This window comes from Haliotis rubra, unplaced genomic scaffold, assembly GCF_003918875.1.
Source record: "Haliotis rubra isolate DU_JTF1 unplaced genomic scaffold, ASM391887v1 Scf93, whole genome shotgun sequence".
Taxonomy (NCBI): Eukaryota; Metazoa; Mollusca; class Gastropoda; order Lepetellida; family Haliotidae; genus Haliotis; species Haliotis rubra.
Genome location: NW_025767668.1, coordinates 181,960 through 242,907, shown reverse-complemented (window position 1 = coordinate 242,907; position 60,948 = coordinate 181,960). Strand labels below are relative to the sequence as shown.

Sequence of the window (60,948 nt, the reverse complement as noted above, 5' to 3'; positions counted from 1 at the left end):
GCCAACTGTCAACAATCATGTGTATAATGATGATAGTTTGTTAAACAAACGTTTCTGTGATGCACGACAATTTCTATTAGATAAAATGGTGTTTTAGGTATAGGTTATTCATGAACATCTTGCCTCGTAATATTTATTAACTACATTTCTAAACTGATATATTTAGCAATTCATGGGAACTCTTTCAAGTCAAACAGATTTTAACTGTTATCGTTTCGACTATTCGCGTCATCCGAAATTTTCCGAGATTTTCCGAATGTAAAAAACACTGGCTTAAACTGGTTCCTCTATTGGTACCCGCTCCTACCGCTGTGAGTTTATGTTTAATAGACAGAGTCCGGTCGTTTCAGAATCGGGAACAGCATGGCTTCTCTCAGTGAGGAACTTGCGAAACTAGCTAATCCGACACCGGTATTCAGAGATCCTGAGGACGACATAGATGATGGTAATTATACGTTGTGAATAAGAGATGTGATCTGTCCAATAAGGGTATATTTATACGACCACATGAGACATAAATGCAAGTTGTGTCCAGTTTTCGATCATCTTTGTTTTTTACCACCCAGAAGGGGACGGTTCATTGATCCATGACATGATGATATAAATGATTTACTATAAATTAACGTAAGATTATAAGGGCAGTATAAGGGTATACGTTTTGTGATGAGTGAATATTGTTATTACAGAGAGTTTCAAGATTTATGGCATACGATATAACAAAGTACAAACATGTTTGTTTGGGGTATATTAACGTAATTAACACACTTTCTGCTTTTGTTAATGATACTCTTATTTTTTTCAAATGAATTAAATATAATGGATATTGCTACTGGGTATGCTGAGTTATTAATGTTTATCCCAATTCCACAGCTGAAGGGGTCGTTGTTGGCACAGGTACTACAGATATGTACCCCTAAACAAAGTCCAAATACAGAAATGTACCCCGTAAGCTACATACAGACTAGTCCATTTTCCGAAAACGACACCATGCGGAATGGAATGGTCCTGGGGTACGTTTCTGTATTCTGAGTTTGGCTCGGGTACTTTTCTGTATACAGAAACGTACCTGGGGTACACATCTGTAGTACCTGTGCCGACAACTACCCCTTCAGCTATGACAGGTAGCCATAACTTAATTATGTTAGATACCAGTAAAGGTATGTTATCTAGTTCATGATTATGAGCCCATGTATGAAGTGAAATAAACTATGAGCATCAGAATTCTTACATTTACTAATCCATGTGTTTTTTCCAGATACTACTGCAAAGATTGTCCAAAACGATTATGATGAAGACTTTGATGATGATGGTGATGATGACAACCAATTTAGCCAGCTTCGCAGACAAACCGCTGCCATATTAGCTGATTCTGATAACAGATATGCAGGGGCAAAAGTGACACGGAAAACTCTGAAGAAAATATCAAATGACGATGACTCAGGTATCTCACAGTTTTAAGGCATCAACATGATCAAGTGGGTGATGACTTTTTGTCTGGTGGAGCAGCTGATCAAAATGCCTTCAAAACGCGTTCTTTGTTGGCGGACAAATTTCCTGAAGAATCACATACATATAATGATATACTTGTACCAGGACCAGCATTAAGTCTGATATGTACAAAGACATTCAGTATTATCAGGTTCAGCAACGCATTGCTTTGAGTTCTTTGAGTGGCATGTTAGAAGTTGGGAAGTACAATATAGAACAAACTTTATGGATAACAACTTCTTTTTATTCGTGAGTGCGACGTTTCGATACAGATTCTTGTACCGTTGTCAAGCATTAATGGAACATGAAGAAGGGGAAGTATATATATACTGGATGTAACAATGTAACAAAGAAAATAACATAATTAACATAATTGCTTTGAGAAGTGGTTTCATAAACAAACTGAAGTTTTCTTGTAAATTTTACAGATGATGAAATTGATCAATCAGCAATTGATGCCCTGGAAAAATCCTTGAAGGGAGAAGATGAAAGTATGGATGAAGATGATGGAGACAGTGATGATCATGATGCAATTGATGATGATGATGATGATGATGATGCAATTGATGATGAAGACTTACAAATGTTCAAGTCTGAACTGAGTACTGACAAAAAAGGAATTTAGGTAAGAAATTGTACTTGTTATCTTCTATTCTGTCTCACAGTCCCTGAACCTTACTATGTTCCCTACAGCCTAGCCCTCCCAGCAGTGCTAAAACCCTAAATGAAGCAAGCCTATATTTTCCAAGGTTTCTCCCTGGGGCACCTTTTCAATTTAAATGGGTTTACTTGTTACAATCAAAATTATATATATTCAGAGTTATCTTCCTGTGTGATTCGAATGAAACTGACTGAACCCATTCCAAAATCATGATACATTTCTGCTAAAAGCACATAGTCCATCTGACTTTGACTTTATTTTGAGCAAATGTTAAGCACCAGGGTACACTTAAACAAAGTGATTTTAGTGCTATGGGGGCTATGGTGCTTTCATACATTTCAACTAAAATATACAGCAAGTGCCTGGGACAATAATAAATAGCACATTGTATCCGTCAGTTTGTTATAAGAGTGTTTGTAATAAACACAGGTTAATGTTTGGAAGAACAATGTATTGGGGTTTCTTTAGATAAAATTATTTCATCTAATTTTATGACTCTTTTTCAAGTTTTGAGGATGACGGAGATTACAGCAAATATGCAGATGATGATGATGATGATGATGATGGAGACAGCGATGAAGAAGATGAATATAAAGACGAAAAGAAAAAATATGATAATGAAGACTCTGAGATAGAAGAAGATGATGATGATGATGATGAAGAGGAGGGTAATCTAGTTGCTGCTTACAAGATACATATATGTACATGTATATATATATATATACTTTTGATGAAGTCACCTCAATTATTCATGAATTGTACTATCAAACAAAACGTGTGGAAATATTGATACATTGTTTTGTGATATTGCAGATGGAGGCATTGAAAGTTTTTCCCGATCAAACCAGAGTGAGGAAATACAGAAGGGGAAAGCGGCCCAGTCTCAGCTAGGTAAGAAGCCTCCGCTCTGGAATAACAAATCAGATCTTCCTATTTTATCTCTGGAACAAGTCTGAGTTTATACCTCAAACTGATTGGTTGAATAACCAATCTAAGTGTGTGTTTTAGAGTTTGGCAGTTTATTGATTATCCTGGACATCTGAAGTCATTATTTTGCGTGGAACAGATGGCAAGTACTCAGTGATTGAAATTCAGGCCAGCTTAAGCCTACTAAAGTCTGAAAATCGAAGGATGGTAGGTCTCATTGACTGGTACCATTTGAGGGCTGAACCAATTCTCAATGAATATAACCTGGTAGAAAGTATTAAAATGGTCCACAAATTGTAATTCAGGTCAGCATGGCTCAAAAACACTGATTAAAGGGACTAGAAAATAAGGTTTTGTTTGCCAAGTTTCAGGGTCGTATCATGGAAGAATAAAGGCTTTGTCATTGTCTTTGATGTGATACAGAAACAAAAATGCACAATACCAAATGAGTTCGTTTGAAAGAATCAACTGCATTTAACTTTGTGCAGCAAAGTGCAAGGTGTGTTACGACGGTGTAGTTATGCATTCAAGATATTTCATTGATGTTGTTTTTTACAAACACAGGGCGATAACGTGTATGATTGTTGTTTCAGGACTCTGGGACAACCTTCTGGAGGAGAGGATAAAAGTGCAGAAAGTGGGGTCTGTTATCAACCAGCTACCTCAGCCTTCCACCTGGGATCTGTTTATGAAACAAGGGGGAGATAACTATAAGCAGGCAGTCACTGATGGTAGGTCGAAGTCACTCCTGAATCTAACTATTGCAACATTTCAGTCAGGGTTGTGAGGTATTGCTAAGTTAGGTAAACTTTAGCACACAAAGATAGCAGTGTGTGTGTGTGTGTGTGTGTGTGTGCAATTGTGAGCAATGAAGGGGTTGTGGTGTCAGTGTACTCAGATACTCTATGGCTGTTTAATATGCTCATTGCTCTGTAGGCAGGTGTTGTCTGACTTGTTGGATGTTGTCAGATGTTACCTGACAGTGTGATCAGATCTGTCTGCATGTCGTCAGATGTTTTCTGACTGTTTTAAGTTGTGTGGGAGACTGTTTGACTGTATGTTGTTGGATGTTGTCAGATGTCTGATAGTGTGATCAAATTTGTCTGCATTTCCTCAGATGTTTTGTGACATTTATGAGATGTTTGTATGTTGTCAGATGTTGTCTGTGTGTTGTCAAGATGTCTGTGTGTTGTCAGATGTTGTCTGTGTGTTGTCAGATGATGTGTGTGTTGTCAGATGATGTCTGTGTTGTCAGATGTCTGTGTGTTGTCAGATGTCTGTGTGTTGTCAGATGTCTGTGTGTGTTGTCAGATGTCTGTGTGTTGTCAGATGTTTGTATGTTGTCAGATGTTGTCTGTGTGTTGTCAGATGTCTGTGTGTTGTCAGATGTCTGTGTGTTGTCAGATGTTGTCTGTGTGTTGTCAGATGTTGTCTGTGTGTTGTCGGATGTCTGTGTGTTGTCAGATGTCTGTGTTGTCAGATGTCTGTTGTCAGATATTGTCTGTGTGTTGTCAGATGTCTATGTGTTGTCAGATGTCTGTGTTGTCAGATGTCTGTGTGTTGTCAGATGTTGTCTGTGTGTTGTCAGATGTCTGTGTGTTGTCAGATGTTAGTGTGTTGTCAGATGTCTGTGTTGTCAGATATTGTCTGTGTGTTGTCAGATGATGTGTGTGTGTTGTCAGATATTGTCTGTGTGTTGTCAGATGTCTTTGTGTTGTCAGATGTTGTCTGTGTGTTGTCAGATGTCTGTGTGTTGTCAGATGTCTGTGTGTTATCAGATGTCTGTGTTGTCAGATGTCTGTGTGTTGTCAGATGTCTGTGTTTTGTCAGATATCTGTGTTGTCAAGATGTCTGTGTTGTCAGATGTTGTCTGTGTGTTGTCAGATGTCTGTGTTGTCAAATGTCTGTGTGTTGTCAGATGTTGTCTGTGTGTTGTCAGATGTTAGTGTGTTGTCAGATGTCTGTGTGTTGTCAGATGTATGTGTGTTGTCAGATGTCTGTGTGTTGTCAGATGTCTGTGTGTTGTCAGATGTCTGTGTGATGTCAGATGTCTGTGTGTTGTCAGATGTTGTCTGTGTGTTGTCAGATGTTGTCTGTGTGTTGTCAGATGTTGTCTGTGTGTTGTCAGATGTCTGTGTGTTGTCAGATGTTGTCTGTGTGTTGTCAGATGATGTGTGTTGTCAGATGTCTGTGTGTTGTCAGATGTCTGTGTGTTGTCAGATGTTGTCTGTGTGTTGTCAGATGATGTGTGTTGTCAGATGTTGTCTGTGTGTTGTCAGATGATGTGTGTTGTCAGATGTCTGTGTGTTGTCAGATGTCTGTGTGTTGTCAGATGTTGTCTGTGTGTTGTCAGATGATGTGTGTGTGTTGTCAGATGTTGTCTGTCTGTGTTGTCTAACTGATGTCTGTGTGGTGTCTGCATGTTGTCTGACTGTGTTGTCTAACTGAGTGGTCTGATGTTCCAGCCCAGTCGGTGCTGAAGAAGCTGCTGGACAGCCTGCTACAGGCCCAGACACTGCTGCTGCACCAGAACCAGGAGACGAGGCATGTGGTGGATGGAACCGACCCCAAGCTTGACAAGTATGGAGGCTGCTTTATTTAATGGCTAGATATTTTATCTTAAAAGCCCCTAGATTTGTGTTAGCCTTGAAAAGGCCCTAAATGCCAGTGGTTTGGTCATGCCCTGTACTTAGCAAAACTTGTCAAGTTCTGATTTTACAGGAAATTAATGCATAACAAAAATACCTTGCAATATCAGTAGATCACAGTCGCTTAATCTCCATTACAAAGCAAAACCTTCCCAGTGCAGAGTTATCTCCCTGTGATGGTTGGTCCCACATTGGTCCAACCATGTGTGTATTCAGCTACTGTGATATGTGTTTCTATAGTTCCTTAAAAATATTGATTGGGGCCTGAAAATGCCCTGAAAAGGCCTGAACTTTGATGGCTGATAGTCTGTACGAACCGTGTACTATGTTAAATGTTTGGCCAGATTAGTGTCATGAAACATCATTCATAATTATAATACAGATCAGAGTGAGTAAGTGTGTTTAGTGAGTGATGCCGCTTTCAGCAATGTTCCAGCAATATCACGGGCGGGGACACCAGAAATGGGCTTCACTCATTGTACCTGTGTTGGGTATCGAACCTGTGTGTTCAGCGTGATGAGCAAATGCTTTAACCACAAGCAGAGATGCCAACCACTCTGATTTTGGAGGAGTTACTCTGATTTTCAAATACAAAATCCACTCTCCGATTTGTGCATAATAAACTCCGATTTTTTAGAAAATACAACTATGTTTATAAATTTAGAATGTTTGATAGAATTTTAGTAAATAGCCATTTAAATTTGTTAATTTGAGTTAACTATTATCTGGTTAAGTATGACCAGAAATTGCTTATTTCCAGGCTAAATCTAAAGATTTTCATAGGGGAGGTGCCCCAGACCCCCACCGTCACAAGGAGCCCCACACCCCTCTCACGGTCACCCCCAACTCGCACCCTCAGGGCTCGGGAATTGCTTTTAGCAAGGCAGGACTCGGCTTTCATCTGATTCAGGGTTGGCATCTCTGCACCAGGCTACCCCACATACCCGATACAGATCACAACAAGAGACATGCGAGAACCTTTTGGTCTCTTAACCATGCCACTGATGCTAGTATGTACAGAATCTTTATGCTTGGTAATTCTTGTGTCTAGTGGAAGTAAACCTAACTCTGACGATGATGAAGAAATCACCAGCGAATCGGAAACAGAGTCGGCACCAGTAGTTGAGAAACCTCAAAGACAGCAGACAGACATACAAGGGCTCAAGAGGAAATTCAAGATGTCAGACTACCCTGATTTTCTGGCAAAGAGACACACAGGATTTGCAACTTACAGGTAGACAGATTCCCTCTGTACAGTAATGTTATGAGTTTGTGTGTTATTTTGATGGTAGATCATGCTCGTGCTATCAACCACTTGTTCATCTGATATCTGTCCTTTGATTCTTGCATGGTAGATATGACACAGCTGTGATAAGTTTTGATAGGCATGCTCACTCATATGCCATCTCCAGATTGTATGTCTTGCCTTCATGTTGACAGAAACGAGACCCTGCACAAGTGGAATGACAAGACCCGGCTTGCATCGGGGAAGATCAAGGGGAAATCATTCAGTGCCCTGGAGCAGTCAGCCCTCAAACAGATCGAACAGGTGGGGAGACACTGCATGCTAGTGTACAGTACCGATCCACAGTACTGACCCACAGTACCGACCCCCACAATATGGATCCACAGTACTGATCCACAGTACCGACCCCCACAATACTGACCCACAGTACCGACCCCCACAGTACTGATCCACAGTACCGATCCCCAGTACTGATCCATAGTACTGATCCACAGTACCAATCCCTGCAGTACTGACCCACAGTACCGATCCATAGTACTGATCCACAGTACCGATCCATAGTACTGATCCATAGTACTCATCCACAGTACTGATCCATAGCACTGATCCACGGTACTGATCCACAGTACTGATATACAGTACCGATCCACCGTACCCATCCATGGTACTGATCCACAGTACTGATCCACAGTACCGATCCACAGTATCGATCCATAGTACCGATCCACTGTACTGATGCATAGTACCGATCCATAGTACCGATCCACAGTACTGATCCACAGTACTGATCCACAGTACCGATCCACAGTACTGATCCACAGTACCGATCCACAGTTGATCCACAGTATCGATCCACAGTATCGATCCACAGTACTGATCCACAGTACCGATCCACAGTACCGATCCACAGTACTGATCCACAGTACTGATCCACAGTATCGATCCACAGTACTGCAGTGTAACTGTGGGATGATACCTCATTGGGCAAATACTGTCCAGTTTGTTTTGTTTGTTGTTTAACACTGCACTCAGCAATATTCCAGCTGTATGGCGGTCTGTAAATAATCGAGTCTGGACCAGACAATCGAATGATCAACAGCATGAGCATTGACGTACGCAATGGGATACAATGACATACGTCATCCACGTTAGCCTGACAACCCAATTCCGTTACCTCACCTGAATATGATACATATATCACAGCCCACAGTGATTTATGTAGACCATTGAAAGAAATCAAATATTGAACAATATTATATTCCAGTTTTTATGCCAATGGCCTTCACTTGGGACTCCTAGAATTACACAGCTCCCTTCTTCAAGCTGGCAGCATTAATGGTGATTGAAAGTGATTTTCGTTGAATGTGACATATTGAACCGTGTGTACATTGTGATGTATGGAAAGACAGACCTAATAGTCTGAGTGATAAAGCTAGCTGTTATTGTTCGTCTGGGGTAAATAGTTAACTGATGTTCAGGAAGGATTAAGGTGAGTTTATTGTATGTGTTTAGATAATGCGAGACAAGGACCGCCTCATCAGACGTACACAGCTGAAGAGAAGTGGACAGAGGATCCTTGGAGTGGAGGAGAAGGTGGCAGAGGAGAACCAGAGGCGCGCCGAGGACAATCAGGAGGTGGGTGGAAGGAGGGACAAAGATAGGGTTTGGAGGGGAAGGGGGAGACAAATGGAGGGAGGGGAGACAGGGGTGGAGTAAATGCAGGAGACGTCGAGGGGAGAGGTGGAAGGAGGGGAGAGGCAAGGGAATGTTGCAGATAGGTGTGGAGGGGGAGATGTGGAGTAGAGGGCCACTCTCCTACCCAGAGTTCCATGCGGCCAGCCAGCATACTACCTCTGCCACAGGCAAGAGAGATGTGAAGATTCCTCACATCTTGCACAGTCCATTCAATATATTGTATATATTTCTTAATGCTTTCATTTTTGACAAGCCTACACATCTACTTAATCTTCTTTGATAGAATGGTTTACTTTCACTGAGAAAATGTCCAAAAATGTGTAACACTATTTTGATTTGCATAGCGATCCTTTGTTTACACAGGTTAGGTTATGGGTTCTTCAAGCAATGCAGTAACTTTGATGTATAAATATGTATTGTCATGAATTTGACTGTCGCAGTTGTAGCAATGTAAAACCAGAGAGCAATGCTTGCATATGGTCAGTCTCTTCTGATTTGATGTGCATTTGTTTAAAAACAAGAGAAAAATCATGTATTGTCAAATTAGCCTGTGGAATGTTTGAGTCATGTCGCCAGTTGTAGAAGAATAGATAGACATTGAGGGGGGGTCGAGCGTGGGTGGTGGAGTGGAGAAGGGATTAGAAGAAGACTGATGTCATGGGAAGATAATCTCAGGATAGTCTGGACATGGGATTTAGGGAAACACAGACAGAACAGGTCACTTGGTGGAGGAGAATCTGAGATTGTCTTTGACAGTTGATAATGTATAATGTTTCTGGGCTTCAAAAATCACATAGACCTGCAGTGTCCACCACTGGAGTAAGGTCTTGAGTTAAAGTTACACTGTTGTGGACGACCGACTTTGTGTTCGCAGGCAGCAGCGGCAACAGCTTCTCCTGGGGATGACTATGATGGCGAGGTGTTTGATGACAGCGACTTCTACCACCAGCTGCTGCGGGAGCTGATCGAGAGGAAGACAAGTGAACTCAATGACCCAGTAGCAATCAGCAGGTGAAATAAAAGTGAAAACAACAATGCAATTGAGTTTCTATGTTCCTAGCGTCATCTTGTGGTTTATTTCCTGGGGATGATGTTAGTGAGTTGCAAGGCCATTAACAATATTTTTCAACCAATCAAACTGCAGCACACACCTCATTATTTTACATGGCTGCATAATGCCGACTTGATGCAAAATTCTCATACATTTTACTAAATTTGTTGTCTCAAAACTTTAGAATGTGAAAGGTAAACCAACTTCCTGTTACAGGCAGTGGCTAGAAATTGAGAAGTTACGTACGAAGGTGAAGAAGAAGAAGGTTGACACACGAGCCAGCAAAGGGAGGAAGATCAGGTGGGTACTTCTCTTCCTCTATCTCCTCTGTGGGGTTTCATGGTTGCAGTCACCCTTTGTAATGTAGTGGGGACAAGTGAAATTTTCTTTTTTGTCACTGTAGAGCATTGTCAAAATTACTCTTCTGTCTCAGATGGTTGGCTGACATGTCATCCTATCCCAATTGTGTATATCCATTGAGAAACCCTCAACTCAATGACACAATATTACGTTTACAGCTGAAAATAGATTTTCCGGTTGCCATCCCTGATTTACAGACTGCCGCCATATAGCTCGAATATTGAAACTCACTCAGTACACAGTAGACCGCCTCCGTGGTGTAGTGGTTAGTGTGTCCGCCCGAAGTGCGCAAGGTTGTGGGTTCGATCCCCGACCGCGTCATACTAAAAGACATAAAAATATGGTACTTGTTGGTCCCTGCCTGGCGCTCGACATTAATGGGTACAACAAGGACTGGTCGGCTCGGAGTCAGTATAATGTGTCTGGGTGGGGTATTCATGCTTAACTGCAGCATGGTATCTCAGTGGGCTAGCACTGTAAAACAAGCTTAAGTCTGGGCTAGTACAAGCAGCCGCACCTACACATACACACACATGCACGTCATCATATGAGCGAAATATTCTCAAGCATGACGTTAAACCCAATTCCACCAGAACACAGTGGTATTCCATGAAGATCAGCTCTGCCGCCTAGTGGTTAGAGCATAAAGCAGTGAGGTGTAGGTTAGTGGTTTGGTCCCCTACCATGGTATACCTAAAGATTTGATAGTTGTTTCCCTGCATGGCCAGTTCAGAGTCATTATACTCTGTTGGGGTATCCATGTTAAAACTGTAGCGTGGTATCTGTCTGAAGTGTCTGTGCTATGAGCATGCTGTACTTGTGGATTTAGTGCAATATAAATGGAATAATTATTAAATCATTAATTGATCAATTAAGTTATTATAATAATTGATATATTAAATTGATTATTATAATTGAGTGGACCAGCACTGTAACACAAGCATTAATCCAAACTAGTTCAAGCTGATGCTCACAAACAAGCACTTGTTGTGTATGTGCAATAGTTGTAAACACAGTGTGCCCTCACTTCAGGTTCTATGTAAAGCATGTCCACATACCTAGTGAATGCTTCATGGACGTGTCAAGACCGCCTCCGTGGTGTAGTGGTTAGAGCGTCCGCCTGGAGAGCGGAAGGTCGTGGGTTCGATCCCCGACCATGTCATACCAAAAGACGTTAAACTTTGGTACATGTTGGTCCCTGCCTGGCGCTCGGCATTAATGGGACTGGTCGGCTCGGAGTCAGTATAATGTGTCTGAGTGGGGTATTCATGCTTCACTGCGGCATGGTATCTCAGTGGGCTAGCACTATAAAACCAGTACAAGCAGCTGCGCATACACATACACATGCATGCTGCGGCGTCATACATACACATATATTCTCATGCTTGACGTTAAACCCAATTTCACCTCACCTCACCTCACCTAACCTCACGTCACCTCACCTCATGGACTAGTCCCTTTCCACTCACTCCTGGTCCAGCGTAAGAAGTGTGATGACTGAAATAAATCATCAGGATGTAATTGTAATACAAATGACCAAAATGATGATCACCTATGGGATGAGAGGCTTTAGATGCAATGCTTGTAGTTTACTCAAATGAGATTCACTCACTTCATGAAATGCTTCATTTCACAAGAAATGCTTTACTTGACTCAAATGATAAATACCCTTTCAATGAGAAACTTTAGCTGTGCTCTTATGCATTTAGTTTGCTCAAATGATTGTTTTCTGGTTGGATGAAAGGCTTCTGCTAAAAGTGCACCCAACTTCAACTGATCAATGCCTATTCAATAAGAGAGAGGATTCTGTGGGGTAGCCTTGTGGTTAAAGCGTTCACTAGTGGTTAATGCGTTCACTTTCGCATGTCGAAGATCCGGGTTTGATTCCCTACATGGGTACAATGTGTGAAGCCCATTTCTGGTGTCACCCACCGTGATATTGCTGGAATATTTCTAAAAGCAGAGTAAAGCCATACTCATACTTCAATGAGAGACTAGGTTTGCTCTAATACTTGTCGTGTTAACTGAGGCAGAGGAAGCTTGGTGATGAATGAATCTGTTTGGTTAAGCCTGGATATGTTTCAATTCTTGTGTGCATCAGAAATTTCCCATGACAATCAGTTATTGTGCCCTCAATATTAGTAAAATTGAAAAAAAAATTATGTAATTATTCTCCCTTGTCAACATGCTCAAAAATGTACTTTCCTGGCTGTTGTAGGTATGACGTCCATGCAAAGCTAGTCAACTTCATGGCCCCAATGGACCACTCCATCTGGTCTGATGATGCAAGGTGGGTGTTAACTGTCGGACATTTTAATTTTAGCAAAGTGAAATTAATGATCTACATGTTGGTTTCCTTTTGTCATCCATCCTCAACAGTGAGATGTAACACATTTTGTTGGGGGTATTTAGGTCAGCAGTTACCAGGTGTTTGGAGAGAACATTTATCCTGTCACTGTAATTGTTTACCATTTAAAACTGAATGGAATTATTTACCAGTTCAATATGTACTGCCACAAGGTATCCAGTGAGTGTTTCAGATTAAATTACTTGTCACAGGTGACTGTTGGATGTTGAAGTCAGTCTTGGCGACATGGTTGGTGGTCTGATTGTCATTCACAGGATTATCTGAATTGTCCCAGGATTTACACATTGCCTTGATGCAGTTGGAATATTGCTGGTTTAGGTGTTATACTAGAAACACACCTGCACAGATGCACACACCAGCCAAGCACACACATACCAGTAGTTATCTCCCCTTACACATCAGTTGGCAGCTGCTTTTGCACATGCCCTCATGTCCTTGCGAAGATTAAAGATTAGAAAAATAATATTTTTGAGATGACCCCCCGACTCGAAATGTTACACAGTACAATACATTATGACAAGGCCGATCGCTAAGCTACCATCGCATACAATCGATTAAAACTTAATGTAAACATAATCATGGATGACTGGCCAAGGTTTTGACCCTCAACTAAATGATCTTGACACAAATGGATGAAGATGTGTCCTCACAAAACGAAGCAAGCCCTCTGGTTGGTCAACCCTGGCACATTTGCACATTCTTTATAAATTAGCAGGAATTTTTCCTTTCATCGACTGCCTTGTCATAATGTATTGAACTGTGAAGCATTTCGAGTCGGGGGGTCATCTCAATTTTATATATATTTTTCTTATCTTTAATCCTCGCAAAGACACAAGGGCCTGTGCTGCTTTGCCCATCCCAGAAATTAGTTTTGTATTGGTTTTTCTTATTCAGGAATGACCTGTTCAAGTCACTGTTTGGAAAAACAGTCAGAATATGAACAGACAACACAGGAAGGAGATGAGGCCCACCATTTTAGACAGTCACCGAATTATCAGAGGAACTTGCTCCATCTTGTGGATGCCCTAAAATATGGTATCCAAAATATAGGTTTCCTGTTTATAACATGCGCTATCTGAAATTATACAGAGAAATCTGTGGCATTCACTACAGTGGCGGCCAGCTTGATACGTCTTCAAGCAACTACATGGATTCAGTGGTCCGACTGGCTTGGTTGAAAATGTCATTGTCACCCAAAACTATGGGTTGTTCACAACGACAGTCACTGGATTGTCTGGTCCAGTCTTGATTATTTATAGACTGCCATCATTTAGCTGGAAAAAGCTGAGTGTGGTGTTTACCAGCAATGAGAGGAGTGAAACACACCTCTCACACAGGCTAAAGACTTCTGTATGTCCAATTGGTCACCTCCAGTAGCATAAGGTATCCAAGCAAAGATGATGAAGATGAAGAACCTGTTATTGTTGATTTAAGTATCATGTAAATATATGTGATATAAAATATGAGAAATGTCATTGATCTTCTGTTGTGTTGTGTGTGCTCTGTTCTATTTGTTACACTCATGGTTGGAGGGATGGGTGTGTGTGGGTACAGGCTATTTTTAAAACAGTTTGGGTTCTGAAAATACTCAAATGGCATCCCATTCCAATTTACACGATTCTACTTTATCAAAAACAATACATTTCCCTTCTAATCTGATAAGTACTTTGAACCCAAGTTGCTCTGACACATTTTTTTTCTGAACCTGATTCAAATGTCAAATGTTACCAGCAACTCTCACAAAAGTGTTTTGGATGTCTCTGGAAACTTGTATGATAATGTCTGTGATAACCACACTTTTGTGTTCTTTGAAGCAAAATAAACCTCGGTTGACAATTAGAGGGCAAACAAAACATGCTCAACTTCCCATGGCCTTTTTGAGAGACAGGTTACCTATGCAGGATTCCAACAGCAGAGATGCCAACCCCAAACTGTTGCAAATACTTTCAAGGATCAAAGTTAGTAGTTTGACCATAAAATTAGTAGTCAACTAAATACTTAAGTACAGCTCCACGTAAAAATCATGCAAAATCGAGAACATTAGATAAATCGAAAATCACGAATGTTGTTTAAAATTTCAGAATTTGATCACACCACTATATTAAACATCACTTGTGAATCATGATGAACTTTGAGAAAGATAATATGACACTTATGAAGAGTGAAGCTTTAATTTCACATACCTCCGACAGCAGATTTCCAAATTATCAGTATTACATTTGATCTTGTCTCTTTTTGGTGAAAATGTATTTAATCGATGAAAAATATATGTTTTTGTCAATATATCCGAATTTTTATGAATTTTCTTCAAATTTTGAAGAATTTCTAGTGCAATCGTATTGGCGGTTTGAGGCTAAAATTCGTAGCGACTATGATAAAATCGTAGAGGTTGGCATCTCTGCAACAGTGATTGCCATGCATTTTGTAATGCAGGACAATATAACTGAAAAATTCCAATTTCCTAGATGTATAAGGAAGTAGTGACAAATGAGATGTTTGCAATAGTTTTAAGTGCACCAAATAGTCCCAAAATAGTTTTAATAGCAATTAAACACAACAGAGCATGGGTAAGGTACAATAATAAATAATTTTCAAAAGAATTTGTTATCGTTAGCATGTTGATAGTATGTGAGAATGCCTGTAGCTAGGTCACCTATAGGATTAGCTGTATTTACTTCAGAGTTGTTTTTAAAAATTGTAATCAGTTTCACTTTGTGTTTGTTCCCAACTCCATGTAATGATTCCACCCATTTTGCACAGGTGGGCATCTCTGATGTTCATCAAGCTTATGTTATCCAGATTTGATGATATTCTGTAGGGGACACTCACAGTGCAATTCATGGTCGCATGCTCTGAGTTGTCGATTTTGCATGGCAACAGTTCTGTGATTCCGGGATGGAATTCGAGATCGTCCTGATTTTTGGTTTGATCTGTACTGAACTCCTGTGTCTCAGACCCACTCACAAATGTTCTGAGAATTGACACTACAACATGGACATCTGCATTGATAGAGTACTGACACTTGACATGACAATCATTAGCCAGCGGTCACATGGTTTTGTAAAGGGACATCACTCCAAGCTTATTTCATGAAACTGGCTTATTGAATCAGGGGCATAGGTTCTGTCTTCGACAAATGAACTTAGAATAGTGTGGTCACAAGTTTGTTTCAGGGTTAGCACTTATTCTCAGATATCAGTCTAATGTCACTTTGAAAAGTCAGTCACTTATATACTATTCACACTTTGCTAAGGATGAAATCATTGATTCAACAGAAAATTATGATGTGGGGTCAAATTTGGTATAAATATCTCAGCCTATTGTAAGCTGGATCCTAGGTTTGAGTATGTCACTGCAACTTGTGGATCCCATACCTGAAATTGACAGGTGTTGTGTGTTTGTCAATGACCCGTGCCTTGATTTGCAAAATGGTTGATTGGTGCCATGAAAACCATTTTTATGGTTACTCTGATATCAAGTGCATACGGTTTCCTAAAGATGTGTTACATCATTATTTATCAACTTTTTAATTGGATAATTTCAAATTATAAATCTGTTTAAGTAAAGTTGTGAATTTTGTGATCCTTAGCAAAGTGTGAGTAGTATATAATGACCTGTCTGGGAGGAAAGCCTAAAGTAATGAAGTTGAAATGAAAAGTTCACTAAGAAAGGTGCTGAAACCCTGAAACATAATCAGCATGGAAATGAACTTCAAGCCCAAATCTCGGTTTCTAACACTCAAGGGATGCAATACTGCATTGCAGATTGGACCTACAATAAGACAACTGAAGCATTGCTGCGTTGATAACGATGTCCTTGCTTCATTCCTCTGGGTCACAGCTGCCTTCTAAATTATTTCTGAAAATCCATTAGTTGACTCAAAACACTGCACACATCATTCATAAAAAATCACAAAGACACATTATTCTCATAAATTTAGCTTTTATTAACTTTGTCAGACTATGAATTGTTGCAACAATCGTCCAATGATTTACAAAAGACAATATGCTCTTGTAGCATGTGCAACATCATCTTAAAAAAAAAAAAAAAAAAAGGTTACCTGTACATATTTACAATGACCAGACCAGGCCAGCTTTCACTCATATCGAATGTCTGATTTACAAAGATCTATGAATTCTGGGCTATCCCAATTCTTACACCAACCTCAAATACCAAGCTGTCAAAGTTTTCAACAACATACCGAGAAGACTATGTAGAATAACAATACCCTACATAAAACTTTGCTGTTATCCTTGACTAAACTTCAGTGTCAGACAAAGGGAGGTACTTGAGGTTTTCTGTGGATGTACTTGAATAAAAGAAAATACCTTAAGGTGTTGACAGACTCATTTGTAGAAAGTGATCTTAGTTCTAAATATTCATGTCAAATGTTAAAGAATGGGAATTATGATCATCATGGATCTAAGGTTACTATATGCTAGTGGATCATAGGTTCCCAGACTAACCTGACAACCACAATTGCATGAAAATATCCTAGTTCAGATTATAAAAAGCAACTATGTTGAAAGTATGTAGTTAAATCTTAAACTGAACTCGCATCGGAAAATACTTCTCGAATGTGGAACTCTGTTAGATAGGTTTCTGAAGTCAACCAAGGTTCTTTTGAGATCAGATATCTCCAACAAAACAGGCTTTGAAATTCTCCCCAAAACAGAACAAAAAGGGCATTTGCACCATTTACATCCTGCATTCCACAACATGAACACGTAACAGCACAAACAAGGTTTACTTGCAGCTAGTATTATGCATTTTGTCACAAATTACCATTTTCCAAATCCAGACTGGTTATCAAATGACCTAACATGCCATAAACATCTTGAAAACAATCAGAATGATAAGAGAGAAAGAAGGCTGGTGACTGATCTTGGTGTATGTATGTCTGAAAGCACTAACCATACAAATTAGAGACATTTTCAGGAGTAGGGGCCACAATGTTGTGTATTGTATCTCCATTCTATTGTGATAAATTGCCTGGACTCATTTGCCTACACTGCTCCAAAAATAGCCCACCCCCATAACACACTGGTATTTTTTGATGATTTCATGACAGCTACAAACCACGATAGTAGTCTTTGTCTTGTATTGTTTCAAATACTGGAACACTTAGGGCTGACATCCCTGTTTTGATACTCCGTACATATGTAACCTTCTTCAGATCCCACTAAATGTTGAGCATTCACTCATTTGCAACTGCATCTATGAACATACATGCTGCAATCACGTTTAGAAGAAGCAATTAGGTTGTTCAGTTTAAGCTCATGAGCGAGAGAAATTCCAGTGATGTCACGGATGGACCTAGTGATGTCACTTCCAATATTAACTACAGTGGCTTGTTCCTAATACATGTCCTGGTAGAAGGGAGATAAGCAAGGATGAAGCAAGGATGAAAAGACACATCTAGGCTGAGAAAACTCATAAGGCAACGGAATTACAATTCTTTAAAGGATGAAGACTAATTTGGAAATGTTTCATTTTCAAGGCCTCATTTTGAGCAAAAGTTTGGTTTTGAGTACACATTTTGACACAGTATCAGGATGTACCTCTGGCTTAGGCTGTCCCAATATACCTACCTATGTATTGATACACATTGAAAACCTCTCAAGAAGGACAACTTTATGTTCAATTTGTCTGTATTATGCAGTCAGATAAAGCTGTTTGTTTCTGACGAGAGTAGTTGTAAAGCTAGCCGGAGTAACCTTTAGGTGGGTTTTTATTCATTTCTATGTCATCTTTTGAAATTAATACAGAATTAAAGAATTAAATGAAATGATAGGTGCGTAGGTATATAGCTTGTTATTTCATCAAGATGCATTGATACAAAGTAAGTCATATAAGCCAGACTACTGACAAACTTTCCCCGAGAGGCTGATTAAGTCAAATCTGTTAGGCTTGTAAACTTTGTAAGTACACATTTGTGAACCTCATAGCCAGCTCACTCACACAACAGATGTAGTCACAGACAATCTAAAATAGGACAAATGTTGTGCCTCAATAAAGTAAACAGTCTTTGAAAATAGACTTTATGGAGTGGAAAGCTTAAGCTGGGTTCATATAGGCAAGACCCATCATCCAAATACTGTGATGCTTGAATTATCATACGGTTTAGTACAAAAGCTAACTAACTGTACATTTGGACAATACTCTTTCCTTCCATAAAAGCACTTGCATGTGCATGGTACACACGGATTTCATACAATTTCTCAACATGTCTGAAGGAACTTTGTAAAAAGCAATATATTAAATCTTACACATTATGTCAATAAAACTGTACATATAAACTCTTGATGCCGTTTGAGTGAATTGCCTCCCTTTGTGAAAATATGGCACTTCAGCTTTGACATTACAAATGCATGTAAAGGTACAACATGTAGACACTTTATTGCTGTGCACAGGACATCCATTATCTTTCAACCTGGAGCTATACCGCTGTTTGGATCACACCTTGCTTTTCCTTCAGCTCCACTTACAAATTCATGAAGTATTAATTACCTGCGCATTTATTGGTATGTTTACTGAAATTTTCAAATTTTGATATTACAAAAAATATTAACAATTTATTTTGATTAAATAATCCACCCACAAAAGTACCTGTTAAAAAAATAACATAAATAAAAAGACAAAAATTCCATGAAGCGAATAGATGTAAATGCAAGATTTTAAATGCCGTGTCAGTAAAACAAAAAACAATTCTAACATATCAGTTTTATATTTCAATTTAATCTCTTATGAGTCCTAAATTTCACTGAATTTAAAGAAATGAACCGTGACCTACTTGAAGGAGCAGTCAGCATATTTTCTCTCATTCCCTTTCCTTTCACATTCTATATATTAACTGCATAATCAGTATTCTAACTAACACTTCAAAAATAGCACACAAGAATTTTAAATAAATACCATTACAAAACAAAATGGTTTTAATAAATTAGCTAAGTGAAGAAACAATTCTTCCATCCGATGTATTGCTTTAACTAAGTCATTGTCATAGATAGACGCCTACAAATACAAATCATTTCACTTACCCTTCACAAAATACATTTCTTAATGGGAGACAACTAGCCAGGGTTCAGTTCATCACCATGGTTAGATTGTACACTGCTGATATCTGCAGTATTATGATGTACAATGGAACCTGATTCAGTTAGCCTGCCCAATTCCACTACTTTTATTCTGGGACATAGGACCAATCCAACATGTAATTGATGCTCCTTAATCTTGATGGACTTTACACAAATGTCATGAATGAACTTGGCTCAGTAGTAATATAGCTTTGATGACAGAATCCACACAATCATGTTACTACAACAACTGGTCCTAAAGCCCTTGCAGAACAGCCCAAAATAGTATCACAAGGACTGGCAGGGGTGGAAATAACTATAAAATTGCTAGTGTACTCCGGTACAGTGGCACATGTAAAATCACTTGCCCTGATCATTTTTCCACTTTACCGGCTGTTTTCTTGTTGATGTTTTAAATAAACAACATTATTAACATTGGAAAGTCAACTGGACACCGGTACAGTATGATATACAAATTTGCTTGCCCGAAAGAAAAAAACACTGGACTCGGACATCGGGCAATGGGTTATTTCCACCCCTGACTGGCAGACATTTGACATTTTAAAGGTTTCGCTACAAGCTATAATTGTAAGGACTAAACATGTTTCCTGTTTGTAAGTCCATTATGTTAAACACAGACTGTTCTGCATGTACACAGCTTTGATCATGTCTTGTCACACGGGAGACATCAAGGCACGTAATTCTTGCCAGTCAGATTTCTGTTCCAACTGGAGTGCAGTCTTTAACTTTATATTGGCCCCCACTTAAGTCTGGTTTAGGCAGATTCCATTGTAAATCAAAAGATGACTATTCCAAATACCAAAAATACAATGTCCCAGTTTCACACATGGCACTAATTAAAGACCTAGACTGAAAATGGGCACCATTAAGCACTAGCCTCCTTCGACATACTTTATACACATGATCAGGAAAAATATAAGCTCAAGTACATCATAAAATCTTTCACAAAAAACAAAACTGTTACTCATAAAACCCTGGGGGAAAATATAAGTTCATGTACATTATAAAATCTTTCACAAAAACAAGAATTGTTACTGGTAAAAATTTCACTTTGACTTAAATTTCCCTATCTATTTTAATTGTATCGAACAAAATAATCACATTGACTTGATTGTTTTAAAAAAATATGTGTTTCACCAAAAAGAAAGAACCTACACTTGACGTTACTATCAATATAAAAATATGTTTCTTCCTCAAATGCATGGAGAAGTTTTATCTTCCAAACATGCAAGAAAAATTAACAAATTAGTTTATGTATTTAAAAAAGGCTCAATGTGAATGTGCTGGATGAACATTGGTAAAAGTTACTGTTATGAAATGGTTCTGCGATGTGGTCGAGATTTCAGAATTCACACAAATACTGGACATTACCCTGTGACAAGTCATCTCCATGTATAAAAGATTATCACAAAATATAATCCATCTGATTGTTGATCAGCAACAGAACTGAAACCACAAGGCTACAGCAATGTACACCACCACTAGCTTCCAATCTATTTATTGCGTTTATCAACAAATTGAGATCTGTCTGACAAATTTTCATGGAGGATGTGCTTTGTGCTTTGATCTTAAAAGGGTGTGTTAATTTTAAGTACAACATCAGTTATGTCCATCTTAAGGGGTTTTTAAGCAAACAACAAATATTGCAAAACTTGTAGTGACAACTACTGACAGACTAAATCCAATCACATGAAAGGCATGGCAGTGAACATCGCATGGACCTCCACATGGTGAAATTGTGTTGAAACTACCAAATTCTTGATTAACATGTATGTATTACATTTCAAAGGAGCCAGTGTCTCCTTAATTAGTTCAAAAGTAACAAAGGATGATAAAATAACAACAAAATTCTGTTCTAAAAGAACCTAAAATAGCCAGGTGTTTGTGAAAATAACTAGTATGGGCAGCATCAAATCTGAAGTGAAAATCAAATATTCAAGTATCATTTTAAACTGCTCAAAGAAACTGACATTCTCATATGACTTATGCATCCATGCGAACCAGACCATTCATTCTGCAACGAAGGGCTGCGATATAAAGGGAAAGTAATTCCGTCTGTTTTCAGATTCCTTTCCTGAAAGTGGAACTTGACGATGAATTTATGTTTCAAATGAACACGTTGATAACATGTAATGAACAAGAACGATGAGGGTTCACAAACATGGAATGTGTCGACTGTCCATAGCACTTGAGCGGCAGTGTAATGCCCATGTTCTGCCAAGAACATCACCCGAAAGACTTCCCTCTGAGAATATCACAATATGTCTCTCAGTCGCACATGATACTTGTGTTACGTGCTTATCCGCTTGCTCTCAATTCGCATGCGAGTTGACTTGCGTGTTGTGAACTTAGCGTCTCTGCACCTCTGACATGTGAAGTCCTCAGGTATGTTCGTTTTGCGGATTTTAGCACAAGAGAGGTGAATCCATGTTAAACACTCGTTACACTCAATCATAGGCCTTCCAGCATAAGGCTTCAGACAGAAGCATGTGATGAGTTCATGAGAATCGTCTTCTGTAACAGAAACATAAACATCTTAGATGTTGCAAAACTTAGGAACATGCCTGATTCAATCAAGTCTATTTCCAAATTTAGGGGGTCCCGAGACCTCATAGAACTTCAACATTTAATAATATCATGACAAACAGAACACTTTGATTCATGCCAAAATACATAACCAGATTTGTCACTACATTTAACAGCATCTGTGCCAATACAAGTTCCAAGATTCCAATACACCTGTGAAAAAATATTTTGCAGTGATCAGTAAAGATATGCCATTGGGGACACTCAGATGCAGAACAAATCATGTTGCAAATTAGAAACATCTTGCTAATAGTAAGTTTGGCAAAAACAATTTTGGAGACCACTAGCCATTATTTTAAGTATTTCAGTTTCGGTTCTTTGACAAGTATAATGTAACCTTCCTAAAAAACAAACTGTCAATAGACTCAGCTTTTGGGTTAGTTGCTGAAATTGCAGACTGTAATCATTGTATGTTCTAATGTTATATTTGTATCTGTAGCTAATGATTAGATACAGGGATATCATTCATACCTGGTTCTGAGTCATCTCTTGAACCATAATGCTCAGATTCGGAAAGAGACATAGTAGAATTTGCTGACTCAGTGGATTCTGCCTCGTAGCTCTCTGCTGTACTGCCTCCACTATCGAGTGGACTGACATTATCAGTTGATCTCATTTCCTGTAATAGTAAATGTATCTCTCAGGGTCTTGTTGAAAACAATTAAAAAATATGTTGGCCTACTGATGCATGACTCAAACAACAGTAAACACTGTGAACTTTCAAGAGATATATTTCATACACATTTAAAAAGACATTGCAAATATCAACAGATATTGAAGACACCGGTCCAATCAACAACATCAACCACCACCACACACAGCCATAGATTACAAACAGTACTTTACAAGGCATTGCATACACTTGAATACTAGCTTTTATATATTTCAGCTGGGTCAGACAATGAAAGGTCAAATAATGGTTCCCATGGCAACCACAACTATTCCACCCCCCTCATGCAAACACTGTCAGCAACACAGGTGATAACAGTATTCTACAATTAAAACAACTTCATACTACCATTGTAATAAATGTAGTAATGTGTACCATTAGGAATGGACAATCATATCCATCCAAAAAAGGAAAACCATTTCTCATACATTCATGACAAGCTGCTGCAGATCTCACTTGACTGCAGCCAGATTTGCATATGAATGTCTTCAAAGAACTGGAACCCAAAGCACTCATTCCGTTCCGCATCTTAACATGTCATGACATGTCAATATGGCCTTGCAATACTGCATGCATATATTAATAAAACTGGTCATGCAGTTAGTTTCTTCCCGAAAGATACACTGACATTTATAGATTAGAGGTAAACAACTTCACTCTCTGCTGCAAACTGACCCAGAAGTCAACCAGATAAGATTACAGCCAATCAGAAACACCCAGCATATCACATGACTGGAAGCCCCTGGTTGGCTCAGTGCCAACTGCCCTGACCAGGCAGTTGAGATTTCAGTCCAGGATTATGCCTCTGAACAATCTTGAGCTCTGTAAATGCATATTCACTCATACCTCTGAAAACTTTGACTCAGCCATATCAGGTAAGCTCCTCTCAAACCCATCTCCTTCAGGTTTGGGCAATAATGCAAAACACTGCTACTAATGATTTTTTTCACAATCCAAGTGGAAATGAGGATGTGTGTCAAGAGCTATTTATAGCAGCCAGCTTCATCTGACCTTCACCTTGCCAGCAAAGGGCAAGCATATTTGGCAGTCAAGCTTGCTCTGGCCTGTTAGCTGGTAACATTCACCGAGATTTCACCGGTAATGAGATAATTTTTCACGATATTGGCAATGACAGTTTATGACTTCGCCTACAGCATATTGCAATGTGTGTTGAGAGTAAATTACTTAAGAGCTCCGCAGACATTTTATCAAGGTGAAATCTTCATAGAGATTTCAACATGAGTATTTCCTTCATATGTGACAGGTTGCTCATCCAATCCTTCAATGATCACTATGAATAAAATAACAAAACTTTGACTGATATTTGTGTTGTTATTTATGAACAAGGATATATTTGTTTGGGTTTCGGAAAAATGTGTGAGGTAACAAGTACTTTAGTTTTTTAAACCATGTTTGTTATGAAAATAGCAACAAAATGAAATTGCCAAGCCAACTATTTGCTTGCAGCACCTCAATCCGGGGTATATTTTAAAAATCACACGTTTTTATGAACCTTGAAAAACATCCCTTTCATTCATTCATTCATTCCATATACCTTAATCCTGAATTGCTGATACTGTAACTTACCTGTCTGGTCCCTATTTGATTATATCAAGCCAAGATACCATTTCAGAAAAACAGCTTCTCAAAAGCAAAGATTGAGTATTGTTATATCAGTTACACAAAACCAGATTAGTTAAGGTGAATAATCTCATCTTCAGACTATTGTACAAAGTCTCCTAACTCACAAGCTGTTATACCTGAGCTCAGCGAGCAGTTTTAGGTGTCAGATAAAAAATACCCAGTACCTTAATTAACAAATAGTGATGAGTTAAGAGCGAACAAAATATCATGCATCATCGTAGAATCATAGTGTTACTGAACAAACATGCAGCACAACATAAGGTGTTGAGCAGCATTAACACACTTGTGTTTCATCTTGTTGTGCCCACAGCAGCGATGCTAATTTTCAGAGTATAAATTCAACCATCAGAAGAGTTGCTATTTGTTTACTTGAACTGTAAACCTACCAAAGTTGATCATGTCTGAGGGAAACCTTGTAGACCTGTCACGGCCTTAAAAGGTAATGAATTTCATGTGATAATTACCCATGGAAAGTATAAACCTCAATATACAGATATACATGTACCTAATATAATACTGCGTTCACTTACCACGTTCAAAGTCCTTATACATCTTCACTTGCCTTACACTAACATATGGCTTGTCCTGTCTAACCATGTTCAGCAAAAATACCTACACATTCTTCAGTTTTACTGGGACAGGGATTGGGAAAGGCAGGGGCCATGGGCCATTTTGCACATTAGAATAAAAAATGGCCCATTAAAATTTTGAAGCTTACTATTGATACAAGGGCAGTGTCCCTTTCTAAATTCATAAAATGGCTAATAATCCAGAAAATGGCCCATTGTCAAAGTTCTCTATCCCAGTCCCTGCTGGGATGTAATTTTTCTGACAGTGTGACAAGGATAATACTGTAATTTATGACTAGGAACTGGTCTGTGTATGAAGCCCAGGTAATGAGGGTCCTTCTCTTTAATCAATGTGAGATAAGAGTTATGGCAGACACTTGGCATTACATGTTGAAAATAGATTGACATTCGGTCCCAGAAAGAAGAATTCTGCTAAAGAAATAATGTGTCTGAATTAAACATGTTAAAAGATGATAGTAATATCTTAATTTCAGATTTGTCATACATTCTAGACTTCCGTTGGACTCCACTATCAATGTATTCTGTAGGATCTTGGAGACAGACCAGGTTTATAATAACTACAAAAAATGCATGAATAACAACATATCAGGCATGACATCAACTAAAACATTGCATCCAACAGCCAATATTTCATATCAATTGAATGTTCATGCAGCCCAGACTCTACAGCCCTAAAGAGGACATATTGTGTATAGCCCATTCTAAACTTGAGCTTATCAGCAACAGCTGTGTCTTTGACAATAGATTTCACACAAAATGGGTTTCCATGGAAACCAGATTTCACATCAAAATTAATTTTGCAGTCTCTTTTCATGGATAGGAGGTGTTTGAACTATAGCACAAACTTCAAGTGTCCTAATTGGGAAAGTAAAACCAAATATTAGGGGTCCTCCATTTCAGTCTCTGCAAGATCATAACAAATTTGAAGTGAACATAATCAGAAATCTTTTCCCACAATGTTGACACAATATCCAATGCATTAAAGGGATTGTTTTCCCTATGTGATGTACTATTAATATACCACAGTTTTATGTGCCCTACACTAATAAGCACCTACTGACCAGCTTCTGTCTGCAAGTAACCTTTTTGATGGACACATACCAAGATAGGAAATATGTAATGCCAGTTCACATTTTGAAAATACTTTATAGATAGATAGACAATTAACTATTATTGAAAAAAACTTGTTTTCTTAGTAGTTTGAACTAAATCTGTTCCCCAGAGTTTCTGACAACAAATTTGTTGTATGGTCTAATACACCCCCTTTTGTCCATTGTAAATGCTCAGGATCCTTATGACATGAATATGGTATATCCCTGTTTCATTTGAAATACTTCACTCGACATAATAATCATGTCTTGTCACTATTATGATCAAGCAGGATTACGATTAGTTCATTTGCTGGAACAATGATCGATTTTCATCCTAAATGTCCTAAAGATATTTTCCTTTTGGTAATGGTACAGAAGAAACATTCATTGACGTGATAAGCGTCAGATAGACTGGTAGTAATCCAACATTTGTCATACTGAGATGAAGAGTAAAGATTTTTATCCATATTTACTTTCATATTTTGCACATTACTGAAGCTTTTCAAAGCTACCCAACTGACATCTAAGTGTTTCAGATTTACATGCCTCAGATATTCATGCCATTTCGGCAGTAAAGAAACAAAAATGAAGAAACAAAATGAGAAACAGCAAAGTCTTATTTAGTGCCAAGATTATCATCAGATATGAACACATAAAATGCCACTAATGAAATAAGTTTTTGAAAAGATGTAACAAAAGTGTTCCACTCCTATATCAGAACCTGTATTCAGACTACCCTGCACCTTTTGAGATTACTACTGGGGTGGCCTGTTGCAAGCATGCTATTATTAGGTCTGATGCAATACCAGATTTTAGTTCAAGTCCCTGAAAAGATGATACTTGTTAAAGCATTCTTCCACACGATCAGTTTATTTGCAACCCGACTCTTAACAAATATTTTTGTTTCAAACATTGAATAACTTCATGATTCTATTCTGAAATAGTAGCGTGATTACCCCCCACTGTGTGCACCACCTCCTACGCAAGTGTGAATTGGTGACAACCAGACACAATATGGTAATGCTAGTTATCAGTATGTCCGAGGACACAGGGTATACAACATCACTCTGGCAGTACAACACAAACATGTCTACCTGTCAGAATATTTACAACGTAGATGAAAATACATTGAACCTGGGATTCATCTAGACATGCTCAGAGGCTGGTACTTTACAGAAAATGTCACTGAAAATAGCAAAATTGGAAGTAGGTTCCCCAGTTCATGCTATTAGTCTTATCTAATGCTATAGCCGTATAGCCGTTACATCGATTCTACTGATAACAGAAACAATAAAGAGGTAGAGACTTTAATGTTTAGTTGAGGTGAGGTGAGGTGAGGTGAAATTGGGTTTAATGTCGTGCTTGAGAATATTTCGCTCATATGACGATAATGTTTAGTTGAACAATGTTGTATTGAATGCAGTCTTTAAAGTGGTTGAAATATATCTGAAACGTTGAGAGTGGGAACTTTATTAAAAAATCAACAAAACTATTGACAGCTGTATCTGGCAAACACTAAACAAACACTATTACAACCCAGTATTTCAGTTTGTTAAAACATATTACCATGTTGAAAACAACCTACCAATAAACTGTCCTCAGTGTTAAAATATATATACAAAATTAGGCTTTTCATGAACATATTTTGCTATTTCTACACTCACGATATTGTTGAAAGCAAAACGGATATAAAGCTGACTATTATGCAAAAAGAAATTAGTTCCTGATAGTAACTCTTACTTTCATATACACCTTTTAGCAAGTGCTCTTTGATGGGTATGACTATATTTCTCCTGTTTATCAGAAGACAACGTTGATTAACCTACTAGTAGTCAGTGCATAACATCTGGGTCTAATAGCCAGAGCTTGCATCCTTGGATATCTTAAGTAAGTCTCAGTATATGGATTAGAATAAGTTGAATGTAAATGATAAGGAACTTGACAAGACTCAGACTTCTGTCTAAAATTTAAACTTTCAACTAGTATTTTGACTTACTGGTTTCAGTTGCAGTTTGTTCAGGTTAAAGAAGTTTTAGACAAAACATTGATTTGTAAAATAATTAATAATTCTACTGTGATTGTAAAATACTTCAGTTCCCAAAAAACCCAGTACATCCTGAAGTGGCACATGTAACAGAACTATCACTATCAGGCCATAGCAAACATAATGACGTCATTCTCCTTATTTGGACATAAGTCATCTTAACACAGATGTTTATTAACTCACCACTCACAAACATTTATGTCATGTATTCTAAAAAATAATAATCTAAAAATAAAATGAACATGATGACAACCTACACACACACAGGCCTCTTGTCACATCAATATATTCAGATCATATAAATTCAATGTTTAGTTTTGAACATACCTGTCATATCAACATGTAGGAATTTTGTTGCAGACTTTCAAAGTAAAAAACGCTTCAAACATTCTACAAGCTTTAAGGATACCCAAATTTCTGTGTGTAATTAATGTTTGCTCACAGCATGTGACATTTTCTATACTTCAAGCAACCACATACCTCACAGCTTGTCTCTATATGTCATAAATGAGAATGTTTTAAAATCCGAGCCATATTTTGGTGTGTACACTTGGACAACACTTTTATAAATGAAACAATTATTCCCATGTAATCACAGATTTCACAAATTGAGTTATTACATAAAATGTCAGCTGGAGACATTTAGAATTTGTATACAAGTAGAGACATGCTGAGTCACACATGTGAAATTGTATAGTAGTGAGTAGAATGCGAATCGCTTCATTAGCTGGTCACAAATATGTCTAATACCAGGGGTGGCCACCTCTAAGACCATACTGGCCACGAAACAAACTGAATTAGAAACTGGATTAAAATTGGTAAAAAGCAAGAAAATTAGTTTTGACTGAACATGTTGATATGCAGGTTTACTTGATTCATGCACACACCTACACAAATATAAGTTTCATAGCATAATTGTATGACGGGTTTAGTTTTGAAGATTGAATTTTGTAACAAAGAAATGAATAATGATGCATACAATTTCATGGATAACAACTTCTTGTTTATTGCATAGAGTGATATTTTAGTGTAGACTGTTTGTTTGATAATGGTGTAACAAACATCACTGATAAGTGATAGCAATAAACAAAACGCCGCTGTCCATCAATTTATGCTTCATTATTGACTCGACAAATTCTAGAATGCTGATGAAACAACAGTGGTGAATGACATCTAAGGTTCAGAACAATGGCAACAAGCAACATAAAAAATATAGTTGGTTCCTGGGTCTCTGCAGTCACGGATTTTAAAGTTGTAAATGATGTCACAGGTAACAATATTAATGTGGGACAACTAGTGCTGGGGTGATTGATTGATCAAATAATTGATCAATAGATTGATTTCGTGTGTGCCAGCGATTATCAATGGGCTCGGGAGACTAATCAATATTCATGAAAATGAAACATTAAATTATACTTGAGAATGTATTTTCTACTTATTGTATAATGTTTGTTAAATCAAGATATCAACTGATGCAGATTCCTGACTTGTAAAACTGCAATGTAAACAACAGACTTGTACATGCCTCAACGGGAAGTATCCTCAATCGTAGTGTTAATCAGTGTTTGTTCTCTTTGAAAACTGTTTTGATTCTGTCCCGTTATTGCCAACATGATTTTTGTGGTAGGATTTACTGTTATTTAATTATTTGTAATTGATTACTAAATTCTGATGATCGATCCATGTATTGCGAGTGGAAACCAGCACGAGTGATAACACATGCAACCTCTCAAATCAAGGAAAACACCGAATGAAACTTATGAATACTCCACTGTACTTACATCTTGTCTGTGGGATTCATACTGGGTGTATGTTAAAACCATTGCACAGAAATCCATGAAATCTTCTTTAGTTCTTTTCTTTTTATGAGGTGATGTGCTCATCTGCAAAAAACAAATAACACATGGATTAAAGAACATTTTCCAGAAATGAAAATTTCAAATTCTTCCCTAAAAAAATTCAACTTGAATCAAAAGGACCAAATAAATCTAATAAACTTCTGATTTGATAGGGTTATGACAAGGACCAATGTTTGAAATTCAACATAGAAGTAAGGAGGTGTTGTCATAACTCTAATGCAAAAAGTTAAAAATTTATTTGGTCCAGAGATTCAAATACTTACGGAAGCAACCCTAAAGGAATGACCATAATTTTTAACACTGCCATGACCCACTGACTCTCCTTCGCCGAAGACCCGGGTTCGAATCCCCACATGGGTACAATGTGTGAAGCCCATTTCTGGTGTTCCCCCGCCGTGATGTTGCTAGAATATTGCTAAAAGCGGCGTAAACCCAAACTCAGTCAGTCCCTGACTCTCCTGCTGCCAACACTGATCTACAGCAATAAAACTGGGTGAACATCTACGAAAATGTATGGTGGAACAGATGATGCAGAAATGGATTATTAATCTTCAACTTTGGTTTGTCTGGGTCTGTTTCGAAAGGACATTCACTTAATCACCACGAAACTCATTAAGGAATACAGTAAAAAATAACCTGGGTAAACTCCTAAAGAAGACATGACAGCTGGTGCAGTACATTCATCATGATCAAATATCTGAGTATGAACACAGACTGTATGTGAGCAAACACTGAACAGTAACAGATCTACATAGAAAACCTCGTAAGGTAATTTCTGTGTGACACACCTGGATTTATGTCAATTGCTATTAGGGCAAGTAGGTAAAACATGAAGTAATAATGTTACCTCATTTTAAACGCAACATCAGTGAGGTATCTCAGTGATATTCTGGGGATGAAATTTAACATTTGACAATTTCATGATTTAGTTAACTTTGACCATGTTGACACCACATCTATCATTACTAAATTTAAATCATTATCAAAACGAAATGGTTAGGACATTCTCGGTGACAGTCAGCTGCTGTGTCCTAAGAAACGAACGGATCAGTATCCCAGTATCCATCGACATTGTCAAACACCCCCTCCCCATCTACCCCTCCATTTGTTTACACTACGTCACCTCATTATATATTCACACAGCTGTCCGCCATCTTGTTTGGGGGACAGACAAGTAGTTGAGAGAGCAACAATTTGACATGGTGTTCACGCAATTACCACCAACATCAGACAGGTGTTTCTTAGTAGATCTCCTGTCTATAACTTGAAAGTACTGATTCACATACAACACTCAAGCAATCCTAAAACTGTTCTTTCATGAACAGTGAAAACTACAATGCGAGTTCTGCCGGGACTTTTCGGAAAGCGGGATAAATGGGGCACTTGTATGAACTTTTTATCTACGACGACGTACTTCAACTGCTCATCACAATAACATTGACAAACAACTGATCATACACACCCTTCTTTAAATAATATGCTTTTTATGTTGACGAAAAACCACTGGCTTGATTTCGTCCATAGAACAATGAATTAGCTTTGGTGCTTATCCAGTTGACACCGGCACACTCAGTAAGCATTTAGGCCCCAGCATTTATACTAATAAGTCTATGTTATCTACAGCCATTTCATTCCGGTTTGGATGAAACAATTTCTTCTCATGAAACAATGTGATTTGAGATTATGACGATCAGTGAAGGCAGAACTTCAATGACAACTGATGCAACTTTCAAAAATGTCAAAGTCTTACAATTTATCAGCACATTACCTTGTCGATATTCACTTAACGAACTCAACAATGGAATATAAGTTACAAAAACGAGTGTTGACATAATATCTTCGATATGACCCATCACACCACGGTAATTAGTTACACCATCGAATAATGCAAATATGAATCATTGTCCACGAAACCAAACCTCTACCCAAACAACACAACATTCAACTTCAGTAAATATTCGACATACTTTTTCAGATTAACATGAAACGCTGAAAGATCTGATTTGCGCTGGTCCATTTTGACGCAGTCACCACTGAAGGTTTCGACCAAGTTGAGGGAGTAAGATATCCGCCATCTTGCTATTCAACAAAGTACAGCTATTTTGAAACCGATTTACAGTTAAAGGAAGCTACACCTACCTCAGAATTTGACTGTAATGACCTCCGTTTGTTCCGTGGAGCTGAAAAATACAAAAATCACACAAATTTAATCTTTAGTAACATTTTGTGCAGATAGTTCATTGTGAGCTTGACGGGAACATGACCCAACCACTGACAAGCAGGGGACGAAGACAGACATCATGTCCTAGACCGATTTTTCGAACTATGAAAGATATCTGTCATAAACACTTGAAGAAATAACAGTAAAACAGATGTATCTGACATATTATCGCCAGAGGACCCAGAAATTATCTACAGTGTAGCCGTGTGCTGAAACGATTCCCCACCGACAGGATGATTTTTCTTTCGGCTGGCCAGTTCCCACTGTTCCTCAATCTGTCTGTGGTTTTCTCGGCCAGTTCCGTCAAAATACAAATATTTTCTCTGAAATATGAAGTAACTACCTTTGAATACTTCTTCTGTCATATTGGAAGAGAAATCCAGCGCAACAGATTCTTGTAAACAGCGGCGAATTACACTCAAATTGCAGTCACCGACTACACAGCCAGGCATCCAGTCAACTCAACGCTATGATTCTGTTTCGTTCAGGTCACGACATCCCAAATCTGCATAGTCAAGTGACCCCGACCTTTCTAATTTGCATATCTGCAAGGTCATTACGTCATTTGTCAACCGATCCCACCTTCATCATCTTTCATGCGCTGCAGGCAAACCGAACTTTTTAGTAGATCACAGGTAATACTATCTGATCCATTGTCACTTGTAGAAGTTGCACGAATCAGTATCTTCACGCACATGCTTCTAAAAACCATGAAAATTGGAGGTCGAATGGTTGCTTCGTTCGCGAGCTTTATGGAATCCATCTTGGATACGTCATTGATCGTTTAGAAGCATGTTGGGATATGTGGGCGGGGCTAGTGACGAGGTGTGATTGATGGGGTCTGTGTTGTCATGGTATATGTATCATGCCCTCTCTCTCTTTCCTTGATCAAGTTGATGATGTCGGAATACGAACCAAGCCACGACATAGCAGCTACAATCCTTGTTTGAACTGAGAAATGGTAATGCTCAGTTGTGAAACAACGAAACATTTATTGACCTATGGTCAGTGGACTTATTGTGTTCAGCCTCGCATTCGAAGAGCTCACTCAATGGCGCGCAACACATGTTTACTGCAGTCTACAGGTCTATTTAGAGAGTTCAATGGTGGGTCTAGCCCCGTGCTGTATTTGGCTTGCTATTATATGACCTGTTGATTATCGACTGCTCGTCATGCTGGCGGAGCACGTCACAATAGGATAACTGATTTTTTTACCGCCAAGACTAGGCTGAACTTGCTTATATTTCTGAGTCCTTTCATTATGCTGCTCAAAAGAAAATAAGGTTCAGTAGCTGAGTGAAGAGAAATTTTAGGTCACATATTGCTTATATTCGTTATATGTTACATGCTTCTCACATTTCGTTGATGCATGGCAAGGAAAATGGATTTCACACCTGCTCAAATATATATTTAAGTGTTTGAAGTTAATTGTTTTTTGTCAGAGATAGTAAGCCATAGAGTCTAGTCCAGCAATTTCATGATTCCCTGTAGGTTGTAAAGTTTGGGCCACACAAACCCATCTGGGTAACATAATGGGTAAGACTTCCGCCCGTATCCCCAAAATGTTTACGATGAATACCAATTTCTTTGAGTGGCACTTTTAGAAGTTGGATGTGTCTTTCCGTATGTTCAGATACAATTAAAGAAACATATTAAAATTCATCCTTATCAGATGAGGAATATATATATTCAGGTGATATGAGTTGACTCGAGTGAAATTTAAGGGGGAATACGGGCGCAAGTCTTTCCACATAATGCTCAGTTCTCCAAATAAGCTGCCCTTTAACATTGCTTACACACACAGTAGAGTGTTTGGGACTAATTCTAACCACAATCCCCAAGTGTTTTTGAAGGCAGAAACTTTGTCATGTGTTTTATTATAGGTCCAATGTGCCTTTGGTCACTCCAGATTAGAACTGATCCCCAGAAACCTGGTGGTCTCAAGAAGAGGCCAAGTGGATTGAGCGGTCAGACTTGGTGACTTGGTTCATCGTGTGTTATAGTACCCTAATGCCACTGGGGTAAGACCTCTGATCGTTCTGGCCACTTAAGTCACTAAAATTATATATTATTTATATTAATTAGAAAATGGTATTATGTCAAAATTCAAAATGAAAGTGGATTAGCTGTGAATTATATTAGGGTTAGGGTTGGGTAACCCCAGCCTTAACCCAAACCCTGTCCACCCCCAAAACTGGCTGGAATGATTGGAATTTGTTTGGGCATGGTTCATCGCAAACAAAAACAATCACTGGATTGTCACTTGTCACTTGTCACTTGTCATCATGTTGCTGTAATATTTCTGAATGTGACAATCGATGCTCATGCTGTTGATCACTGGATTGTCTGGTCCAGACTCGATTATTTACAGACCGCCGCCATATAGCTGGAATATTGCTGAGTGCGGCGTAAAACTAAACTCACTCGCTCACTCACTGAATGTGACATAAAACAATGATCCAAACAGATGTAATTTAGTGCAACCCAATCCTATCAGTGGTAATCAGTGGCAAGAGCACACCTGTCAAAAAAACATGCCAAAGAACTTTCTGGTAGCTTTCAAACATAGTTTCAGATTTTTAGAAATAAAAAATAAGATAACTGCTCTCCATCTATGAAGACAGCAAGGTGTCACATGACCTCCTCTTCCACTGACAATTAGTTGTGAGTGTTCTAGGATGTAAATGTCCATATCGCCCAATGTCTGTCATCAGATGTCAGTTTCAAAATTCACCCTGGGAATACTGGCTAAGAAGTGATCTCCAGCAACCTCCTTCAGTTCAAAGAGGTGATTAAATGATTTTGGTCCCTGAGTCCTTGATAGTATGCCATGTACCCCAATGGTGTGAATCATTACTCAAACTAGATTTCACTGGATTGTCTGATTCAACCTTGCTTACTTGCAGGCCACAAGAATAAGGCTGGAATCTTGCTCCTCTGGCAACCCCACTGCTTTCCAGACACGCACACACACAATATATATATTCCTGTAAGTAAGTTTATCATCCTCTTCCCGATAGGGGTGATGGGGTAGCCAAGTGGTTAAAGCGTTTGTTCGTCACGCCGAAGACCCGGGTTCAATTCCTTACATGGGTGCAAAGTGTATAGCCCATTTCTGGTGTCCCCTGCCATGATATTGCTGGAATATTGCCAAGAGTAGTGTAAAACCAAGCTCACTCACTCTTCCCGACATATAAAAGTTACATATGTTGCCACCTGTGACTGTTACCACATATTTATCTTCCCTGTCTTTCCTTTCCACCAATCAGACTCTTCCTCTCATATAGGGCTGTAAGTCTCACGAGTCACTACTTCTGGTACCAGATTTGTGGTGACAAGAGTATGTTCAAGAACCAGTTTTGGTTCCAAATTGCGCAACTGCCAAATATGACTCTACTAGACTGAACCAAGTTTACAACCATGCATGGCTGTCACAGCTGTTGACAGTCATAATAGTTGGCTAATGTGGGGATGGTTAGATCGAAAATTTGTTATTCCTGCAAGGAATATCAGTTCCTTACTGTCAACTGACAATATTGAGACTATTCGAATAGGTATGAAACATTTGTAACCAGAAGTTCTAAACATCGTAAGGTTTTGCGAAGTGCCGTGACCTACTTAAATACGGACCCTATCACTTGCAATTGCTTCAAACAAAATGGCACTGCCCAGACGAGATGATCTGATCCAGTTAACATGAGAACATTTTCACATTCCCTGTCTCAGACACAGTGCTAAATGAAGTAGAAGACTTGAGTTGCCTTGTTGACTAAGAACATGAAAAGGTTTGGAAAATACATGTTGACGCCCAGTTGACAGTACATATGCTTTGCAAATCTGGGGCAGGGTCTCATTTGTCTGATGGCATGTCATGGACCAAGTTGCATGGGTTAGGCCTAAAAAAATAAATGTTGTGGTTCCGATTACATGATCGACCCTTGAATTCTGGTGCCGACCCTATTTTTTTAAGAGTTATGAATAAAATAAGCTTTCAGATGCCATTGTTTTTTCCCCAGCACCGTCGGACATCGGTCATTCTGATAGAGAAAGTCGACATGATGGCCGCAAGCTTGGGTGAATAAATAATTACACATTGATAAATGTGTTATTAGTTCGTAATTTACTTCTAAAGTAAAATGTAAAAAAAAAAGAAAATATTCCTACCTACCTACTAGGGCTGCAACGAATACACTATTTGGTGAATATGATACGTATCACGAATATTGGGTAACAAATACGAATAATTATGCATGAATACAATATTGTAGTTAAGTGATTGATGCACGAAGTGGAACGCCCATGTTGATAGTGTTAATTTGTCATAGCAATAACCAGTTATCTCATGACATTCAAATTTGGTATGTAATAGTTAGTCAACAGTACCATGTGCGACCTTCAGGCAAACTAACAAAATGTGCGCTATTACAAGGCTAGTACATATTCCATTCTTGCATATCTCGCTTTGAAAAAGGACATAATGGTTCAAGTAAAACACACTCCCTTAAAAAATCGTAAATATTCATTAATATTCGGTTCTGGTGACCACGAATAACGAATTGAATTCATGAAGGGCTATGGTTCGATTCACCGAATATGCGAGTGAATCGTAACAGCCTTACTACCTACCCTAAATTTTAAAGAGGCGTAATCAGAACCACAACATTTTTTTATTTGGCCTTATTTCTTGTGTTTACTGTCACTGGTCCAGAATGGATCATTTAATTTTGGAATAATTACAGGTGGCTGAATGTTGATTCGGAAATAAACAACACTCACTCACTCACTAATGAACTTGATTACCATACCTGATCAACTGATTAATGAACAAGTCCTACCAATTATATGATAACAGTCAAGTGCGCACCATAATCCACAAGCCCCAATGTGAGATCAGTATAATATGTAAAGATATGTTCGTGCCAACAAAGATGGTTAATGTACAGTCGATGCCTTATAGAAAATGGAATGAGTGAGTTTAGTTTTATACCACACTCAGCAATATTCCAGCTATATGGCATCTGTCTGTAAATAATCGAGTCTGGACCAGACATTCCAGTGATAAATAGCATGAGCATCGATCTGCGCAATTGGGATATGATGACGTGTCAACCAAATTGGTAAGCCTGACCACCCAATCTTGTTAGTCGCCTCTTGCAACAAGCATGGGTTACCGAAGATCAATTCTAACCCAGATCTTCATGGATGTACAGAAAATGTAACATATGTTATATTTTTGATTACATGTTTGGTCCTGTGATTAGTTGTCTCAGGTGCCTTTTTGTTGTTTAATGGCGCTCTCAGTGATTTGAAGATATATGATGGCAGTCTCTAGGTCTGTAATTAAATTGAGTTTGGACCAGACAATCCAGTGATTGGCATCGAGAGTGCTGATCTTCACATTAAGGATGCAGTGACACATCTGCCAAGTCCACAAGTCTGACCACCCAATCCCATTAGTCAGCTCTTTACGACAGGCATGGTTGGGTTGCTGATCATCAATTCTAACTCTGATCACAGGTCCAGGTAGAACTAGTTTATTTCAAGACTTGCCTATTTTGGACTTTAAACAATGCTAAATCGATATTCAAGGCTTGAGTGTGTCAAAAAGGCTGATATTTGCAGAGAAGCAGGTATTTAGCTCAAGCTGATTTTGTAGAAATGACATTTGAACAGTACAATACAAACATTTCGTAAAATGGCATCTTAGGTTATGGAGAAGCTCATTGTTAAATCTTTTGAACTTTGTTTTGATCCTTTTTAACTGTTGTCATGTATGTAGTTTTACCATGCCTGATGTGCAAAAATTGCATGCACAAGAAAGAAAAAAGACTCTGCCATTTTAGGAAGTCTTGACAGTGTTCTTCAAAACCTGCTTTGTCATGTGAAAATACTCTGTCTGCTTATAAGGCTTACATTGGTGACACTGGCCTTATTCAAGTGATACCTAAGTAGAAGCAGGGCGTTGCTTTGCAAACCTTGTTATATGCAGAAATAAGCCTCGCCCTAAATCAGACACTATTACCTGTACAACACATCTTATTGACAGAGATATCTTCAGATGTCAGAATTTCAGATGGGCTTATTTTCATAGACAAGGATTGATTGTCTTAAAAATGTTCTATCAATAATTTGTGGAATCAGTAAGACTGAACATTCACTGCCAGTTAAACAGTAGTGGCAAAATTTATATCATTGATTGTTAGTCATTGTGGTTTTGTTCCCACTAATCAGCCATTGAAAATAATCAGTTTCCAATTTTTCTTGTAATTTTCATAAATATGTAATTGATCTGAAACAACTAGAACTGCAACCACTGGCATACTGAAATGTGCTTTTTGAGAGATGTTGCATCATTTTCCTTTGATTCCAGTATGCTGATTTTAAAAAATAATGCAAGTTTGGTTTAATTTTTGAGTCATTTAAACTAAGAGCAACGCATACTTGCCTTCACATATGATGTTTCCCTTCCAAACTGAATTTCAAAACAGCAGGAATATGGATGTGATATTTCTCTAATCAGGGCTCCAGATAAGGGCTGTATCAGCGTGTGTATGGCTAAAAAATATGCACGATATGGTAGGAAATAATTTAGAAAACGTAGCAGATACGCACCACAGCAGTGGTGTACGGTCCTAGAATCAGACGTATTTATCTGAAAAAAGTTTTGTTTGACCTGTTTACACAAGACTAGCAATGTTGTGGTGCATACATGAAACGAAACACAAGATTACTGATATGCCATTAAATTCAATTCTGTACTCTAAATGTACTCTTATGGTTTTCCAGTACTCCTATATTGATAAAATAAGGAGTACCTACTCCTGACGTTAAAAAAATTATCTTTTTACCAGTTTTATAGAAATCAGAAGTGTATTCCCTTGATTCACCTTGAGTTTAAGTCAACTGTTTCTTATGTCATATTTTAGATACACGTTCAGATCATTTAGAATGTAAAAATGAAGTTAGAGCAATTTTCTCCATTATCACTGATAATACCTTTTGACCTTGGTATAGGGTAGCCAATCAATCGTCACTGATCATGAAACATCAGTTGGATACAATGTATGATTTTGTATTCTAGAAGTTGGTGAGTAAAAAAAATGCAACTTTATGGATAACACTTTCTGGTTACTTGTATGTCATGGTATATAGCAGTGTTTCCATCCTTACACTGTTGTCAACCTCAAGTGACATGAACCAAGTTATGGGAGGTGTTTCCATGATATGTTATTACAGTACAACCAGAAATTATTGAGAATTTAAGATTGTAATTTTTAAAAAAAATGTTCACTCATAACATTCATATTAAATGTGAATATTAGCAGGACATTTTTTCTAAACTCCTTCGTTTGTTTTTAGAAACAAGAATACCAAGCCGGCAGTCAATTTTCTGGGCCTACCTGCGCCTCCCTGGTGCTCAATGCCATATCCATTTGCAATATTTTTCAAAACACGATAAACAGTGGACAAAGGGATGCCTGTTCTACTTGAAATCACTTTAGCTGATCTGATGTCCTTGTTAAAATACTCTAAAATCAACTTCCTCTTCTCTAAATCATCCATACTGAGGATCACTGAAAATGTCGTCTGCTAGCAAGTAAACAAAGGGGTAACTCTTCACAAACTAATGAAAATTGATTAACGGAGTTGTCTCTCTTGAATGACACCAAGCACTTGATAGCTGGTCATGGTTGTTTATACTAGAAATCCAATTAAACATATTCCTAAAATTCTCAATAATTTCTGGTCATACTACATAAGAGCCAAGTTAGCATTAATAACAGCAGGTAATGGATACTACATAGCGACAGATGATTGGATGATGCCAGTTAGAGAGTTAAAATACCATATAGCACACTGGAAATGAAGCCAGACGAGCAGTAAGAATAATTAGTGATCAAATTAAGTGATGTTTGTCATGTTAACTTCTGAATCATGTCAACTGTTGGTCTCACATTTTTCCAACCAAACTTATTCAGAACAAAAGGTGGCAGATCACAACATAAATTCAAGTATTTCTGAATATGATGGCACAGTCGCTTTAGAACTGTCCTTGGTAGTATTAGGGGCCTAACCTTATTTCCTTTGCAGTAGCATAACTGTCCATGGACACAAAATTCTGGAAATGTGAGAAGAATTATCAGAGAGATCCATCTTACACTTGACATGTTGAATGTAGTGAAAAATACAGTAGTGTGGATCACAAGAAGACATCATGTTTCCTACTGGCAGTGATAAAGGGAGCCGACTGTAAAGTTGTTGTGATTTCTTTACCTAACAAAAAGAGAGAAAGAAATTACTTTTTAAGGGATATTAAATTGGTCCCTGGCATTCTTGTTGTTATCGTACTTGATGCTTCACATTCATTGGACAAAACAAATGGACAGCTTCACTTTGGATCAGTCTGAGTGGTGTATCCATGAACATGCGCTGACTCGCAGGCATGCATGCACATGTGCATGAATGCACACATGCACATCAGTGATCATGATTTCTTTCCTCATCAACTCAGTTCAGCTGGGTACACCATCATTTATGTGTTTTTCATCCTGTGGCGTATAAAATTGGAGGGTCATGGTTGAGTTTCTCTGACAGTTTCCAAAGGCACTGGTTTCTTTTACCGAACTTGGGCTAAAAGTTATTTTCTTTCATTGGTCCCCACATGGGTACTTTGTGTGAAGCCCATTTCTGGTATACCCCGCTGTGGTATTGCTAGAATATTGCGAAAATCTTTCATTGATCATTTGTTAGGAGTTGGGGAGATATTGTGCTCAGTAAGTCTGTAAGAGTTATCTCCCATGGTGTCAACCTTGTTTATGCATTGCAGTAGCGTTGGACCTTTATTGATTGTTGTTGACTGTTCAGTAAATATGTTGGATTGTCTACAGTAGTCAGTTGTACATATGATGGCTCTTAGTATTATATCTATTTCCTTTAATTGATTACCAAAACCATGGTATATTAGATTGAGTGCCTGCCAGATAATGCTGGTGCGATCCCTTAGTGAGACATAACAAAGGCTTTTAAGATTTTACTTGTCATTTCCCAGCATGTACATGAACACGTGTGCATGCACGCACATACACCCCCATCCCCGTCCAACACACATCACCATTTCAGTGAATTTTGATCTTGAATGTGATTCCTACACCTAATTTTAACTCCCTCTGAAAACTGAACCTATGTGAAGTTGAGAGAAATTTCTGTTTTTAATAATAATATGAGTTACTGTATCATAGCCCAACTCTTTCATTTTAATGTGTTTGTTTTGTTATTTTCAGATTCATGCCTGCACACATAAAGGAACCAAGTCCACCAAAAATGAGCAGGGAGATAACCCAGGTTGATAACGTTGAGAAGAAGATGGGATATTTCTGTGGTGGAAAGTCCATCAAAAATGAGAAGGAGATAACCCAGGTTGATAATTGGGATATTTCTGTGGTGGAAAAGAATTGTGACCTACTTCAAGTTAGCGCTGAATGTGGTGTGCTGGTAAAATGAACTGACCACCATATTATTCAGTGTTCTAGGACTAAGACTGGAACATGGAGCATTTGGAGGTTCACACAGGCGACAAGCCATTCCTGTGTGAGCAGTGCGACCACCGCATCACAACACCAGATACAGGGATGAAGGTCCAGGTCATCGTCGACACAGGTGCCAAGGTCGTCAAGTGTGACATGTGCAATAAGCAGTTCACCTGTGCACCTAATCTCACAGGACATATTGTTGTCCACACCACTGAGAAGCCATACCAGTGCAACCGGTGTAACACAAAGTTTGAATCTCCAGCAGCTCTTCGCCTTCACATGGAAACCCACATGGAGAACAAGGACACCTGCACTGAGGAGAACCGCTTCAAGTGTGATGTTTGCCACAAGCAGTTCTTTTCCATGGCCAATCTCTACCGACACAAGAAGCTCCATGACACATCCAAGCCCTACCCATGTGATATTTGCCAGAAGTCGTACGGTACAGAGGCTTATCTGAAGGCTCACATGTGGGAGCATGTTCCTGAGAAGCCATTTGAATGTGAAATCTGTCAGAAAAAGTTCCCCCTACTTGTTCATCTTAAGCGACATAAAGCTGTGCATGCGGATGTAAAGTCACACCAGTGTGATGTATGTGGCAAACAGTTTACCTCACTTGGAAATCTGAAGCGCCACAAACTGACCCATATCGTGTACGAATGCCATGTGTGTGGCAAGCAGTTTGCAAAGCTGAATCAGCTAAAGGAACACGTCACGGACCACATGGAGCACAAGCCGTTCCAGTGTGACATGTGTGAACGGAAGTTTACCACTGAGGTGCTTCTTAAGGCTCATGTGTGGATCCACCGCCGCGACAAGGAGCCGTACTTCTGTAAAACCTGCAAAATGAGATTTTCTTTGTCGAAGCAGCTTAGAGAACACAAGATTAGTGTGCATGGAGAAATACCTGTACCCCCAAGGAGTAAAAAGAATCCCTATTTGCACATTACTGAACCAAGTGCAGAGACGGAAATTGATGAGAAATCATTTGATGGTTGTGAAGAGGAAAACTTCCCTGAAGATGAAGATGACCAAGAAATTCACTATGTGTACGAGCCAAATAAGAGGTACCCTTGTGATGAATGTGGTAAGACGTTCAAGACTGTGCGTATCCGTAACCAGCACTTGCGGCTACACAATGGTGCCCGACCATATCAGTGCGATACTTGTGGTAGCACCTTCCAAACACAGACTAACCTACGCAGGCACATGAAGCTCCACAGTCGAGCAAATCCATATCAGTGTTCCATGTGTGACAAGTCGTACAAAACCATTGGTGCCTTAAAGACTCATATGTGGGAGCACAATAACATTAAACCGTTCCAGTGTGAGATCTGTCACAAGAAGTTCTCACAGGAGTTGCATGTCAAACGACACATGATCGTCCACTCAGGGGAGAAGAAATTTAAGTGTGATATGTGCCCCATGACTTTCAACCAATCAGGAAACTTGAAGCGTCACAAAGCTACTCATTTTGTGACCTTGAAGTTTCCATGTACTGTATGTGGGAGAATGTTTAGGACAATTTCCGAGATGAAGTTGCACCTTGAGGATCATAACAACACAAAGAATTTCCAATGTCGCTTCTGTCACAGGAAGTATGCCACTGCTTCCATTCTCAAAGGCCACATGTGGGCCCATGCAGAGAAACGTTTCTTTTGTAAGTTATGCAACAAAAGATTTGCATCATCTGTCTTTTTAGGGCGTCACATGACCGTGCATGCTCAGGAACAGAAGGAAACGTACCAGTGCCAGATTTGCAAGAAACGCTTTTTGAAACTCGGCAATTACAGATCTCATGTTAAACTCCATTCCAAGTCTAAAGATGTGAGGTGTCAGCTCTGTGATACTGGCTTCACTGGCCTGCGTTTGTTGGACAATCACGTGAAGCACAACCATCCCGACATTGCCATGTTTCAGTGTGGTTTTTGTCCCGAGGTATTCGTGCGACTGAGTCATTTGGAGAAACACATCGCATCACGTCACCCAGACATCTTTAAGTGTGACAAATGTGACAGTAGCTTCTGCAAGCAGGATGCTCTTCTGGAACATCAGATCCAACATGGCATTGAGAACCCTTTCCAGTGCGACTTCTGTGAGAAGGCATACCCCAAGAGAGTGAAACTGCAGTTACATAAACGGACCCACACAAAGTCTGATGCACACACGTGTAGGGCATGTAAGCAGGGATTTTCTACAAGGAGGGAAAAGCTGGACCACAGGAACAACATGGAGGATCTTCTGCATAAACCCCATGTTTGCAATTTGTGTGGGAAGAGATTTCTTAACAGCCAGCGTCTTGAGAGACACAACTTCATGCACACAGGAGAGAAACCGTACAAGTGTACAGTGTGTGAAAAAGGGTTCTCTCAGTGTGCACATCTGAAGGATCATTTACGGACACATACTGGGGAAAAGCCCTACATGTGTAACATCTGTGACAAAAACTTTGCTCACCCTCGATCTCTGCGAATCCATGTGGAGATGTGCAAGAAAGGCCAATTCAGAACTGATTGTCCTTGTGGCTGTGGTGATGGTAGCAAGCCACATTCTCTGCCCAAATCCTACAGGTGTGATGTTTGTAGTAAGAGATTCAGAAGAGAGAGGAACTTCAAGCTGCACATTGAAAGAAAGACCTGCACAAAGAGAGTGAAATGCCCTTGTGGATGTAATGGGAATGAGAAGGACCATGTCAAAGGTCAGTCTGAAAGTGAGACTGATTATTCTGATAGTGAGGCCGGTCATTCTGATAATGAGGCTGGTCATTCTGATAGTGAGGCTAATCATTCTGAAACTGAGGCTGTTACTGGAGTGGAAGATATGACAGGTGATTCTGAGGTCTTTCTAACACACAGTTATAGCAAGGTAAGCCTTCAAGGAACTGCTGGTGGTGGAAAGAGTATGGAAATTACAGTGAAAAAGGAACCAGGTTGTGAGGTTTTGCAAGGAAGTCAAGGCATGGAAAACAACATAGAAAGGATCATTGCTACTGATACTGAGCCAGAATATTCAGAACAAAAAGAATCATTAAAGAACATTGAATCATCAAATGATGAAAAAATATCAGGAGAGTGTAACAAGGTAAAAAGCTCATTGGAGCTTGTTGACATAATTCTTGAGGCTGCAGAAGCATCAACAGAAAAAGAGTGTGAAATCTCAAGGAAGGTGGTTGATGAGAAAAATCTGCAGAAAGAGGTTGTAGGTGAAACCAGAACCTCTCGGAATGAAAGGAGACCAAAGAAACATGCATGTGAAACTTGCCAAAAGACTTTCCCGTCATCACAATTGTTAAAAAGACACATGATACTCCACACAGGGGAGAGACCATTTAAGTGCGGAATCTGTCTCAAAACCTTTCCCCAGTCACAACATTTGTCGGTTCACATGAAGACGCATTCCAAAGATAAGCCATACCAATGTGCAATATGTTCCGCATCCTTTCCCCATCCCAAAGCATATAGGATTCACTTACAGACACACAAGGTTGCTCATGCAAAGTGTCCTCACTGTAGCAAAGCGTTTGTGAGCAAACCTAAGCTGTCGAGTCACATACGGGTATTTCATCCGCAGCATTATTTTGAGGGTTATTCAAAGACTTCAAAGGATGCTGATGCACCTGAAATTACCGAGATTAAAAATGAGCCAGTTGAAGAGACTGGAGAGGAATCTTTAAGCCAGGATGTGCATCAGTCACATAGTTTACTGGGTGAAAGTGTTCTCCTTAAGCTGTCTGCTCAAGACAAGCCTGGACAAGATGCTGTTTCTGATTCTGCTGAATACAGTATTGTATATTTGGGATCTGAAGATGATCACTACAGATTGGGCAAATCTGCAGCACTAGGCGCTGAAGGGCAAGTCATCCAAATACCATGTGATATAGGACCCGCAGGGACTAGAAATATCAGATGTGATTCTAATCTTAAATTCTTGGAAGAAACTGCTGATGGTGTTGTCATGGAGACAACATCTGAAGGAACACAATCCGCAGTTTCAGGTACAGCTACTGCAGAAAATGTGACTGTCATGACAACAGAGGAAGCCTCACAGGTGGTTGCTGTGATACAGGAGCATGAGGCATGGAACCAGGCTGCAGTTGCTGGGCAACAAGGTCAAGTAGTAGATGCCCAACCTATACAAGTGTCTTCTATTAGTGGAATGAAAGTATCTCAGCGTCTTTCCTCGATGGTGTCTCTCTAGATAATGTGCAGATCATAACAACAGAAAGCGATATTAATGGGGAGACTGTAGTTGTTAAGATTGAGTACTAGTATATTAGTACTGGATATTCAGGCAACAATAGTTTGTCATAAGTTCATGGTTTTGTATGCACAATGTTTCATATTCACCTGTGAATACAGCAACTGTATTGTGGTGTAGGTGTTATTTGTAACTAGTGAATTATGACACTGGTTGGTACACGGGTAACCAAGGGCTGCTCGGACCATTGAACACTCAAATTTTGTTTTTAACAGCCTTTTTGCTCCACTCATCACTTCAAAGTTTCCTGGGGTAGCCTAGTGGTTAAAGCGTTCGCTCGTCACATGGAAGACCCGGTTCGATTCTCCCCCACATGGGTACAATGTGTAAAGCCCATTTCTGGTGTCCCAGATTCCATATTGCTGGAATATTGCTAAAAGTGGCATAAAACAAAACTCACTCACTCAAAGTTTGCAAATGGACCAGCCTGATTTCCTTTACTCTCATTTCATTGGTAAAGACTGAGAACATCAATATCGGCCAGTCATATAGTCACACAAAGTTCATGCCAAGATGTAAGAAAATAGACTGCCTCCGTTAGTTGAAGGCCCTGCTATGTGACAAATCGTCTGTATGTATTTCCTGTTGACAGATGGGCGGTGGGGTAGCGTAGTGGTTAAAGCGTTCGCTCGTCACGCCGAAGACCTGGTTCGATTCCCACATGGGTACAATGTGTGAAGCCCATTTCTGGTGTCCCTTGTCGTCATATTGCTAAAAGCGTCGCAAAACTTAACTCACTTGCACTCCTGTTGGTATAGGGATATGAGGTCATGCTTGTTTCACGTTAGGTTTGGTTACACCTGGTTGTATATCTAACTCACTCACTCCTGACGACTGTAGGATCCACAAACAAAGGGGAGAAAACAAATAATAATTGGGGCTGGGTGATACGTACATACACTCAAAGTATAATACGTCATCTTATTGAGGTAATGCTTCAATGAGTAAGGGACCGTTCATTGTGCGTGTGTGTGTGCGTGATGATGATGATTTTAAAGGGGAGTCATCCATTTTGTTCTGGGGTGGTGTGGGAGCGGGTCATCAATTTTGTACACATGTTCTAGTGGGGGTGGGGTGAGCAATTTTATGCATAAAAATCGTAAAATATTATACTTAAACATTATTGGGGATGGGGTGGGGTGTCATTGATTTTGTACATGATGTGTTGGGGAAGAGTGTCACTTACTTTGTATGTAAATCTCGAGGGATTCATTCACATTGTACATGCTACTCCATAAAAATCATCATCACCCCTTAGCCATAAATTATGAGCAGTCCCTAACAGGAAGTGCACTTAATGCTGGTGACAGGTCTGGTTACCATCGTGCGACTAATGCTGTGATATTCTTGGAAATATTGCAAATAGCAGTGTAAAATATCACTGGTTACTTTTTGACCCATTTGACATTATATGTTTAAGAGATATGTTTCAGAACAGAACTAAAGGCTATTGAAGTTCTTCACTTGCTTAATAGGGCTATTTTGAGGAATAGAAGTTTTAAGGGTTAACATGCTTATAAAGGGCTGTTTTGAGGAATGGACGTTTCAGGGTTAACATGCTGAAAAGGGCTATTTTGAGGAATAGAGGTTTCAGGGTTAACATGCTTAAAGAAGCTGGTTTGAGATCATGAATGGATGAGTCTGAAGGATTACAGTGAGATGAAGTATCATGTCTTTGAATCAAACTTAGAAGGGATCCATGTAACAGGGACAGTGTATAGATGACTTTAAGGTATTTGGAGGTACAGAACCTGATGGTGTAAGAAGACTCTGCAATGTTGTATTGCTTATAGTGAAGTTGACATCCAAAAATTTTCATAGTTTTATCAAGCATCAGTTTGAATGGGTTTTGCAGAGATGCCAACCTCTACGTTTTTATCGTAGTTGCTACAAATTTTAGCCTCAAACTACGCCAATAAGATTGCGCTAGAAATTCTACGAAATTTGAAGAAAATTCATTAAAATTCCGATATATAGACAAAAGCATTTTCGTTGATTAAATACATTTTCGACAAAAAGAAATGTAATGCTGATACGTGTAATTTGGAAATCTGGTGTTGGAGGCATGTGAAATTAAAGCTTGATTAGTGTCATATTATCTTTCTCAGAATCTATCAGTATTTAGTGGACTACTAATTTTATGGTCAAACTACTAATTTTGATCCTTGACACTACTATTTGCAACACTTTGGGGTTGGCATCTCTGGTTTTGAACTGTTCCGGTCTGTGCTATTACACTGTCTTCAAGATGTGAAGTTGGAGATATCAGGGAGCAAGTGTACATGAATCTTAAGTACAGTGCAAGGCCCCATTCCACAAAGCAATCCTAGAGCTAAGGTGATCGTAACTCCCTTACTTTAACATAGACTTATGATGGTCGTAGCGCTAGGATCAGTTTGTGGAACGGACCTTCAATGCTTCATCTTGGCCCAGCCTCCTGCCAATAGCTGAGAAGGTGAGCTGGGTGGTGAGCTGGGTGGTGAGAGTCTAAAATAGAAGACCAGGGCCTAGATTTTCGAAGCTCTCTTAGCGCTAAGATAGTCGTAAGTTAATGTTAATGTATGGCACTTACGACTATCTTAGCTAAGAGAGCTTCGAAAATCCAGGCCCTGGGTCCTGATCCACAAAGCTTTCATAGCGCTAGGACATTGGCACTTGTAAGCCTATGGTAAGCTCTTAGAGTTGTGACAGGTCGTAACATAACGTTACGAACACTTTGTGAATCAGGACCCTGGTTCATTTCCCTCAGCTGGTGCAAGCTTTGTGATTCACAAGATTTGTTTGGAAATCATTTGTGTTCTTGTTGAAGTTTATTTAATTTTCTTTTCGAAAAGGTTATTGTGACTGAATGTGTTGAGCGAGTTCCTGAATATTTGAAATAAAACTTGACACTGTAAATGTATTTATGTTGTTTTGTTGGTAAGACACAACCATAAGCTCTTAAAGGTGTAGTCAGGATTGGATGATTGTACCTGTGGCACTTGTATGGACCTTAGAGGGGCCGTGGGGTAGCCTAATGGTTAAAACACTGGCTCGTTACGCCAAAGACCTGGGTTCGAATCCCCATATGGGCACAATGTGTGAAGCCCATTTCTGGTGTCCCCCGCCGTGATGTTGCTGGAATATTGCTAAAAGCGGCGTAAAACCAAACTCAGTCAGTCAGTCAGTGTATGGACCTTAGAGGCTAACAGACTTCCAAGTGTGTAAGTTAAAATTGCTGTTGACAGATTATATTTTGACAGATTCCATTGATATTGAAACTCATGTGAATGGGTGGTTTAGAATGAGTAGCGACACCAGATGAATTTTGGGAAAGGGTATGCATGGTCTGCACCGACTGCAGCTTGCACCATTTGGACACTTCATTAACAAAGTATGTGGGTGAATAGGGACGTGAAATGCGGATGTGTTTCATTTAGGGAAATCCTAGAAGTACCTTCCAGGAAACCACTGGATTTATTTAACCAGGCTTTGATGCGAAAACTTGATAAAAAAATCTCTGTTGTAAAATTGACAAACTTTTTACTTTGCTCTACATGCTCTTGTTTTGCCTGTTGCAACTCTTCTTTGATAGGCATTTTAGAAGTTGTGTTGATGAAGAATAGTGGTGGTTTTTTTTGCAACTTTCGTGGGGTGGATCCTTGTTTTGCCTGTTGCAACTCTCGTGATGTGGATCCTTGTTTTGCCTGTTGCAACCCTCGTGATGTGGATCCTTGTTTTGCCTGTTGCAATGGTCGTGAGACAGAATACAGCCCAAGACCGACAAACAATAAAGGAAATGTTATGCAAAGAACACTTGTAAATGAATTAATATGACTGCAATTAATTACAACGGCAGTTCTCAGCAGAGTGGCAGTACACAATTCATAATCACTGTAAGTCCAAGGGCAGTATGAAATGAAACGTAAAACTGATACTCGGCAACCAGCAACAGATGTCAAACTTCCAATACAGGAATGGGTGAAAAGATCTTCACACAGGTGATGTAAGATAATACAGGTGTGCGCAACGTCACAGAAGAAACCTGGCGTCATAGTTTTGTTCATGACGTCACGTCAGCATGACAAAGTGATATTTTCACCTTGGGCATTATATGAAAAATATAAACCCCGATATTTTCACCGTCGTAGGTAATAAACCAGGTTAATCTAAGCTTTCTACACAGACTAGTGTTGACTCCCAATCTAAATATAGCAACTGGCACACAACCCACCTCTACCTAATCGCAACGTAGTCACAACGTTATGCTTTAGTTTTTATAACGTTATTCTGCGGAGTCCCATTTATGTTGTCATAACGTTGTGATACGTCAATTGTACGTCGCCACAAGGTTAAGTTATTTGATGCTAACGTACTTTACGTTGTCTTAACGTTCTATTTAACGTTAATGGTTGAATAGTTTTCCCAGTAGTGAACAGTATATAATAAACAAAGCAGAAATTAATTTCAATGTTTATTCGTAAATTTGTATCTTGTTTTGGTGATCTACTCTCACTTTGCCAGTAGTTAATCCGACCACAGTTAACGAATATCTGATTATAATTAACGCCCTAATTAGCAAGGTTATGCCTGGCTGGTTATTGCCAATTTCTGAGCGTGGTGAGCTGGTGCCTGTCTCAGAAAGAAGAAATACTAGTACCTACAGCTTGGAAGAGAGGCTTGAGGCTGTAAAGCGGCGGCTTCAAAATGGACTTTCTACCGTCATCCAGTATGGTAAATATTTGTATTGTGTTTGTGTTTGATTAAAATGACATTGCATGGTTATAAGTTATATATGTATCATTTATTTACCTGTAACTTATAACACTAATGATCTACTTAAAATGATAAAAAGTAATATTATGTATGACATGAATCATATATATTTTTTGTAAATTTTGTAAAATGAAATAAATTGGTAAAGTGTTGAAGCGACTAGAGTATTTATTCCCTCCTGATCTCATACTAATCCCTTACTAATCCCCTTTGTTGGATCATTAATTGTTGTTTAATTAATTGCTTGACAATGAAACTGGCAAAGTGGGAGGACACCGTTTTGGTCGTGTGTTTTCAGAAGCTGTAGCTGAATAGTGAAGAAAGAATGTCAAAGAGAAAGGTTTTAAAAAAAACATCGTGATACAAGTTGTAAGAAACGTTGTTATAACGTTGTGAGGAGCCCAAGGCATAACGTTTCCTCAACGTAAATATGTAACGTTGTTATTACGTTGTGCCATAATTTTATAAAATGACGTAATACTAAAGTTGTGACAACGTTGTGTCATGACGTTACCAATCTACAACCTTCCCATAACGTTGCGAAAACGTGTTAGCTGGGAACACAATACTCCACAACGTTAAAATCACTGTTTTTTTAAGAAAAACTTACACGACAATACATGAATCTCGAACATGAAATTGAACCCGACTTCACCTCACCCACCACACTTAAACCACACAGACTCTTTATTAAATATTTCTGTTGTAAACAACTGACCGAGTTTAGAAAATATGGAGGGTGAGTGTCATCATAGCATCATTAGCAGCATCGGAGGACATTGAGCTTCTGAGAGGCTCGTCTCGTCATTTAAGAAAAATAGAACAAAAACAAACAACAACAAAAAAAACCAAAACAAACCCATACTCATAAAAAGAAACAAAAACATCCCTGGTGCTCCAGCTCCCAAGTGAACAACGACGTTATTTACAGAATCTCAATAAAATTAGATCGCTTACTCCCATTACTTCGTCCGCTGAAAAGTCGTCATGTACATCGTGGTCAGGACGAATTACCTCCCTTTCTTCTTTCATTGACTTCAATATTCACTCTGCGGTAGCTCAGGTCTTTGGTGAATACTGAACTGGGGGCATCAAAGGAGAACCAGAATACTTCGTCAATTTTATATTTTAAATGGTGATCAGGTGCATTTTCAGACATTTGATCAATGACGAAAGGACGTATTTCTCAGCCCTGTTACCCAGACACTAGTGTTTGAAGCGCCATTAAAATACTGCAGTGGCTACCTCTGGTGGAGTTCCAAATCAGTGTTGTCTTCTTAGACATGAGACTGTTAAAAAAAAGTACTTTTTTTTAGTTTGTCACTTTGAATTGCTACATCAAACTGTAATGAGGTAGTCCCTTCACACATGTGTGATTAATCATTTGAGGACATATTTCTCAGTCGAGTTACCGATCACCAGTGTTTGAAGCGCCAGTAAAATACAGCAATGGCTGCATGATCAGTATTCATTGGTTCCTTCAGATATGAAACAGCAGATAACATGTTATGCGGTGACAAACAGCAGATAACATTAACAACAGCATGTGAGTGAGTTTAGTTTTACGATGCACTCAACAATATTCCAGCTATATGGCGGCGGTCTGTAAATAATCGAGTCTGGACCAGACAATCCAGTCATCAACAGCATGAGCATCGTACTGCGCGATTGGGAACCGATGACATGTGTCAACCAAGTCAGCGAGTCTGACCACCCGGTCCCGTTAGTCGCCTCTTACGACAAGCATGGGTTGCTGAAGATCAATTCTAGCCCGGATCTTCACAACAGCACGTAATTGAATAACAATTGGTACATAATTGGCCATTTGGGGACTAAGAATAGCAAATAGAATTCTTAACTTTGATCGTAGCCAATGCGTTAAGAAGGGCTTAAGAAGTTGGTAGGGCTACGAACGTTTCGAGAATAGAGAAACAAGGGGAATGTAGTGACAACCAGCTAATAGGGTGATTTGAGTGAGTCTATAGGTTGATTAATTCTCCATAGCCCTCTGAGAGGGCTGTTTTGCTGTCTGCCTTGGCTGTTGATATGTATCCTACAGATATGTATGATTAATCACTTGTGGATACCCAAAGATGGGGCTTATACAGTGTACCTAGATTCATGTTCCGCGGTACCCTAAAGTGTTGCTTGGTGAATGGCAACTAGAGCAACGCCACTATGAGTCTTCCAAGTCCTTGTTGTACCCATTAATGCCGAGCGCCAGGCAGGGACCAACAAGTACCATATTTTAACGTCTTTTGGTATGACGAGGTCGGGTATCGAACCCGCGACCTTCCGCTCTCCGGACGGACTCTCTAACCACTACACCACGGAGGCGGTCGAACGATCGATGTGAGCAATAGGAATGACAAGTCTTTATGGATGATCAACTTCTTTATTGTGTAATAACGAGTGAGTGAGTGAGTTAATACTTAACATCACATCGGCAATATTTCAACCATGTCGTGACGAGAACATTTGATATTGAAATGAAACACATGTACATTATAAAAACCTGTCGACGAAGGACAGTAAAACAACTAGATTATCACAATTAGAAGTGCAATAGCGACGAGGGATACTTATACCGGTGTATGCATCGTTCACTGAAACCCAACACGCAGGTCCATTTGCCTGTGAGAAAACGTGAAGAAATAAATCCCCTGAAGTTCAAAGATTACCTATTCATTTCGTAATATGTTATTTGGGGATTACAAAACTAAAATATTTTCAAGTTGAGTTGTATTTTCAAGTTAAGAAGAAATTCATCAAGATTTAAAACGAAGAAGAAGAAGAAGTTTTGTTCAGTAGTATTTGGGCCTTAAGGCCAATAATACAGTTGACAGATGCAATATAAATTTCACGTGATCATAAACATTTTAGTTTCATATAGATCTTATTTTGAATATTTCATTGGGGTAGATCGCTGTTAGGTTCTGTTCATTACTGTTTTGTGACATGAAAATTGCCTGAATGGTTAGTGGGCCTCTGTAGACTGATTGTAGCTTCTGTAGATATAGAGTTCTGGCTTGATTATACTTGTCACAGACAAAAAATACGTGGATCTCGTCTTCATTAAGGTTATAATTACAAAGTTCACAGATGGGGTTGATTGCCGTTGTATCTTTATTGGTTCTTAGCTTGTTTATCTTGAAATTTGTTAAGGAAGCTCTAAATTTGAAGTAAACTCTTATTAGCTGTTTGTTCCTGATGTTCGTGATATATGACTCCCTTTCCAGTGAAACCTTGAATGAAGCGTAGTGGGTAAGGAAACTTGAACTGTTTATCTCATGATGCCAGTTTTGGAGTGATATATATCTTTGAGGCGCCGTTTTAAACATGATAAGAAATAGTTTACATCTCCGACATCCTGTGCGATCCATACATGTGCGAATTAGGAGATAAACGTACTGTGTTTGGAAATTAGATGAATGTTAGACCGAATTGATAGTCTCTAAATTTCACTTGAAGCCGAACGAATGTTAGACCGAATTGATAGTCTCTAAATTTCACTTGAAGCCGAACGCGTAATATAACTGTCACATAGGGTCCGACCACGCCATAATGTACTGAGATAATTATAAACACATGGTGAAGTGATACCCACGACTGAGCACCACTTATAACGTGCGTGTCTTTCTTGACATACACATGATGTCTGTTTAAAAGGTTCAAATATCGGGTCTATGGGCCGTTCCGATCTTAACTAAGATCAATCTTAGCAAGTAATGCCAATTTTACAGTCGTCTTAGCTAAAAGTTTAAATAACTGACCTTAGGTACACTTCTTATATATGCTATACAAGGAGACACTGCTAATTACAATAAAACACAGACAGATGTGTTCACACAGACATGAACCGGTAGGTCCCTAATTGTAGTGCTCACTTGTATGAATTATCCGACTGATCATAACTTAACAAATGTCATTATCTATACTTATTTACACTTTGATTGACACCACAATACAAAGGCGTGGATGACAAGTGAGCTGTTTTGTGATTGGTTAATGTACTTTGACAGACAGATCCGGTCACGTGGACTAAAAGTGATTTTGCTTTACGACAATGCTGCAAGTCGAAAGTGTGCTTCGCTAACTTTGCGAAATGTGACCAAATACCACGTCTCATATTCAACCGATGGATGCAGGAATGATTCGGACATTCAAGGCATACTACAATAGATCGCTTGTTAGACATTACCTCACCTGTGCTGAGGCAGGACGTGATCAGACACGTCGGATCAACATGCGGATGTCACTCGGTAAAATTATTGATGTGATGAATTAAGCTTTACATTAAATGCTTATTTGTTTTATCCAGATTCGTGTCGTTTTTGAAGCAATTTGGGTCTTGATTCAGTAGTCCGGACTATTCGCAATCCGGACGAATTTACTGAGAAACGCAACCGTCCGGATTAACGAGGCTTCACTGTACTTTCATAAAAGATGATTACAATGTATTAATGATTCCCGGTGTAAATTACTGTTGTAAATGTGTGAACATGCACATACTTGGTATGACCTCTTTTTGATTCGAAATACAGGTATTATCTCATACGGACGTTTCTCAAATTTCAGTTACCCGACGGAATATACCGTAGACCGTTTTGTTTCCATCTCTTGGGTAGACTATAGAAAATTGTAGTGATTGAAATTAGCTCATAACTAAGCAGTTTCAATAATTATCGAAAGCTTACTACCTGACAGCATTTATGCTGCTCATGCGTTTTCTTTTTTGCTTTTGCTTTTTGCTGTCTAATTTGTTATACATTATATAATTATGTTAATCATTTTGGTATCTCAATATCATGGAATATAATGTGTACTTATTAATCTATCAAAGTACCGAAACGTATTATCTGTATGCTTTACCGTTATTGGGTGAAACTGTTAAAAGTACCTTCGTACAGAATTTCCAGGAAATAGAAAGTGAAAATTACTAGATAAATGGAAAACTAAATTGGATAAAGATCGCAAACAATCATTATTTATATTCCTCTTTTAAATTATCAGTGTGCAGATCAAGTACTAACATAAAAACTGAAGGATATATGGTGACAAAACTGGGTTCAATCTTGAATGTATAATAAATGTACCAATGTATATTTTCTTTAACAGCATCAAGGAATGATGGGAGACGCTCGTGGTTAAAGCGTTCGCCTGTCAGGTCAAAAACCAGTGTTTGATTCCCGTCATAGGCACATTAAGACCAAAAATATATTATTTTGATAAAAGGCAAAGATCTTAATTTCAATTGAAAAAGAGAGACGAAGTAATTTGGAAGATTCACAGACTAACAGCATCTATATTGGGGCTACAGGTGCAGGAAACATCTTCAATTATAAAATCACATTCCACAAACATCAGATAAAGGTTTAAATGACAAGCATATTTATTGGTATCTTGCCAAGCTCTGTCCTCTCTCAATGCAGTGTAACCAGAGTGCTGTGGTCACTACCTCAGGTGGCCAAATTCAGCCATCCCATTACTTTACAGTATTTACTTACAGACATATATATTGAAAATTAACTTTTACGGGTATGGAAAGAGTGGGGGGAAACACGTGCAAAGTATTAGTCAGCTGAGATTTTCCTGCAAAGACATCATATGTACAACAATCACTTATCATTATGTGCAACCAAAGAATTACAAAAAAGCCATATTTCCAGACAGCATAACATCACCTTTGGCCGGAGTTCCAAATAATTTGACTCCGAAAGCCTGTCAGTTAACGCAAAGGAAATAACCCTTGTGTTTTAAAATGATGCCTTAATCATAGTCACAATGAAGTGTACGTTGCCATGCATTTTCTAGTCTGTCTCACAGTCCCTGAACCACATTATTTTCCTTACTGCTTAGTCTGTCTCACAGTCCCTGAGCCACATTATTTTCCCTACTACCAAGCTCCCTCTGCAATGCTAAAGTCTTAAATGAAGCAAGTCTAGATCTCCTCAGGTCCAGGATCTGTTAACATCTGCAAGAAACCTAAGTCACTTTGGGGGTCGGGTTACAAAGTTAACATATCTTACTGCCATGGCTGGCCGGACTGAATCTCGTGTCTCCCTGGGGCTCCTTTTCATTTTAAATGGGTTTGTTTGTTGCTATCAAAATTATATATGTTCAGACACTAAGCGTTAGTCTATGTTTTTTCCAATATGATGGAAATACTAAAATTTACCAAATTAAATTCTAAAGGAGCCTTTCTTCAAGCAGTGACTTAACGCCATACATAGCTAGACTTGCTTAGATGATAGACTTCATATAAGGCATCATAGATATTTCACAAACATGATACAGTACAGTAAAGTTCATAGTAAATATATAATATAATGAAAAGGAGCCATGAGACTTTCTCCTGGAGCTGTGGAAATCTAGACTTGCCATATTTTGTAGACTTGCGTGGGCTTGGATATATTTGCTTCAGGGTCTGTATGACGGACGACGTCCCAACATACGCTCAGTCACATGTGTCTCCAGGTCACGGATAATCAGTGGTTAGAGGCCCGTTTTGCAATTCTCGTGCGTTTGCCAGGCGGGCAGGCGCGTAGCAAGCCAATGTTTTCGTGTACGCCCTATGGGCTGCAAAGCCTTATATTTAGGTGGTGTTGAGTGCTTGCCCAACTTTACTTTTTTATGAGACCTGAAGAGTTATCGTTTGACGTTTGCTGATTTCAATAGCTTCAAAATATTGTGGAAAGACTTTCGCCTGTATCCCCACTTAAGTTTCATTCTAGTCAAATCATATCACCTGAACATATGTTCCTCATCTGATAAGGATGAGTTTTAACGTGTTTTGTTAATTGTATCTGAACATACTGAAAGACATATTCTTCTTCTAAAAATGCCACTCAAAGAACGTTTTCCTCATCGTTAAAATTTAGGGGGGATACGGACGGAAGTCTTACCACCATGGAAATTGAAATGTGATTTCCTCATGTACAAATATGTTTGGACATAGTTTACACATGTCTGCTGCATTGATACAATACCATACATCGAGTATTTGGTTGTTGTTTTTTCTAAAATAAATAATAAACAAATGAAAAATATACAACTGCATTTCAGTGATGATTCACATATAATTCATGACTTTAACAAAACATCCACATACATGTCGATGGAAAAACAATCATCACTGAAAGTTATGATATGAAGAATAACCTGTTTACTGGACATGGTAATGCTTTAATCAAAGAATACTGTAGTCCATATGATTCATAGAGGGATTTCCACTTTTTAAATGGAACGTGTTTGTGGGTATCTTTGGCAAGAATTAGAAGAAAAATTATTTTTTAGCAAAGATCATGTGTAAGCTCGACCTGTTTTTTATAATGGTAGCTACGCCCCTGTTTGCATGTGTTGTCGACGCGGCGTGGACGCCTTGTAACATCACTATTTGATTATGATTCACAAACACATGCTCATAATATGGTCGGAATCGTGCCAAGGATTAGCAGATATTTATCATGAAAACAGGTTTTTATGTATGTGGCTTGAAACTCGCTTTTACAAAGGCCTATAGGTTCGATCACAATACATTTCGTTTTACAGATTCTCTTTTCTTAACATGCTCACGTCAAAACTGATTTAAATTCTAATCGCAGATTAAAGAATAACACAAATACATTTTGATAAGTTGCTTCATCGCTATCAATAAACACTGGGTATCTATACAATTATATGTGTGATCAAAGGCCATATGATAGATTATATGGTCTCTGGTGTGTTGGAGTAGAACTTGCGTCGCTAGTTTTCTCGATAATCTGAACACATGTATGTAGCGTGAAACCGGTAGATACCTTTAGAAAAAGTGTTTTCCCTACCTGTAACAAAGATGTCCCGTGTCTATAAAAGTGGTATAATGTGGGGATGAATGACATGTACTTTTATCTTGGTTTTATGATGATACATACTGCGATCTTTCACAATAATCCCTCTGGCTATCAGATTGAGGGTACTTTTTAAACGTAACCGGTATTTCTATTATTGTATACTCTCCCAAAAAAGAAACGCATATAGGAATTACAACTGTATTTTTATGTTTATTTTGAAACATCTTGTAGGCTTTATGAGGCAATGAAATATAGCGAAATTGCACACTGGGAATGCAGACTTATCCGTCTTTGGCACCAACTCGAAGAAAGTCAGTTTGAGTGTCACATGGAGACGTATGGTTGCGCTGAAGTCAATACCTCGTGTGACCACCGTAGGCATCCAGAACTGCACGGCATCGCCTCGGCATCGAACGAATAAGTCTCAGAATCACGTGTTGCCCAATCGCAGCCCACTCTGCCTGTAGTGCCTGTGCGAGTTGCTGAAGTGTCTGGGGCTGAGGGTTACGGCGTCGCACCCGTCTGTCCGGGCATCCCACAGATGTTCGATCGGGTTTAAGTCCGGTGATCTTGAGGGTCAGGGGAGCACATTGATGTTGTGGTTTTTGAGGAAGTCTCTAGTATGACGTGCTGTGTGGGGCCTGGCATTGTCCTGTTGAAACAACTCCCTCTGGCGATCAATGATTGGAAGGAGGTGTGGGGGTAGGATTTCGTCACAGTACCGTTGAGCTGTCAGGTTGTCCTGGATCATCACCAAATCACTTCTCCTACGGCAGGTGATCACCCCCCACATCATAACACTTCCCCGGCCGAATCTGTCCACCTGCGGAACGCAAGCGTCGGCGAAACGTTCACGTCGACGTCTGTACACCCGCATTCTTCCATTGCGTCGTTCCAATAGAAATCGTGATTCATCACTGAACCAGATTCTACGCCAATTCGGTAGGTTCCAGGCCTGAACGTTGGTGCACCATTGAACTCGATGTCGAAGATGTTGTTGTCGAAGCACAGGGCCAAAATAAGGTCTTCTGGCACGTAAACCAGCCTCTCTCAATCTGTTCCTGACGGTCTGTGCAGAAAGCCTCCTCAATCCGGGTATTTGTCGAGCGGTACTGGTCGCCGTAGCTGTTCGATGACGCAGGTGATGTACCCGGATGTAGCGATCCTGCGCCGCAGTGGTCGCTCGAGGTCGTCCACTACGAGGGGCATCTGCTACCGCATTCTGCCGGCGATATCTCTCCCAGAGCCGTGAAATGGTGCTTTGGTGAACATTCATGCTTCGGGCAACTGCACGTTGAGACTGGCCAGCTTCAAGCAAGCCAATGGCGATATGACTGTTGGCTTCACTTAGACGTGGCATTTTGCGTTCGTCAACAATATTCCAAATACAGTGAATAATCGACAGACAGCAATCAACCTTTTATACCCATCATTGAGACTATCTGATCCCCAACTTTCACGTGCATTGCATGTGAACTGTGTATTCTGTGACACTACACGCCGAAATTGAAAATCATGCTGTTAAATACGGGTATTTAACGGATGGTGCGTTTTGTTGTGATGTTTCAAAACATAAACACCATAGGACTCATAAACAGAGCAAAACCTTTTGTAAAATGAATCACGTTTAAATTCATTGCTACAAGAAATTGCTATTTTCATGATGCGTTTCTTTTGTGGGAGAGTAAAAGAGAAGTGAGATACCCTATAGTTGTTTGGATCCTTTGGGTCTCCTGATTTGAAGATGGGGATAACCATTCCATTGTTCCATTCATCTGGGAAAGTTCCACTGCCTAGTACTCTATTGAAAAGCATTTTCAGATGTTTGAGGAAAAAATCACAAGTCATTTTGTACAGTTCTGGGGGTATACCATCTAGACCTGGTGATTGACCGTTGACAAGGCCGTGGATTGACTGTTTGATTTCTTCTTCCTTGATTTCGTCTTCTAGAAATGCATCACTATCAGCTAAACCATCACAGTCTGCGCATGAGTGTTGGTCTATGAAGTGGTTTATAACACTCTGAGATTTGTCTCCTGTCATGGCATCGGGGTTCAATAAGTCTTGAAGTAAGTCTGCCATTCACTGGCGTTTATTGTATTACTAGTACTTGAAAACGAGTCGAACTGACGTTTCAGAGTCCTCCAAAACTGTTTACAGTTCCCGTTCTTGGCAGCTTTTTCTACTTTGTCTGCTACTTTTCTTTGAAGCATCAGGAAAATGCTCGAAACAATGAGAAATTAAACAAAGCAACGAGAAATCCTCGAAACGTAAAGTTTTTGAAAGATCCTAGTGGCAATGAGAAAATACACGGACCGTTTTGAATAC

The 60,948-nt window shown here is 39.1% G+C and overlaps 3 protein-coding genes across 8 annotated transcripts; 2 read left to right on the top strand and 1 right to left on the bottom strand.

Annotated features, from left to right (window-relative positions):
• Positions 1 to 315: 315 nt before the first annotated feature.
• LOC124264558 (protein AATF-like) lies at positions 316 to 13,919 on the top strand. The gene is made up of 14 exons (XM_046699310.1): positions 316 to 445; positions 1,256 to 1,441; positions 1,917 to 2,112; positions 2,657 to 2,817; positions 2,963 to 3,040; positions 3,670 to 3,807; positions 5,542 to 5,656; positions 6,776 to 6,958; positions 7,165 to 7,273; positions 8,483 to 8,605; positions 9,540 to 9,676; positions 9,933 to 10,016; positions 12,295 to 12,366; positions 13,339 to 13,919. The coding sequence occupies exons 1-14, from the start codon at positions 364 to 366 to the stop codon at positions 13,382 to 13,384; spliced, it is 1,710 nt and encodes a 569-aa protein (XP_046555266.1). The 5' UTR covers positions 316 to 363; the 3' UTR covers positions 13,385 to 13,919.
• A 7,249-nt stretch (positions 13,920 to 21,168) lies between these two features.
• LOC124264555 (PHD finger protein 23B-like) lies at positions 21,169 to 32,959 on the bottom strand. 2 transcript variants are annotated; one of them, XM_046699307.1, is made up of 5 exons: positions 32,590 to 32,959; positions 32,165 to 32,205; positions 29,948 to 30,049; positions 22,599 to 22,746; positions 21,169 to 22,055 (listed from the first exon to the last, which is right to left on the bottom strand). In XM_046699307.1, exons 1-5 carry the CDS (start codon positions 32,696 to 32,698, stop codon positions 21,832 to 21,834), a joined length of 624 nt encoding a protein of 207 aa, XP_046555263.1. In that variant the 5' UTR covers positions 32,699 to 32,959; the 3' UTR covers positions 21,169 to 21,831. The 2 variants fall into 2 exon arrangements, with proteins under 2 accessions (XP_046555263.1, XP_046555264.1); XM_046699308.1 differs by lacking the exons at positions 29,948 to 30,049; positions 32,165 to 32,205; positions 32,590 to 32,959 and adding an exon at positions 23,173 to 23,419.
• Positions 23,537 to 48,931, top strand: LOC124264554 (zinc finger protein 62 homolog). Of its 5 annotated transcripts, XM_046699306.1 has the most exons (4): positions 33,216 to 33,352; positions 34,130 to 34,267; positions 41,528 to 41,625; positions 41,688 to 48,931. In XM_046699306.1, the coding sequence occupies exon 4, from the start codon at positions 41,792 to 41,794 to the stop codon at positions 45,971 to 45,973; it is 4,182 nt and encodes a 1,393-aa protein (XP_046555262.1). In that variant the 5' UTR covers positions 33,216 to 33,352; positions 34,130 to 34,267; positions 41,528 to 41,625; positions 41,688 to 41,791; the 3' UTR covers positions 45,974 to 48,931. The 5 variants fall into 5 exon arrangements, with proteins under 5 accessions (XP_046555261.1, XP_046555260.1, XP_046555257.1 ...); XM_046699305.1 differs by lacking the exons at positions 33,216 to 33,352; positions 34,130 to 34,267 and adding an exon at positions 23,537 to 23,672; XM_046699304.1 differs by lacking the exons at positions 33,216 to 33,352; positions 34,130 to 34,267 and adding an exon at positions 32,793 to 32,881.
• Positions 48,932 to 60,948: the final 12,017 nt, after the last annotated feature.

What these genes read in the sequence shown, in the direction of transcription:
- LOC124264558 (XM_046699310.1), top strand. Translation starts at nt 364, where the DNA reads ATGGCTTCTCTCAGTGAGGAACTTGCGAAACTAGCTAATCCGACACCG. An exon ending in TGAGGACGACATAGATGATG is followed by an intron (nt 446 to 1,255) that starts GTAATTATACGT and finishes TGTTTTTTCCAG; the next exon opens with ATACTACTGCAAAGATTGTC. An exon ending in ACCGACCCCAAGCTTGACAA is followed by an intron (nt 5,657 to 6,775) that starts GTATGGAGGCTG and finishes TCTTGTGTCTAG; the next exon opens with TGGAAGTAAACCTAACTCTG.
- LOC124264555 (XM_046699307.1), bottom strand. Translation starts at nt 32,698, where the DNA reads ATGCCTGGCTGTGTAGTCGGTGACTGCAATTTGAGTGTAATTCGCCGC. An exon ending in GACAGAAGAAGTATTCAAAG is followed by an intron (nt 32,206 to 32,589) that starts GTAGTTACTTCA and finishes TGTATTTTTCAG; the next exon opens with CTCCACGGAACAAACGGAGG. An exon ending in AAGAGATGACTCAGAACCAG is followed by an intron (nt 22,056 to 22,598) that starts GTATGAATGATA and finishes TTTCTGTTACAG; the next exon opens with AAGACGATTCTCATGAACTC.
- LOC124264554 (XM_046699305.1), top strand. Translation starts at nt 41,792, where the DNA reads ATGGAGCATTTGGAGGTTCACACAGGCGACAAGCCATTCCTGTGTGAG.